We start from the raw sequence: 72089 nt of genomic DNA, 5'->3' as shown, positions 1-72089 counted from the left end.
CTCATTTGAGAAAGGTGTGCATATGCTATGGAGTCCTAACTCAAGCGTGAACTTCATACTGACTCATCTCCCACATATGTGAAAGAGGTCCTTATGACTATGCCACTCCTAATCTTAAGGGTTCTTGAATCCGAGAATAGGATTCGTCCTTCAGTTAATTCCCAAAACGCCCCTGAAAAATAAAACAAACAAAGCAAACAATAGAAAACATTTAAGTGATTCCTAAACTTTTAAGGTAACCCCTCTTTTATCGAATTTTATCCCCAGCAGAGTCGCCAGTTCTGTAATACGGTGAACTGACTTTTATAATCGAAAATGTCGCGGTAAAGCATGAGTCGCCACCGACTTTTATTTTATCCAAATTAATTAGAAAGGCTAAAAGAAACAGAAAAAAACCTTTTAAAGAAATCTAAGTTCGGGGGGTAATTTATGCAAAGGGAAGGTGTAAGGCACCCTTTGCATCCATGGTTTTCCATGGGCTCTTAATTGCTTTGCTTGCTCGTTTGTTTAGAAAATGTAGATGAAAGAGATAGGGACTTTAGCTTGTGAATAAGCGTTGCCCTTTTGAAAAATTATGAGAAAGAATATAATAAAAAGGTTTGAGCATTGCAAGGCAATTAGGGGCAATTACCTTAAACTCAGATGATAGGTCTCTTTTTGCCTTTCAGAATGAAAGGGTCTATCCTTGCCATAAGAGGGCAGGAAGCCTTTCGTTTGGAGGTTGAAGGGTCATCGAAGCATCCTTTGCCATAAGACTGTCCCATGCCATAGAAGGGCAGGTAATCTAAGGCAAGGATCAGAATAAGCCATTTTTCCGTTAGGCAACCAGAAGATACCTCAGCCTTTTTCCGTAGGCAACTTCCGAGGGTCGAGGTCATATTTGTGTATCGAAGGCAGCATCATTTTAGGGTCTCATGACCTTTTATCGAGGCAACATGGCTGAGGTATCCTCATATTCGAGGGACATGGCTTATTCTGCAAAAAACACAAAGGCAACAGGCAACAGGCAACAAGGCAACAAGGCAACAGAGAGGTTACCCCAAAAGCGTGCGTGTGTGCAACAATCACGTGATTATATTCATAAAATTATCTTATAATTAATTATCTACATTGATTTAAGGCTTGCACTCCCTAAGATTACTAACCACGCAGTTTAACAAAAATAATTAACAAATATGGGGAAGGGAAATTGTAACCAGCGGATCCCTTAATAGGGTTTGACATAAGTAATAATAGAACAGAAAAAATAAAGGGTAAAGTTTAGGGTTACCAAACTCGTAGCTTTGGCGATCAACAAACCCTGGAAATGCAAGCAAACAAAAAATAGGGTAAGTGTATGGCTAGTTCGAAGGCGAACGAGATTATCCCTAAAATAAAGAATAAATAAGCTTAAAACAATGATATAGGCAAAGGTACTTAGCTCTGATTTGATCTGATATGGTTGATAGTCGGAGGAAACCTCAGCAATAAACCTGAAAAGGGCAAAGGCAGAAACAAAAGAGTGAGTGTATGCACAGTTCAGAAATATAAGGGCAAACCCTAAAATCAAAGGAAACAAAATAGACTTTTAAAAATAAATAGGGTACTTAGCTTTGTGAAGGGTGTGGTGCGTCGTCGGAGAAAACCCTGTTGCTAACCCTGAAAAGAAAATGCACCAAGAAAAGATTCTTCAGTGTATAGCAAATTCTTGTAAATATTAAATCGGGTGAAAATGAAAATATAGATTTTTAAAAGGTCAAAATATATTTTAATTGATTAACCCAAAATTAATTTATGAATTAAAACAATTTAAATACATTTTAAACTATTATTATTATTATTATTATTATTATTATTATTATTATTTAATAAAAACGAGGAATCGACACTTATTATTTAAAAAAAGGTTTTTTAGGGTTTTGTAAAGAAAAAGAAAATATTTATATGAAATTTATATAGATATAAATATACAAAAAAGGATTTTATGTAATTAAAAAAAAAAAAAAGAAAAAGAAATTAGAACTTATCTTGATTCAGTGTGGTGCATGGCTGGATGTCCATGGTGGGACTTCATCATAGCGTGCGAATCATCTTGCTAGCTACATGATACAAATTGACAAAATAATAGCGTGGAGGGTAGGGTTCGAACCCAGGCCCTCACGCATATCACAAGAACGCTTTTACCAACCAAGCATAATGCATTTGCTGATAAAAAACTGGCGCGTGATCAATATAAACATAAAAACGACGTTAATGAATTAAAAAAAATAAAATAACGCGCCCAGTTCCTCCTTCATCTTCTTCACGCGATTTTTCTGGGAAATTATGGACCTTTTGCCTACGGTTTGGCTCCATGGCTATAGCTTTTCAACCTCAAAGCCTCAAAATAATGTCAATCAATGCAAACAAACAACATAGACTAAGTAAATCGATCCCTGCGAATGCAACGGGACCATTATCTCAGCCTAATTTCGCCTGTACAAAAAAACCCTCAATTGAAGAACAAAACCCTAACAATGGTGAAATACGCTCCCTGCACTTAAACTCAAATCAAACAACCCAGACGGCATCTAAATATCACCACAAGCATAAATATATAATCCTATTATGTTTATAATGAATGAATGAATGAAAACGATTTGGAAAAAAAATGGAATCGCGACAACCGAGTCACGATGATGGAATCGCGACAACTGAGTCACGATGATGGAATCACCACAACGAAGTCACGACAATATAAGACGCGATTCCATCATCGTCTCAGTTGTGGTGATTCCATCATCGTGACTCAGTTGTCGCGATTCCATCATCGTGACTCGGTTGTCGCGATTCCATTTTTTTTCCAAATCGTTTTCATTCATTCATTCATTATAAACATAATAGGATTATATATTTATGCTTGTGGTAATATTTAGATGCCGTCTGGGTTGTTTGATTTGAGTTTAAGTGCAGGGAGCGTATTTCACCATTGTTAGGGTTTTGTTCTTCAATTGAGGGTTTTTTTGTACAGGCGAAATTAGGCCGAGATAATGGTCCCGTTGCATTCGCAGGGATCGATTTACTTAGTCTATGTTGTTTGTTTGCATTGATTGACATTATTTTGAGGCTTTGAGGTTGAAAAGCTATAGCCATGGAGCCAAACCGTAGGCAAAAGGTCCATAATTTCCCAGAAAAATCGCGTGAAGAAGATGAAGGAGGAACTGGGCGCGTTATTTTATTTTTTTTAATTCATTAACGTCGTTTTTATGTTTATATTGATCACGCGCCAGTTTTTTATCAGCAAATGCATTATGCTTGGTTGGTAAAAGCGTTCTTGTGATATGCGTGAGGGCCTGGGTTCGAACCCTACCCTCCACGCTATTATTTTGTCAATTTGTATCATGTAGCTAGCAAGATGATTCGCACGCTATGATGAAGTCCCACCATGGACATCCAGCCATGCACCACACTGAATCAAGATAAGTTCTAATTTCTTTTTCTTTTTTTTTTTTTAATTACATAAAATCCTTTTTTGTATATTTATATCTATATAAATTTCATATAAATATTTTCTTTTTCTTTACAAAACCCTAAAAAACCTTTTTTTAAATAATAAGTGTCGATTCCTCGTTTTTATTAAATAATAATAATAATAATAATAATAATAATAATAATAATAATAATAATAGTTTAAAATGTATTTAAATTGTTTTAATTCATAAATTAATTTTGGGTTAATCAATTAAAATATATTTTGACCTTTTAAAAATCTATATTTTCATTTTCACCCGATTTAATATTTACAAGAATTTGCTATACACTGAAGAATCTTTTCTTGGTGCATTTTCTTTTCAGGGTTAGCAACAGGGTTTTCTCCGACGACGCACCACACCCTTCACAAAGCTAAGTACCCTATTTATTTTTAAAAGTCTATTTTGTTTCCTTTGATTTTAGGGTTTGCCCTTATATTTCTGAACTGTGCATACACTCACTCTTTTGTTTCTGCCTTTGCCCTTTTCAGGTTTATTGCTGAGGTTTCCTCCGACTATCAACCATATCAGATCAAATCAGAGCTAAGTACCTTTGCCTATATCATTGTTTTAAGCTTATTTATTCTTTATTTTAGGGATAATCTCGTTCGCCTTCGAACTAGCCATACACTTACCCTATTTTTTGTTTGCTTGCATTTCCAGGGTTTGTTGATCGCCAAAGCTACGAGTTTGGTAACCCTAAACTTTACCCTTTATTTTTTCTGTTCTATTATTACTTATGTCAAACCCTATTAAGGGATCCGCTGGTTACAATTTCCCTTCCCCATATTTGTTAATTATTTTTGTTAAACTGCGTGGTTAGTAATCTTAGGGAGTGCAAGCCTTAAATCAATGTAGATAATTAATTATAAGATAATTTTATGAATATAATCACGTGATTGTTGCACACACGCACGCTTTTGGGGTAACCTCTCTGTTGCCTTGTTGCCTTGTTGCCTGTTGCCTGTTGCCTTTGTGTTTTTTGCAGAATAAGCCATGTCCCTCGAATATGAGGATACCTCAGCCATGTTGCCTCGATAAAAGGTCATGAGACCCTAAAATGATGCTGCCTTCGATACACAAATATGACCTCGACCCTCGGAAGTTGCCTACGGAAAAAGGCTGAGGTATCTTCTGGTTGCCTAACGGAAAAATGGCTTATTCTGATCCTTGCCTTAGATTACCTGCCCTTCTATGGCATGGGACAGTCTTATGGCAAAGGATGCTTCGATGACCCTTCAACCTCCAAACGAAAGGCTTCCTGCCCTCTTATGGCAAGGATAGACCCTTTCATTCTGAAAGGCAAAAAGAGACCTATCATCTGAGTTTAAGGTAATTGCCCCTAATTGCCTTGCAATGCTCAAACCTTTTTATTATATTCTTTCTCATAATTTTTCAAAAGGGCAACGCTTATTCACAAGCTAAAGTCCCTATCTCTTTCATCTACATTTTCTAAACAAACGAGCAAGCAAAGCAATTAAGAGCCCATGGAAAACCATGGATGCAAAGGGTGCCTTACACCTTCCCTTTGCATAAATTACCCCCCGAACTTAGATTTCTTTAAAAGGTTTTTTTCTGTTTCTTTTAGCCTTTCTAATTAATTTGGATAAAATAAAAGTCGGTGGCGACTCATGCTTTACCGCGACATTTTCGATTATAAAAGTCAGTTCACCGTATTACAATATGGATAAATCTCAAAGAACTTTAATATTTGATGTCACTTATTATATATTGGGTATTGAATATCTTGACCTTGTTGTACCATTTGAAGGTTTGATATATTTGTTGTCAAAGTTTAGTGGTCTTGCAAGTGAAGATATTCACAAGTACTTGAAGAAATTTCAGGTAATGCGCTTTACACCAATGAAGCCTAAGGGGAGGACCATATCGAGGTGGGAGTCTTTCCATTCTCGTTTTAAAGGATGAAAAAAATTGATTGTACTACCTTCAACCAACTTGAGTTACAAGCTAAAATGACTGGAAAAAATGTTCATATAAAGACTTTTCCTGCCTCAAAATCTACTTTGATCATAAAAGAAATATGTGGCATTAGACAGATTAATAAGGAATCTTTGAATCAGTATAGTTGTCCTCAACACCAAATAAGTGAACGAATCTTCATCCAATATTTTTATGAAAGTCTGATACGTATGGATAGAAATATCTTAGATGCTACTAGTGGAGGAGTACTTGTCGATAAAACTCTAGAGGTGAAAAAATTTGATTAAGAATATGTCACTTAACTTTCAGCAGTTCACAATCAAAATTAATTCAACGGTAATTACAAGAAGAGTGAATGAGATTCAAGCTTATTCTACTTCTAACAAAAACTTAGAAAACAAAGTTTATCGCAATGTTTTTAAAATTGTACCAGTCATCAAACCGGTGAAGATAATGGATCATTGATTTATTGGTCGAAACATAAATTCACTAGTCAAACTGCATAATTAAATTGGATAACTTGGTTGAAAAAATCAATTTGTATAACAAAACTATATAGTTGTTAAACGGTCAAACTGAATGACTCAATCTCTAAAAAAATCGCGACACCTACAAACTTCAAAATTTAAAATTTTCAAAATATCATAATTTTATAATTTCATTCTTTAAATTCAAATTCTAAACATAGTCGTTACACACAACAAAATAGTACAAAATACAAATCTAAATAAATTTTGAACAAAGTCTAGTTGCAACATAAACTGAATAACAAAATAACTGCAATGTTTAATAAAGTTAATTTCAAGGAGGAAAGGTTGTTCTAAATAAGTTTTGAATAAATTCTATGTATATTTTAATTTTATTTTTAAAAAAAAATTATCAAAACGGCGTCGTGTTGTTTAAGGAAAAAAACAAGCATTTAATCTGTAGGTTTCCAAAAACCGTCGATTCTCCATTTTTATCGGTTTTGGAGCCTTCGAACCAGTTCTCATTGGTTCAATAGTTTGCTCGATCCAACAATCAGAACATATCAATGACCTTTCTGAATCTCGATTCGACCGACCCAGTTCAGTTTTTAAAACAATGCTTTATAAGCTTACTTCGTTGGTAAATAAGTAGTAGTAGTCAAAGCCAAATAACGAGGGTTTATGGTATTTACAATTTCCGTGAGCATCTAACAAGTTCATGTCCTACCTTGTAAGAATTCCCAAATGTTGATTTGTCTCAAGCATATGAAAAAAAATACAATCCTCATCCCAACAACTATGACAAGTACAATAATCTTGATTTTCCTACTAACAGATACCATTATAGTTGGAGAAACCATTCAAACCTGAGATATGAAAATTCGTATACACAACTACACCCTAGGGAACATCTAAACAACCCATTAGTTTTATAAGCGCGTATTTTTACTGACAAAATTGATGTAGATTTCCTGGTGCTACCAAAATGTCACCATTCATTGAACAACCACCTATTTTACCAAAATATTATCAAGGAATCCCTTATAACTTTCTTGATTCTAAATTTAAGTAATTGAATTAGGAGTATCCGTGATATGATTTGGGTGTCGCTTCATTAAACTACATTTTTAATAACTCATTTTTTACCAGTGTGCAACATCAGATCAAATTGGTGATGTTGTCAGAGATTCTCTAATAATAGTAGTAAATTTTAGAATCCTAATTTTAGAGTCTTACTAGTAGTGGTAAAATTTGCCTGTGTTTTGTTAATTTACAAGGTGTAATATAGTCGTAAGTAACGTATGTCTCACATATTACTAGTAACTTATTGTCTCGGATTGCTCCAAATAATTCCCATAAAATCACAAAGTTTAGTAATATGGACTCCTTTTTATCGTTCAAAAATTGATTTAAACGAATAGAACTCCCTCAATTACATATCCTTAACTTATTGAACAAGTCGAAAGTTGGGTCTTTCATTTCAAACTGTGGATAGGTTTGGTTTGGGAGTTTGGACTCGAATCGAACCGAAGTTCATCCCTAATATATTAAAATATATAGTTAATTTTTTAATGATATTCTTATACGGCATATATATATATATATATATATATATATATATATATATATATATATATATATATATATATATATATATATATATATATATATTAAAAATGATATAATACCCCATTATCAAAAGTGTAGCTTAGTTTTATGAAGTAGTAATTAAAAAGTTGGTGTATTAACTTTGTTTGCAATACTGTAATCTTCTAAGTTCAACATATTAAATTTGATTTATTTATAAAGTTATAAATTAGTTATAATATCCCTTAAATTAATAGTAGCTTTTTTTTCTTTTTTAATTGCACATGATTTCTTGATGATTATGCACAAAAAAAAATGTTAAGAATATATTGACACAAAAAAAGAAAAATAACTCTAAACTAAAATAAAATAATCTAAATTCTAAACAATAGAATGTATTTAAGTTGTATTGAAGTTGTATATTGCCATAGTTCCTAATCTGTTTGATGTACATATGTGTGAACTTTTTCTTCTCTTAGCTAGCCATCTTCTTTTTTTATCTCTCTTTGAGATTAACCTCCAATTCTCTTTCTTTTAGCATGAAACAAGTTGAACCAAAATCCACATCTTTTATTTCCATGCTCATCAACACCATCTTCACATTTTCTTCTTCCAAATGACTTGCTCTTTATAACTTCATGTTGGCTACTAACCAAAAAGATAGATAAAGAGTTACTATTTCCATCGCTATTAAAACAAAAACAATGCAAAGGAGAAGCACAAGAAGAAACATAAGATGAAGACAATGATGAAACATAAGAAGAAGAACTTGAATTAGAACTATGATCATTAGCAAGAACTAAGGTTCTTCTATGTTTGTTAAAAGAAGAAAGTTGAATAAGTTTTTCACTTAAACAAAGAGAACACACGCCAGGTGATTGGTTGTGTTTTGGGTGCTTTTTGCAACGACCTTTTGGTTTGATTCTACCAATTGTGTCATTTTGTTTCTTTGTGAAAGCTTGTGATCTTAGGTTTATCATTTTGATTGATTCTCATTTGGAATAATGTGCAAATTTGGATTAGATTTATAGTAGAGAGAAGAAAGTATTTGAGAAGTTAATGGAGTTGAGGTGTGGTTGTGATGTGGTTGGAATGTGTTTTCACTTTCCTTGATACTTCATGGTAGTTTCCTTTGTGTTGTTTGGAAAATGTCAAGAGGTATTTTATTTTTTGACGGTTTAATTTGTGTTAATAATTAATTAATTAATTAAGTTGATAATTCTTAAAAAGTAAGTTAACAAATATGTGTTTAATGATGGCAAGAGGGGGCCCACAGGTGTTTTTCAAACAATTCCTTAGCTAGTTCTATTACTCAAGTTTTTTAAGTATAAAGTTTTATATATATTTGACAAATTCTTTTATAAAGATATATTTAATTATTTTAATTGATATAAGCAATAGTTCCCCAATAGATATTCTATTTGAATTAGGTTTCTTTTCTCTTGATTTTTTTTAAGGATTCCATAATTAAGTGTAGGGGTGTTCAAAATTAAACTAACATAATAGAAAATTAGTAATCGGACCAAATTAAATCTAAGATTACAAAAAATAGTATTTGATTTAAATATATTTTAATCATTTTTTAATAAAATTACGTGTTTTACTTTGGTTTTATATTTTGCAAATGTAACGAAACTAAATTGAATCACATTATGTTACAACTCAAATTTCACTTAACCCACATACCCAAACTTAACTCAATATGCCTTAGCTTTATGATTATGAACGATTTTCTCTTTCTCATTCTTAGGATTTCAGTTTCAATCTTCTTTAATCTCTCATAGCAGTATCGCATCTACTTCTCATCTTTTTCACAAGGTACATATTGTCTCTTCTTCTCTGATCTCCTCTCTCGTATGTTCTTTCTTTATCATCTTTTGATGTTTATGTTATAGTTCTCTCTTACAATTTTATTTTTATCTCACTTCTTCTTCTTTAATCTTCCATCTCTTATGTTCTTTCTTTTTCATATTCTCCGATCTCTCTCTCTCTCTCTTTTTTTTTTTTATGTTTCATTATAATATTTTTATGTTTTTTATTCCTTAGTCCAATCTAATTTGTGTATATTAAATGCAAAATTATTATCCAAATATGATGAAATGATGTTATATATAACTTGAACTTGTTGACTTTTTATTTGTTATTTGGTATTGTATGAATGACTAAACACAAAGTTATGTTGTCCTCTATGTGTGAATGTATGGCTCAATAAAAATCTTGTAAAAAATCGAACCAACACAAACCGCATTGGTTTGGTTTAATTTTATTTCTAAAAGCCAACAGAACCAAAATGAACCACATGTTTATTCTTTTGTCGTTTAGATGTGTTTTTCTAACCACTTACTAGTCAAATCATCACCAACGATTTTGAAAGAGGACTTCTCAACATGATAACTCACAATTTTCACTTTAACAAAAGGTTTATTTGCCAAAATTCCTTTCTTTCCAAACAACTAGGTTGTGTACTGTAGCCATCTCAACTCTCTTAAATAAGCACATTGTGTCAAGGAAGTCCATAGTATATGTTGAAATTCTGGTACACGGATACCAGATCCTGAACCAGATGTTACGACACTGATATCAGATCAGTCACAACAACGATAACAATTATGCAGGTAGAATAAATTGTTGAAAGTAAATAACACAAGTAATTGTTAACTCAGTTCAGCGCAACATCAACTCTCATTTCCCTTCAATCACATAACAGTGATAACAACAATGACACTCAAAGATAGGAGACACACTTCCAAGACACACAATTCACTCTTGCTTAAAAGCTTATGAGTGATTGACAAATTACAACTCAAACTCAGTCCAACTCTAATATCAAGGTGATAAAAGAGTGGCTCACAATGATTAATGAACAAAAACCCTAAATCCTTATTGCGCATACACACGACTTTTCCTATTGTATTAGGTTTAAAAAGTCCTTATAAAAATAATTCCATAAGCATGGGCTTCGGGCTCTTTATTCAGATAAAACGCATATCCACAATAGTAGTTGTAAATCTTCTGCAAAATCATCTCCACAAAAATAGGAATAAAATATAATGTTTCCTAAAAAGTCTCCAAGACCCTTTTTTATGAAATAAACTCACTTCTGGTATAGAACCATTGTTCCTAAAATAACCCTCCTTGGACTATGACATTATGAGAACTAAAACAATACAAAATCTCATAATTTAAAAACAAATCTTTAAATAAGTAAAACCTAAACATGCACTGATGTCTAGTACAACATGTCACAACATCATGTTTAACATCTGTCTGTAGTAATGTTTGGCCACCATGTCAAGACATCTTGTACAACATCGGGATGTGATACGTGTTTTTACCGAAATTGCTGCCAATCATAAAATCACATAACTAACATATGCAGAAAAAATAGCACATGTCAGTAACAAAGTTCACAGTGAAATCCCTCCTCATCAAAAAGCTTTTTTTTTCTCTCCTTCTTATTTCTTGCCTCGATTATCAAACATATTTCAATATAAAACTTTTTTCTTGTGAGGATCAACGAATTTAGGATCTACCTCTTCAATGATTTGAACACTATTCCATAGTTTCATGTAGGCATTCTTAAAAAATGCCTCATCATCAGACAAATCAGTTCTATTTCATATGCATGTCCCCAGTTTCATCAAGAAATGGTTTTACCTCCAAAACTTTGAGAATTTATCTTTGCATAGTGGATAGGATTAATAAAACATACAAGGGATGGAGACTACGCCCATAGAACTCATTTCCATTAAAGGCTCGTGTCAAGATCTCGCAGAGCAATACAGTTAAAGGGTACAACAAATTAGTATATATCTTTGAATCTTCGAACTTGTTCATATTTACATCAAACATATTTTGGCCTTGTTTAAAAGAGATCAACCCTCGGAGGAGATCAAATTTAACAAACATTCTTAAAATATGAAACAAATGAAAGAAGAGTCTCATCGTAGGAAAGTTATTCTTGTATTCAATTAATGTTGGAAAAAAATTTGTAGGCCTACCTCATAGGGTGCAACTGTGAGGGAGAAACCCCTAAATGGTTTATAATTACAACTTCAAAGTCATTAAAGGGAAGGGTAAAATATGTTCGAGAGAACAAGGATTCTTGGAGAGGTAATCCCACATTTTATACTGACTACACAACCGCTTACCATTTTCGAGTAAGATTACCTTCCAATATGAAGATGGAACAACAACCTACTGAGCATGATCCATCATATCTTAATTTATGTACTAGGATCAAGTCCTCAAGATTTTATCGTCTACCCAAGTATATTAATCAACATCCTCATGAATATCAAAATTTAATGACGTTATTTTCCCTATGTCTGCCATGAATATACCATCTTGATCTTTCTTCAAACTACCACCTAATCTCACCCTCGATAGCCTCACAATTGAACGAATGCCTTATAAACCTAGCAACACTTTAAGCGGCTCGTTCCTCTATGAGATTCCCCACATGTATCTAAAATGCCATTGAAATTTCAAAGAAGGTAAACCCAACACCAATATGCATCATTTATATTTTAATAGGTGTAGGTTCTCAACTATCTGGGTCAGTCACTCTTGGGTTTGCAACCTCTAGTTTCATCACTTCTGGGTCAATCACCTCCACCTTAGTTCGAGATGGTGCATCACTAATCTCTATGTCCTTACTAAGTTTGATAAAGGAAGTACCTAGTTATGGGTTTTCTAAATGAGCCGTTAATGAAAGACTAATAAAAATCAGAGTAGATCATGAGATAAGAAATAAGTACTTTGAACTTTCATGCACGTACTAAATATTCTAGAGGAAAGAAATTTGACTTAAAGCAAAGGATTTGAAGCCCTTGAAACTTCAACAGCAATGGCAGAAATTGAAAGAAGAAAACGAGAATTGGTATCACTCAAGAACAAAGGAAGTCGAAAAAATGAAACCAAACTTAAGATTCTCAATGTATCCATCAGCCAAGATGAGGTCTCAGTTCTATAATAACACTCAATTGGATCTAGGCACATTGCCCTCTTACCCTAGGAACATGAGAATACATGGAAGCTTTCTCCGAAACAAAGATTCAGTTACACAATGGACATTAAATGCACATGTTTCCAATGGCAATTACTTGCACTCATATCCACAACACGTCCCCCTTTCTTGGAGGAACCTTCTTAACATTCTACCTCTTCAACAAAATGTACACTTGGATCAGTCTCAAAGACATATGCATCAACATTCCTCACTTCTTCGGTGAAAGCGATGATGAGAGGAAAATTGTTCTCAGATTGCCAAAGGTTCAATAAGACGATCCAATCCAACAATCTAATCCAATTAAGGAATTGCATCGATCTAACCTATGAATGAATCATCGCTTTGATGCATTATGTAGAAAAACAATCATCATTCTCAACTTAATAACTGATATGCGTCCAATGGTACTACACAATCCAATCTAGATCAACAAGACGGTTCTACTACTTATATAAGTGTAACTCCGATTCATACTCAAGTATTATTTTACTCATATATACAATAATTTTACCTCTCTTAAATACTAACTTGAGCGTTGAATACTAATCTTACAGGAACTCTCGTCTCTAGTCTCTAATCACTTGAAAACTCAACCATACTACCGAAAGGCTTTCCACATTAATTATTTTTAATCTTTACATATATATATATATATATATATATATATATATATATATATATATATATATATATATATATATATATATATACCAAAAGAAAACTATGTAACATCGACACCTCTGAAAAATGGTGTGTTTGTGTCTATATCGATATCGGACACTTGCACTGATACTTGTGATTACGTTTAATTTTTTTATTTTTAAAATTATTACCAGCATCTCCGTGTTATTGTCGGGATTAAATTCGAGTTGTTTGAAAGAAAGTAAAGATTCATATCTCTCATTCTTCTATTAAATAACATTATAATCTTATAAGATATATTTCATAAACACACAGCATGATTTAGTAGAGTTGAATTAATAATAAAATTAACCTTAAATATATTATTAAAAACACATTTTTTTATCATAGCTAATTAGATGAAGACAAAATAGGTGTTTCAATATCGTTATTCAAAAGAAGAAAAAAAATTGGAAGAAACATCAACGATTTGCCAACCGTCTTAAATAATAAATTTAAAAAAAAAATAAAAATAGGTGATGCTCTAAATTAACCATTTATCTCTAAATTAAATATTCGTCTTGTCCAGCGCAGAATTTAGGAATGAAGCTTTTATAGCTTGACCCTCTCTATGGAAAATCGGTGGTTTTTAATGCCATTGTCCTACACACAGATACACAGTTGTCTCCACCAAAGCTTTTAGGGACTGTTTCTTTAAATATCTTTTCACATTATACCCTTCACAATTCAAACTGGCATTGCTGCTTAAATAATGGAAAAGCTTTCGGTGACTTTGGTAAGTTTTGCTCATTAATTGTTCTCTCTCGTTAATATAGTATATATTAATTATACATTCATTCATCAAATAAACCAAATTCACCAAAGCCACACTTATAAAGTCTACAAATGTGGTTCAATGTAGGGGTGTTCGTGGTGCGGTTTGGGCGGTTTTGACGAAAAAAATCATCCGAACCGCAAGAGAAAAAGTCGTGCGGTTTGGTTTGGTTTGGTTGGCTTTTAAAAAAAATCCGAACCAAACCAAACCAAACTAATGCGGTTTGGTTCGGTTCGGTTGGTTCGGTTTTTTATAAATATTTTATTGAACCATACATATACATATAGATGACAACATAACTTTCTATTTAGACATTCATACACTATCAAATAACAACAAAACTCGTCATATTTAGACAATAACTTTCTATTTAATTTGTAAAAATTAAATTAGACAAAAGTGGAATAATAAATATAAAATAATAGTATAAAACAATATAAAAATTATTAGAATGAAACAAAAATAGAAGAGACGAGAGATTAGTGAAGGTGAAAAAGAAAAAACAAAAGAGTTGAATGATTAGAGAAGAAAATGTGCGATAAAAACGAAACTGAAATAGAGAACATTTGCATAGAAAAGAGAAAGTGAAAAAGAAAGAATATAAGAGAGTAGAGATTATATAAAAAGAGGGAAGATGTATGTGGCAAAGAAGACGCGATAATGCTATTAGAGATTTGAGAAGATCGGGACTAAAATCATGTGTGTAAGGATGGGAAAATTGTTCGTAATCATAAGGTTAAGGTATTATAAATTTAAGTTTGGGTTGGATGTGAGTTAAGTAAAAGTTAGGTTGTAACATAATGCGGTTTGATTCGGTTTGGTTCGGTTTATAAAATACAAACCGAAAACCAAACCGAACCGTGCGGTTTTGTTAAAAGATGACCCAAACTAATCTGAACCAAATGCGGTTTTTTGCGGTTTCGGTTTGGTTTGGTTTGGTTTGCGGTTTTCTATTGGGTTGGTTTGGTTTTGATCACCCCTAGTTCAATGCCACATTTTTTTCCTAGCACCGATTGTATTTAAATCTCACATTCCTTTAACATCATCCAAACTCACAATATTTACTTACCAATATCCTGATCCACAAACTCATGAGCATAGCAAAGGTAAACTTCCTACCATGTTTTTGAGATGTTGCCGATTGTGCACAAATGCCTTAATCAGGTAACAAAGAGCATCTCTTTCAATAAATATGTATTACTTACATACTCTTTGTTAAGAGAGAGAATTGAGCTATTTCCCTAAAAGGACGATTGTCTCACTCACGAGAGCTTGATATGACCAGATTCGCTATTTTTTATTTTTTTTATAATCAAAGAAGGTATATTTATAAAGCATAAGGGGTGCTAACCCACGATTACAAAAGAAAGAGGCCTAAACCACTCCCAAAAACAAGAAGAAGAAAAAAAACACCCAACCACAACCAACTAACAAGAGAAACACCTAGCCGGATACGCACGTCAATCCACTCATTTAATGGATTCTCTACAATTATAAGAACTTAAGAACCATTCCCACGCTACTACTTTCATCATCCCAAACGCATCAAAATTGTGCAACAAGACATTATTGAAGGAAATCTCATTCCTACAAGTCCAAACCCCCCAATAAAACGCTAACCCAAAAAGTCAACTACTAGCCAACTTAAATTTAACTCTACAAAAAAATTTCAAGGAGCAAAGACGGTTAAAAAGATTACCCGAAAAACTTGCTTCATCAAGCCGAAGCCAATCACAAAACTTTTTCCACCAAAGACAAGAGACCGGGCACGAGACGAAGAGATGTTCCACATTTTCCTCCTTCAAACCACAAAGCGGACACAACAAAGCATTCTATTTGGTCCAAAGCATTTTCAAATGACTGTGAAACCGCCTCAAGGGCGAAACTCGTGCAGTTAGTCAATTGTTGAGTTAGCAAAACATTCTAAGAATGCAAGGACTTTATTTCCTTATGAGCATCTCCCTGGCTGCTTTGAACAACGACTAAAGTCTGGTCTTTCATCTCCACAATCCTCACCAATTAATCCATTTGGTCAGAAAGAGGGCCAATGAGTTTCTGGGGAAGCAAAACATTTTTCAACCTAGAGAGAGGTAGAAGCTTCCTTAGCTTCCTGTAGATATCTGTCATGTTGAAGTCACAGATCTCAGATGTTATCTTCCATGTGTCCACTATTACGATAAACTTTTTTTACCTTGGTTGGAAAGGGGTTTTACCTAAGCTTCATATGCGAGGTAACGAAGGGTGCCATGAAATGTTCGCCATTTTTTTCCTCGGTAGAGATTCCACCGAAGAGAAAGATTTAATGGTCATGAGTTCGATCTCCAACAACTACATTATTATTATTATTTTCAGAACTGGATGGTACGCCCCACATTTTCTCTCAGTTATAAGAAAAACTCAGGTAATAGGGTTAGTTTTATTACCTCAACAAGAACAATAACATTCATATTTCAATCTCAACAACAACAACATTCAAACTACAATATCAACATTAAGCATCAATATCTACAACTAACATAAATAAATTAGAATCATATATGAATGTCACAAAGAATAACACTTACTTTAGTGGTTTTTAATTCTCTGACTTTTACTTCTAAATTCATGCAACATGTGGAATCCTTTGACATCTTTACATATTGAAAAAAAATTAGCAAAAAGATTACAAAAGTAAAATAAATAAATATATATTATTAAGTGATATAAATATTTACTTAAGGGGTTTTCCATATCCCCGCTTGATGATCTTGACGAATTGCGTGCACGTCATCTGAATCATTTTCTTTAGATGAGAGACGTACTTGTGTTGCAAAAGGGTGGGTCTCGAAATTTAAATCTTAATTCTCATCACTATAAGAAATATGTTTTCCTTGTAGAACAATTGACCATCTAGCGTTAGAAGGATTAGTAACATAAAAACTTGTTTTGCTTGGATTTCCATGATGAGTGGTTCATTCATATAGGCGACCTTTCAAAGATCAACTAGTGTGAATCCTAATTCACCGGTTTCGACACCAGTGTATTGTCAATCCACTTGCACTTAAATAAAGAAACTTTAAAACTAACATAATCAATCTCCAAAATCTCCTCAATGACCCCAAAGTATGATTTATATGTCATTACATGATTGTTATCTTTGGAACTAGAGAAGTGCATGGATTCACCTTCAACCATAACCCCACTATTTTGCTTGGTACTACAATCATCCTTTAATTTTGTATAGAATAAAAATCTAATAATGTCGTATGCACTCCAAGTTATTAAATTAAACTTAAGCATATATATATGTGACATTCATTTAATTGTATCTAATGCACTACTCTCTTTAGAAACTCTTTCATTAAATCAAATTATGAAAGTTTTGTTAGGTTTTGTAAACATCCCTTTTTCACTCATCCGGGGAGATTTTTCCTTAATAAGATTTTTGTGAGAAAATAAGGTTGAACTTCATCAATGTTATTCAATATATGATAATGTGCTTGAAGAACTACATCTTAGTCCATTATCTTAAAATTTAAACCTCTAGTACCACTACCTCAACATCTTCCATCATGACGAGACTCGAAAATTCCTATAGAGTTTGCTTCTGCCAAATAGTTTGTACAAAACTCAATATCTTCTTCTACGAAGTAGTGTTCATTGATCAAAGTTTTTGAATGGTGATGATTCTTTGTATATCCTTTAAATATTTTCATGTATCGCTCTATAAGATATTCCTTAAATAAATTGGACCAAAAAATCTAATCTCTCTTACTAGATAAACAATTAAGTAAATCATAATAGGGGCCACATATATTTTTCAAACAATTCCTTAGCTAGTTAATACTATTACTCAAATTTTAAATATAAAATTATATATATATATATATATATATATATATATATATATATATATATATATATATATATATATATATATATATATATATATATATATATATATATATATATATATATATATATAATAACTTTAATTGATACAAGCCGTACTTCCCCAATAACTAATCTATTTGGATTTGGTTTATTTTTCTTGATTTTTTTAAGGTTTTCATAGTTAAGAGTGGGGGTGTTTATAATCGAACCAACTTAATATAAAATTATTAATCGAATTAAATTAAATCTAAAAATTACAAAAAAAAATGTATTTGATTTTAATGTATTTGAGTCATTTTTTAATAAAACCATGTGGTTCGGTTTGGTTTGCATTTTGTATCTTGCAAATCTAACTAAACCAAACTGAACTTCTTTATGTTACAACTCAAATTTCATTTTAACCTAGATCCAACTCACCCTCAACCTCATTATGCCTTAGCCTTATAATTATGAATAATTTTCTCTTTTTCGCTCTTAAGATTTTAGTTTCAATCTTCTCTAATATCTCATGCACTATCATGTTCTTCTCATCTTCTTCACAAGGTATATATTGTCTCTTCTTCTCTAATCTCCTCTCCCTTATGTTCTTTCTTTTTCATCTTCTCATTTTTATGTTATTGTTCTCTCTTCCAATTTTGTTTTTATCGCATTTCTTCTCCTCTAATCTTCCATATCTTTCGTTCTTTCTTTTTCATCTTCTCCAATCCCAATCTCCTCTGTTTTTTTCTATTTCATTATAATGTTTTTTATGTTGTTTTATGTTTTTTATGCCTTAGTGCAATCTAATTTTTTGTATATTAAATGGAAATTTGTTGTCCGAATATGATGGTGTTGTAACTTGTATTCATTGCCACTGTTATTTGTTATTTGGTAATGTATGAATGCCTAGACACAAAGTTATGTTATCCTCTACGCGCGTATATATGGCTCAATAAAAAATTTGTAAAAAATTGAACCAATACAAACTGCATTGGTTTGGTTTGATTTTATTTTTAAAAGCAAATGAAATCAAAATGATCCATTTTTTTTCTTACTGTTCAGATGTCTTGTCTTGTTATACTGATTGCATTTTCCAAGAGTAACTAGAAATAGATTGTGGTTCACTAGTCACCACATGTCCTTTACTAATACCTAATGGTGACATTATAAAATTTTATTTCAGGCCTTGCCAAGGGAGCAAGTGCATGTGACATTTTCATTGTATTAGATTATGTTGATCCTACTGTTGCTAGCAATTTAAGGCATCCCATGATGCACCATTTTACAAAGATTGATTTTTTTCGGACTTGACCTTAAGTTTTTTCAATGCAATCACTATATGAACTTGTTCTTTGTCTAATTTCAATATTTCTTCCGTATTAGATTTGGCTTCCTTATTTGCTATGTTCATTTTTTCTTATTTTATAGTAATCTGTGATCGGCTCCATGAGCTATAGAAAGTGATGCAGAGAACCTTTGATTTGGAAGCATAATCCAGTTTGCATCCCAGCTATTTTTTCGTATCAATTTGTTATTGGCTATGTGACTCCTACACCTCTGATCAAAGGTGTGTCTGATGTCCTACACATGTTTGTTCCTGACATGTCAATGTTGACGCATATATTCAAATCATTCTTGGAGTCGACATGTCAATGTTGTGTTCTATGTCTAAATTGTATAGATTATATATAAACAAATTTTGTGTAGTGGTTTTCCTTCATCGCGGTTGCATGTATTTGTCATTGCTACAGAAAAATTGTATGGTTGACTTAATATAACCCCGGTTATGATTTTATGAATAATCTTTCTCAGTTAACAGTTATTATTATTTGATCTGATTATGCAATTATGAACTTCTCATGATCTGCTGGAAGATATCTAAGGTACTAGTATGCTCTTTTATTTACCAATATTATTTTGAATTCATAATTAACTTGACCGTTGGAGTCTGTAAAGTCTTTGCAGGTACCATACCTTTGTTATGCTCATGAGTAAGATATGAATAAAAAAGGAAAGGCAACATCTAAAAAAGCTTTGGTGGAATACGATGCAGCTACTGTTGTGGACTATATATATGGAAAAGCTGGCATGGATGCAATCCAACCAATTATACAATATTGTTGCTCTTTTGTTACTTCTGTTTTGTGATTGTTACTTATATAACAGCATGTGTTTGTAATTCAATATTTTGTCTCTTTGGTTTGGCATTTGGAGGTTCAAACATTAGTCTTCCTAGAACCTACAAAGTGGAGATTCAACACGCCAATATATTTGCTACTAAAATTCAGATTGTTGGTTGGCTTTACTTCACACTAGTATATTTGCTACTAAAATTCAGATGGTAAGTGTTGCCAATTTGTTAATTGTTCTTTAGCACCTACACCTCACAGGCATGTCTGGTGTGATATTGTTAATTCTTGACACTGATACATGTACATTCAATTTATTTATTTTTAAATTATTATTGATATTGATGGTATAGGTTAGAATTGGATCCTCTCCAATTTTTCCTCTCATGTCTTCTCTCATATGCAATTATGAATTGTTGAATTAATCTGATGGTTGACAACAAAGAGAAAAAACATCATTTAAAGAAGAGAAAAAAAATGTGCATATATATATATATATATATATATATATATATATATATATATATATATATATATATATATATATATATATATATATATATATATATATATATATATATATATATATTAATTTTAATTTTAATTTTATTTTATTTTATTAATCCAATATTTAAAATAATTATATATTAGTTTTCATTTATTTTAATTTTTATGATATTTCTTGTAAGTAGTATTGCTACAGCAATCAACTCATATTGACTGTGGCTAAATAAAGAACGTTTCAAAATTAATTAAAGAAGATTAAAGATTAAAAGTTTCATAAAAAATAAAATCTATTTTCAATACAATAAAAAAATTATGGTATATCATTTTAATGTTATGTTTTTAAAAAAATCATATTAATTAACTCTTTAGTCACAAACATTTATTCTGTGTATATTTTTATAATACATTATAATAAATATATTATAACTATTTTTATTTTTAATTAGAAAATATATAATAATAAATTATTTATTTATTTATGATTTATGACAAAAAAAATACTGTATAAATTACATGCTTCAATATTTTTGTAATTACTCATTTTCAAATAAAAGTGTTTTAAAATTTTAAAGTTTGAAAAATTAATACCACTTCTGCCCTAATTATAAGAGTCTCTTGATTTTTTTTTAATCTATTTTTATAATAATTTCTTCAAATTTTAACGTGCATTAATTATTTTTTTCAAATATACTTTTAATTATATTACATATTTTGGTGTTATGAAGAAAATTAAATCCTCCAAAACCCTCCAAACTAAAATCTTTCTATTCTTTTTCTCAATCCCTCCTATTTTTCAAAGCCCTCCCATCTCTTTCCCTCCAAACTCTCAAACATAACCTTAACGTCTATCTTTAGCAATTCATTTAAATAAATAACATTTAAACAAAGTATAGTAAATCATAATTAATTTGTTATAATTATTTTTTATGTTAATAATATTATAAAATAATAAACTTAAATATTTTTTATTTACCTAATTTTTCCTACGATGTTTATAACAAATAATTATTATTTTAGTTTTTCACATTTTGTATTAAAGATAAAAATTAATTTATTTAAAAGTAACATAAAGTAATATGTAATAATTGTATAGAGGCGATTTACGACAATGGCGGTTTTTGGTTAATATTTTAGGGTGTCATCCAATGAGGCAATTTAAACTCCTAATCTTCGGAGTAGGGATCAAATTAGCGGAAGAAAAAGACGGAGTTTTGAGGAGATTGAGGTTATAGGGTTTATAATGGTCGGGGCCGGCCGAGGAAGAAGGTGGCACATACCCCCCAGCGGGGATTAGGATTTTCTCGCCAACATCAACATCAAACTCGAATGAGAAGAATGGTAACGTCATAATAATCCAACAGAAAGTAATCGTAATAGAGATCCCAATTCTCGAAACAATTGAGGAAGAGAACATTGACATAGAAGAGACTACTGAAGAGGAAGGGATTGAGTAATCACAACCTCAATAATGTGTATATGTTATAAAGGGTGAAAATTACCATTCAATGTAGTGGAAATTAAGTACACATCATCGATGATGGTAAATGGTGAAGTTGAAGTCATAATAGAAGAACAACATGCGATGTCAGATATGCAAATTTGGGCGAATGCTCTCATCATGTATGCAGTCGGAGATGAAATGTCCATGAATGCTGTAAAAAAATTCATGATGAACACATAAAATTTTGTTGCACTACCAGAGTTATACTATAATGAGGAGGGGATATTTTTTGGTTCGATTTAGGTCCAAGGCAGATTGAGATGCAATACTCATGCGAGGCCCTTACACTATTTTCAAAAAACCAATGCTCCTCAATGAATGGACACCAACATTCACATTGAAAGATGATATGTTGTGTGTGCTCCCAATATGAGTCATTTTCCCTCAGCTACCTCTGCTTTACTGGGGGAACAAAAGTATAGGAAAAATAGCCAGTGCAATAAGAAGACTGATCATGACAGATAAATGTATTGCAAAAAAAAGTTAAGAGTATCTTATGCTAGAATGGTGATTGAAGTTGATGTTACAATGAGATTGAGAAATGAGATCACTATAAGAGACCCAAAAGAAAGATAAATGATACAAAATGTTAATTATGAATAGAAACCACCATTTTGTAGCAAATGCAACAAGGTGAGACATGTGTGTAAAAAGAAAGAAGAAGCTCCAAGAAAAAATATTGAGAAGAAACAAACATGGAAAGAAAAACAGGAAAATAAGAATCCAACAAAAATTAATTTAATTACTTGATTAAATATGTATAAAATAATTTAATAATCTTCAAATAAAAATGTATAAAAATAATTATTTTAGTAAAGAATATTAAAACATAAAGAAAAGGAACAACTATACTTTTGACAACAAATTAAGAAAATTAAAACTGAAATATATTTCTCTCTTTTGTAAATGATATTTTTTCTCTTTCTTTCTTTTTAACTATTAGATTAGTCTAATATTTCAGAATTAAAGAAGATTTTCCCGTAAAAAAAACTCTTTAGTCCCTCTCTCTCATGGCAGGGAAACTTCCAGTTACTCTTCCGGTGAGCGAGATTTGAGGGCTTCCGGTTCCTCTTCTGGTGAGCGAGATTTGACGGTTGACGACCGTAATATTTGGTTAGAATGTTGCGGCAAGGTTCCCTTTCCAACCGGTGATTCTTTGGTGTATTTTTGCCGCGGGAATATTTGGAGCCTTCTTGCAATTCTACCGACTCAGGGTTATTAGAATCTTTATGAAATTTCAATGATTCCTATTTATGTAGGATAGTTTCAGTTTCAATTTTGGCTGATCAAGACACAGAAGAAGTATATGGGAAATTTATGATAAAACCTCTTCATGATCAAGATTTAGATGGTGATTCGCATTTGGAAAGAGGAACTCTATACAACAAGAATATGACAAAAACAGACCTCACAAGGGTTTACGCATACCTTATAGTACCTCATAGAGCTTTTGTAGTGAGGAGGTCTTTCCTTATCTCAATATAGATACGCCTCTTAATCCTTTAAGACAAAATTGAATCATTTAATCCATCCACTAAAAAATTCATCTGATTCATCCACCACATAAAAAATAAGTTAATGAATTGGATTACATCCATCCATTTATATACATGGATGAATCCAATAAATCCAACACATTTTAGTGATCCAATGAATTATTTTTTTCTTAAATGAATTAAATCGATTTTTTCAGAAATACAAAAAAATGAGTTTTTTCGAAATCACAAAAAATCGAGTTTTCGGAAACACGAAAAAATCGAGTTTACTAGGAATTTAAAAAAATCAAGTTTTTCAAAAAAAAAAAATTGAGATTTTTTAGGAAAAACAAAAGGGTGAGTTTTTTGGAAATTAAAAAATACAAGTTTTTAAAAAATACAAAAAATGAAGTTTTAAAAAAAATCGAGTTTTTCGAAAATACAAAAAATGAGTTTTCAAAAACACGAAAAAATCGAGTTTTTTTCGGGGAAACAAAAAATCAAGTTTTTTAAAACCACCATAAATTTCAGTAAAACACCGCCACTTTAAACTATGTATAAAACGGCGTTCACGTGGCGTTTAATATTTATATACATGGATGGATTCAATTCATCTAACACATTTTTGTGATCGAATGGATTTTTTTTCTTATATTTTAAATCCATTAAAATTATTTTTAGAAATACAAAAAAAAATCGCGTTTTTTTGAAAATATAAAAAATCGAGTTTTTCGGAAAATACGAAAAATCAATTTTCAGACATACAAAAGAAAATCATGTTTTTCGAAAGAACAAAAAAAAAATTGAGTTTTTTCAGAAATACAAAAAATCGAGTTTTTTTTAAAACATGAAAAAAAATTGAGTATTTCAAAAAATCGAATTTTCCGAATATACAAAAAATCAAGTTTTCTTAAAAAACAAAAAATCGAGTTTTTTCAGAAAAAAAAATAAAAATTGAGTTTTTTCAAAAATACAAAAAATCGAGTTTTCAGAAACACAGAAAAATCAAGTTTTCTCAAAAAATCAAGTTTTTCAAAAATACAAAAATCGATCAACATTCTTGTTTAACTCATTTGAATTTTGTTTAATCTTGTATTTGTGTTGTTTTGTGTGGAAGCACTAAAATGATCAAGATATTTTGTTGATTTTGAGTACAACCACTTGACCAAATAGTCAATCTACCTTGTGAGTGAGCGAACATTTGTTCACCTCTTTGAGCCTTTGTTAGAATCCATGTTACGATTAAGCTCATTTTTGTATGGATTCTATTTTTTTCATGAACCATCTGTGGTTGGATTTTTCCCTTATCTTAGAAAGTTATGGAGCATTCGTATTACAATTGTGGTTATATACAAGTTAGGGAGAAGAATGGTTGGTTGCTAAGAGGTTGAGAAAAAGAAAAAGAAAGAAAAAGTGAAAAAGAAAAAAAAATAGAATAATGTTGTACTAATAAGTTTTGTGGAGTGGTGTAACAATTTGGAAAAAGAGAAAAGTGAATGGAATTTGCGAATGCTTGAAATGGAGAGATGTAATTTATTATTTGATTAGGGAAATTTTTGTTTCATTTACCTAGAAAAACAATTGTTTGTTACCCAAGTCACATTACAACCCTTAAAGCCCTTGTGATTTTTTGCTTCTATACTTTCAACATGAGATTTTTTTAGATAATATATAATTTGAATTGATGTTAGCATGATGGTTGTTTATTGAGTTGTCCCTCATTTTTGTATTTCATCTCTTGGTTATTTGTGTGTTAGGTGTGATTCATTTTTAACATGTATTACTTTTGGTTGTTAGACATGTATTTTGTGCATTAGACTTTGCTTCATATTCTATGTTTCGTTGTAGTTTAGTGGTAAAAATTACCTTGGATGTACTTTTGATTTGTATATCTTACATTTATTTTCCGTTTGTATAACTTGTTAAGCATAATTTTTAGGTGGCTACTTTTGCTTCCTTAGGTTGTTTGATTTTTATTTAGGGACAAACAAGTCTAAGTTGGGGAGAGTTTGATGAGTGTTAAATTATTGATATTTTGAGTGTGAAATAATTAGCACTCATCGACTTTAATTCATTTGTTTTTCATAAACAATCCCAAGTTTTGTGTACATTGTGTATATTTTACGTAATAGTGTAAAATATTGCGTTATTATGTAAATATCATTGAGTTTGATGGTTTTTAATCTCATTTATGTAGGAACTCAAGAGATGATATTTATTAATTTTAATATAAAGCATTGAATAAGTTGTCCAATGCTTCAAACCGTGTGTAAATCGAAGTTACGGTTCTCAAGTTATGGCGGAAACAAAATCTGAATTTTTTCGCATTACACCAGAGTGCGCTTAGCGGGCTATGCTACCTCTAATAGGGAATTTTTGGTTTTAAATTATATAAATAGAGTGGAAATTTAGATCGTACCGGAAATGTTAATTTCTTTACACTCTCACTCAATTTCTCTCCCTGTCTTTCATGGCTTCTGGAGTTTCCAGTTCCTTTTCCGGTGAGCGGGATTTGACGGCTTCCAGTGAGCGAGATTTGACTTCTTTTTGGAAATCTTGGTATCCGGCCTTACGACCGACTAATCCAAGAGGGACCAATCCCATGTCCACCTTGAGAGGAGCGAGATTTGACGGTTGACAGACGTAATTATAGCGGTGAAATTTGTGAGACTAAAATCATTGAATTGACTTAGCTCATATGTTTTAAATAGAGTCGCCACCGCGCTTTATTGTTTTCAAAGGAAATGGGAGAAATAGCGAATAAAACCCACATAAGTTTTTAAAATCAAAACTAATAAAATTATCAGAGATTTGGGTAAAGGGATTTGTTAAGCAAGGGAAAAGTTTTAAGCACCCCTCACATCCATGGTACTCCATAGGAACCTCTTTGCAAATATTGTTGTTATTATTAAAATGCCTTTGTGTTTTTATTTAAATAGAGTCGGGGATGAGAAAAGAAGATTTTAAAAGTGAGCTCGATAAGATATCGCATCTTAGGCCTACATACACCTTAAGTGCAATAGGGAAGTTATAGCTTTTGTAGTTCCTCTTAAAAGGAAAATAAAAGGGCCAAGTGGAAAAATGTTTTTGGATGTTGAGCTTTAACAATACTCAACGGGTTTTTAAAATTTTAAGCTTTAACAATACTTAACAAGTTTTCATAAAAGAGTCAAGCTTTAACAATACAAGACAAAGGTTTAAAAGAAGTTGGTTGAGCTTTAACAATACAAAACCAATGGATGATTTTAAAAAGGTTGAGCTTTAACAATACAAAACCATTTTCAAAAACAAGTGGGGTGCAAAGCTTTAACAGTACCAAGCATAGAGATAAAATAGATTGGAAGAGAGATTGAGTACCTTGACAATTTTAGTCAATACAATTTTCATTGCTTTGGATATTTCAACAACAACTTAAGCAACCAATCATGGATACCTCAAGTGTGTGTGTGTGTGTGTGTGATAACATGTGTCACAAAAGAAAACAAATGAGTATAATAAAGAGATCAATGTAAACTCAAATAAAAATGGGTAAAAGGATGTTAATACCTTTGGAATTACTTCATGTATGAATGAATATGATGGATATGATCAAATGGATAGATATCTCCTGCATGTGGTTAGTAAACAAATTATATATAATGATAATACTATGAATAAAGTACAAGTGCACAACGATAAAAATCAACAAGCATATGTACAAAGACGAAGAAAAATATCAAAGCAACAAGTTATATCAACATGGTGAAGCTAAGGATAAAAGATTCAAATTAGGGTTTTCAAAGATTAGGGTTTTAGAACCATACCTAAACCTAATTGATTTTTAAATGATTAAAATATCATACCCTAAATGAGAGTAAGTCAAGGGTACATGGTGACATCAAGGAGACATTATCCTAACCCTAAAATAAATCACACAAAAGTATACAAGATTTTACTTAGTGAAGATTTTAAAAAGAAATGATTTTTTTGGATTTTTAAACATATAAAAGACTTGTTTTGGATTTAATTTTTAAATGATAAAATAATAAATATTTTTAGTATTTTAAAATATATTATCAAAATAGACAAGCTAGATAAGTAGCACAAAAAATCAGATCAAAATAATTAATTTTGCTATTTTTAATGATTTATCAAAATTAAAATAAAATGCAAGTAAACAAGTGATAAAAATAAATGTTTTGGTCCTTATAGGACTTGAACTTAAGGATCAAAGATTCAATTTAGGGTTTTCAAAGATTAGGGTTTTAGAACCACACCTAAACCTAATTGATTTTAAATGATTAAAATACCAAACCCTAAAGGAGAGTAGGTCAAAGGGTACATGGTGACATCAAGGAGACATTATCCTAACCCTAAAATAAATCACACAAAAGTATACAAGATTTTACTTGGTGAAGATTTTAAAAAGAAATGATTTTTTTTGGATTTTTAAACATATAAAAGACTTGTTTTTTATTTAATTTTTAAATGATAAAATAATAAATATTTTTTGTATTTTAAAATATATTATCAAAATAGACAAGTTAAATAAGTAGCACAAAAAATCATATCAAAATAATTAATTTTGCTATTTTTAATGATTTATCAAAATTTAAATAAAGTGCAAGTAAGCAAGTGATAAAAATAAAGGTTTTGGTCCCTATAGGACTTAAACCCATGCCCTCACACTTATAGCTCAAAACCTTAGCCAGTGGGTCAGGTGCATGTGTTGATCATAAGGCTCATTCAGTCAATAATATTTGAAAACTAGTTAGAAATGGTAAAAAGAAAATAAAACATTCAAATGTGTAAAAGGGGTGGATCGAACCCTCACCCCCTGAACACTAACAACACACACGCCCTTTACCATCTGAACCAAACGCTTTAGTCATTTAACATACACCTAGCATTAAATATAAAAGAAAACAAGCTCAAAAATTCAAAATGGAACTTCATCTTCAACCTCACGACATTCAAATTTCTAGAAATGCAACATCATCAAATTTCAACCATTTTTAAACATTCAAGATGCAAACATGTTCAATATTCAAATACGAACTTAACCATATATCATTTGCAAATTAATTCAACCTATAACTCTTGAATTTCTGGAAAAACACTAAGAACCTTAAAACTTCAAAATCAAGTTAAATGATCTACATTTTGAATGAATGAATGAAACCTGGGGGCTTTTGATCCTTATGCAATTCTAAACACAATGGTATCAAGCTTTGATCCAATTGGTACCTAAATGAATGAGTTTAAGTTTTAAAAATGTACCTCTGAACTGAGAATCGATTTCAACAATGGAGGTGTTACAGAGTTGTGCTAATGATCTGGATAGCTTCCCTAACGTCCAAGGAACGTGTTGAAGTGCTTAGAATGGACTGACAACTCCTGGAACTCCAAACCTGATAGCACCTACAAAACAAGAAACTCAAAATGGAAAACTAGATTCCAGGTGTTACAATTGTTGATTAATGATCTGGATAGTTTCTATAAGATATATAGAAGGTGTCTGGATTGGTAGTTTGGACAATGTGTTAACAAAATGAAATTTTGGTGGTTAAGGTTCAAGAAAGCTCTTTAATGGAGGTTTGATGGTGATTTTGAGTTAGAGGTGGTTTTGAGGGTGGTGATTATGATGAATAGCTTCTAAATGATGTATAGAAGCTATTTAAATGGTTGTTAGAAACTCGGAACTTGTGAAACTTAAAATTGCTCTTAAAATGCAAATGACATAAAAAGGCGAATTTCAAGTTAGGTAGTTGATAAATGCCAAATTGTAGTTATTTTTGTGTATAGTTTTGTGGCATTTATCTTCTCTTTTCCTCAAATTAGACGAGTTTTAGTGTATATTACATAAATATGTAGATTTTGTGTTTAATCAAGTTTTTGATTCATTTATATACCGGTTAATAGTTTTTCATTCATTTTGTAGGTATTTGAGCATGTATAGAGCATAGAGTAATAAAGTTTCAAGGATGCAATTTTGGATCAATAAAAGAAGAAGAAATTGAAGAAATAAGAAATTGCAGACTGGTGTGAGTCTCCTGGCGGAGCAATTGGTTCGCCGGGCGAGCGTGGAAAATAAGTGTCTTGCTTCTGCCTTGGCCCGCCTCTTGTTTGCCGGGTGGAAGAATAAGGATTCGCCGGGTGAAGCTTCCGTTCGCCGGAGGAAAGAAGATATTTTTCCCCACTTGTTGACGTGGCGCAGGCTGTGTGGCCAAAATAAAGTTGTTCGTCGGGCGGAGCAATTGGCTCGTCGGGTGAACGCGTCGGGACAAAATTTTGTTTATATTTCATTTTCATTTCATTTGTTAGGGTTATGCTGTTGGGAGAGGGTTTTCGTTCTCTTAACTCTATCAACCTCATTTTTCTTTAGGATTAGCTTAGATAACAACATTAGGGTCTTACATCTTGTGGATTCGGGGTGGATTTCTCTTCAATCGACGCTGACAAACCGGGAGAAGTTTGGTTTATCTCTTTTCTCTCTATGTATTTCTCTTTTGTTGGGTTTTGTATATATATTTACTTTGAAGTCATGTATATTTTTCGCCCATGGCGTTATATAAAGCTTGCTTTACAAATCTTTGTTGATTGTTATCTTAGATTTTTGCTCTTTGCTAGGGATTTTGGTTGTTTTAGAGATAGACTTCTTGAATCCTTATCTAGGATGAATATATGTTAGTTTCTGGATTTTAGAGATAGATTTAGAGCCAACAATCTTTATGGATGTCGAAGCTTAATGCTTTCGTGTTGGTTGTGTCGGTTGAGAGATCGTCGATATGGTTGATATGGATGCTTGCTGTGTTGTTGAGGTGGACTGAGAGATCGTCGTCGAGATGATATAGTAGTCCTCTCTACTTTGGGTCAGAAATGACTTAGGGTGTGAGCGATGTCGGGTGATACTAACGAGTATTGTAGGTTGAGTGTAACTGGTCGATAAGTTTTAGTTTGTGAGAATTAGATTATATACAATGCTTGATAAGTCTTTTCTTTCTGAAGAATGAATTCTTTTATGTTAATATTTACTTTTCCATTTTCATATTTAAATTCATTCAAAATCAAACTCATAACTATGTAAACTGTTGAACGGCAGTTCAATGAACTAGTCCCTGTGGAGACGGTAAATTCCCGGATAAATATTTCCAAAATTTTTGTTGCTTGCCGCTTTACCGCTTCAACAGTAGTGACTTGGAGAATTCTGGTGTCTTTGATGCAATGAGCAATACCCTCTATTTATAGGCCAAAATTAGGGTTTTTGGGTGAAGGAATCAGATCAAAAGAAGTTCACATGTGAAATTTATCCAACTTTGCTTCTTAGTGAAGTAAGCTTGAAGTTATGGTTCCCATGGTACTTGCAATGATTTAAATATGAGCTTAGGGTGATTCTTCTGATTTTTAGAGTATTGCTTGTTGGTTTTGGTTTGCTTTTGGTGCAGATCAAACAAGTTAGAGGCTCAATGCAAGAGTTGTTGGTGATTAAAGTAGCTTTAATGGAATGGAAGTCATGGCTTTATGCTTGAAATGGAATGATTCAATGGGAAATGGTGAAAGAACTTGGTTCATAGATCAAAAGCACTCAAAATCATCTGATTATGGTGTCTCCAACAAGTTATGGGAGATATAAACAAGATTCTTGCAAATTTGAATTGGATTTGGATCTTTGTTCTTCATGTTCATGCTTGAAATTCAAGTGTTATGGAGCCTTCTTCACAAAATCATATCTCATAGCTCAAGTGATGAAATTCCATGCTAATGGTCTCTTTGGAAAGCCCTTGCTACATACATCAATCCACTTGTTGAAATTTTTCTCAAACTAATTTTGGACTTGGTGAAAAATGACCACAAAGTTGGAAAAAATCTAGGTTAAAACACTTAAAATTTCTTCCAAGTTTTTTGATATAAACTTCTTGATCCAATATCTCTCAAATAAATCACTTTTTGAAGAAATGTTATAAGTGGAAAAGTTGTTTTTTTGATCTAGATCTACAACTTTCATGTTGGGAGATTTTTGAGTTTGTAGGTGAATTTTGAAGTTCCCAAAATAAGGTCAAAAACACCTAAAACCATAATTTTGACTTTTGTTTAATTTTTTATTCTTGATTGATTTTCTTGATTTTTCTTGATCAAATGACTTTAATAATCATATGTTGATGATTTTGATCTTCAAAAGTCCATAGTTGACGAAATTTCTCAAAAGTCAAAGGTTGACCTACACAATTGACTTTTTCCAAATGAACTGCAATCTTGTGGATTCCAATTGAATCAAGCTCTTCTCTTCAAATGGATGATGTGAGTTGATTATGATGATGCATTAGAGGTCCTAAATCATGGTTTGAGACATGGATCCATGTCATGATTAAAAGTCAGCCCTCCCGATGAATTAGGTCAAAACCCTAATTTGGGCACCAGATGGCTAAGTCATTACATGAAGGCCTCGAAGGGCAATAATTCATCACAACAAAGGAAAGAACGAAAATTCTTAAGACAATACAAATTTTAATGAGAATATAGAAAGGGAGCGAAACCTTCATTTTTTTGTACTTCGATTTCTAGAGCATGAAGCGTTTCTCGCACACAGACTTGAGGGAAGTAAACTTATCATCTTCTTTTCCTAAGGCCTGAGCTTTTTCTGCGCGTTTCATTCCAACTTTGACTTATTGGCTCAAAGCATTCTAGTCAAACTGTTGAAGTTCATCCTTGTGCTCCTTAGCCTTTAATATCTTAGTCTGGAGTTCTTTGATCTTTGCTTCCCAAGTTGAGATATTCTGGTCGCAAGCTTTGATCTCCTTTCTATTTTGATCACATCCCTTTTCTAATTCATCCACTCTAGAAGTAGACTTTGTGGTTGCCGCCCATTCAGCAGTATGAGACTCCATTTTAGTAAGGATCACCTTTGAAGCGTTCCTAATCAATTTTAGGTAAACAACAAATTAATCAATCATCAGCCCTAATTCGACGATTACTTTAGAGACTTTAGGAGAGGTATCCAACACTTCTGCCTGTTTCAAAAGATCTCTAAGGACAAAGCTGGAAGAAACATCGCTTTCAAGGAATCAAAAGAGGTCGATATCGAAGTCTTTCGCTTTGATCTTTTGAAGGAGAGCGTCACTAGGCTCGCTCGAAGCTTTGTCTCCCGATGCTGCCGAAACGCTAGCACTTTTCTTAGAGGAACTCTCCCTAGCAATGATTATGGCTTTTAATTACTCCAAGGGTTTTCTTTGTTTTAAGGCCTCTAGTTCTTCTCAAGACAGACTTGCGATAGTCCCAGTCGAAGTAATTTTTCCCTTAGGGGAAGCTGCAATATTGGCTAATTCAAGTGTTAGTCTTTTGTCATAATCATCTCTGTCCTCATCACTATCACCGACTAGATTTTCATTGTCGATGTCATCCATGTCAAGGTCTGCATGATAGCTGAACATGGTTGCATCCTCTTCTTCTTCTTCCTCTTTGAAATCTGATCTTTCGCCATTTTGCTTGTCAATCTTTGGAGAACCATTTTTAGACTCGTTTTTGATAATCTGTACTTCAACACCTTGCATTGAGATTTCTCTAGTTATTTTGGTAATCTCTGCCATTGAACCTTTGTCAAATATTTTTAGAGATGTTGGTTGATGAGATGCAGTAGTATACGACTCAGTCATGGGATCAGTGTTAGTCAAAGGAGTTTGTTCGATGATTTGTTCGATAGGTACCTCTTTAGGAATTTCTGTTGCACCCTGAAAAATGATGAAACATATTATGTATATATATAAGTCGAATACAAAGAAGAAAATAATCTAAATGATAGTAATATGTGTTTACCTTGGGGATCCGGTCTCAAGACTGGAGTTTCCTCTCTCAGCTTGTTCTGCATCTTGTAGAGGAACGAGATCAATCACATTCACTATTGAAGGATTTGTTTACTTCACCTTGACCTTGGTGACCTTCGACACGGATTGAGTAAGAAATTTAGTCATTTTTTGTTGTTTTTTAACCTTCCTCGAAGGCTTAGAAGTATCTAGTGAAAGACCGCCCTCAGAGTCTGAGAGTTCGACTTCCACACTTTGTTGTTTACATTTCTTGGGAGTTGTTGGTGGTTTCTTGGTAGAATGAGGAAAAATATGTTGAAATAATGAGAAAATAACATAAAAGCCAAATGCAAAGAGGAATGTGCGAGATATACCTTGGTTGTGTCCGGTTTCTGGCCTCCTTGGTCTTAACCTCGACAGGATTCTTGGTAGAAGGGGGCTTCCTGGGAATCTTTACAGCTGCAGAAGACTTGAATTCTTGCTTGAGAGGAAAAATCAAGAAGAAACTTCAGAGAGTTTTATGGTTTGTAGTGACCTCGATTATTTGGTTGACTAGGAATGTGATTATCTTCAATTAAGATACTTTAGATACCCCCTTAATTTTTACTCGGATTAAATCTATCTTGTGGGATTGGTTGGGTATTAGAAACAGAGGTAGGATTGTTATATCTAGAGAGGATTGAATTGTTAATCCCGCTGATTATTTGTATCGGGTCAGGTGGAATTAGTTCCACTAGTATTCTTTCTCTTTTCTTCATCTTTCCTGTATTGAATTTAGCACTCCTAAGCTTTTATCAATATAATTCTTTCAATCGAGAAAAAAATTAAAATTTGATACGCCTAATAAATAAAAAAGCTACAATTTTTTTTTGGTGATATGAAATCTACATTATTGTATTTTTTTTAACAAATTAAATATAATAGAGTCCTTAATGACAACAACAACCTCATTTATAAAAATATATTCACAATCATATCTTTTGTCCACTAATTATCTAAAAAATTGTTATGTAATATTTTTAGGTTTAAATATATTTTCACTTGTGTATAACTTTTATGAAAATAAAATAATAAAACTAGTGACTAACATAAGGCTTTGCATTTAGTAGGTCTTGAACCACGTCCTATTGCTCACAATTTAAAAGATTTATCATTGGGCCAAGCGCTTAGTGTGTTAGAATAATGAACTTGATTCAATAAATATGTAACTAAGTCAGAAATGTGTAAAACCAAAATAAACCTCGAAATAGCAAAAGGTGGGGTTCAAGCCTGCGACCTTGGCAAGAGAGAGAGAGTCTTAAGAGCGCGTACATTAATAATGGGGTGACCATACATCCGTTTATAAAACTGCAAACTATTAAATATAATATAAACAAAGTTTTGAAAATTTAAAGATGAACTTCATCTTCAACCTTTGAACAAACCATTTTTTAAAATCGTGAATCCTTTAGTTCTCAACCAAATGCAAAACTACATACATGAAACTTGTGTATTTTTCCATCACGAATTCAACCATGTATCATTCATGGATTTATTTTAACCGTGGCTCTTTAATTTTCCAGAAAACTCTAAGAACCCTAATTTTTTAAAATTAAAGGATAAATAGTATATACAAAGGATAAATGACATATTTTGGTCCTACAAAATTATTATACATATAGTTTTAGTCCGTACTGTTAAACCAATATGTATTTTTAAATAATTACTTTGCATAGATGTTTAGAACATTTTAAAAAGTTTTTAAAAAATAAAACTCAAATTTTGATTTCTAAATCGACATTTTAATTACTCTTATCATGATCTTTTAAAATTTGAAAAATTCATATTTAATTCTTCTCATTTTAAAAAAATTTAAATTTTAATAAATAAATATTTTACAGTATTCTAAACATATATAAAAAAATTGTTCAAAAAATAAAAAAATTAGAGAATAATTAAACAATTTTAAAAAATAATAGGAACTAAGACTGCATATATAAAACACCCTTGATTAAAGAAAAAAATTTTAAAAACTAAAATTAAATGTTAATTTATTTATAGGAACCAAAAACATATTTAACTTTTTTTATTTAAAAAAATTATGTACAAAGTCCCCAAGTTAACTTTTTTTTTAAAATTTATTTACAAAACTTAACTATACCTTGTAATTGTATTGTAATTGCAAATGTTTTAAAAATATAACATAATAATTGAAATACTTTTTATTTTATTTTTAAACCAAAAAAAAAGGAAAAAAAAGTATTTAATATTAATTGAGTTCAAATACGAAAAGTGTGTTATGTTATAGCAAGTACTACAAAGTTTAAACTTTGAACAGATCAAAATCGATTACAGTAGTTACTAAAACCTAGGGTCACATAATTCTTGCAATCTGAAAAAACAAACCCCCATCATTACCTTAAACCCGACCACACCAAAAACAACGTCGATTTTGTTGTCTTGTTTTTCGATTATTGTTTTTCATTTTTCACTGCATGGTTCTAATTTTGGGGGTGAAATCGGTGATTGATTGATTGATTGATTGAGAGTGGAATGCTGAGAAGGAGGTTGATTTCGTTGGTATTCTTGAGGAAACTGTTAACTGCAGCTATATGTTTGATAGCTGTTGTGGCTTTATTCTCTGTTCATTTTCATATTGTTCCTTCCTCTAAGGATCATAAGTTCAATGACAAGATAACCACGGTTTGTCTTTTTTTCTTTTAGTCCTTTGATTTTAGGTTTTTTTTTGTTATATGAGGTTTTTGTCTGTTCTTTTTGTAGGAAATTTGTTAAATTTGTACATATCAAATAATTTTATGTTTAGGGTTTTTTCAATTGGTATTGGTTATTGCTTTTTTTTTACTTTGTTGACTTGAAGAGATTGCCATTAAGGGTAAACACTGTTTGGAAAACAAGGTAGTTTAGTTTATTCACTTTGGTGGTTTTGGTATATATGCTTCTTTGTTGTCTTTTTTTATGTGTATATTGGAATCTATTTAGGGTATGTTTTGGTTCTGCGGTGAAAAAAATTGATTTTGAGCAAATTGATTATGGTTAATTGTGATTTGAAATTTTGAATGTAAAGTGATTAAGGTTTGGATAACTTTAGTAAAATTGAGTTGAACTGTAAATTTCAATGTAAAAATTAGGTTTAAACTCAAAAGTTACAAGTTATAGCTTAGTAGAATCAATTCTGAAGGCAGAATCAATTCAATTTTAGAAGAACCAAACAATCAATGCAAAATCAATTCTATAGCTGTATAATTGCTTTTGTGTTTCTAATTGATTCAGACTCGGGACTTACAAAGCTGGACACGGGAGCTAGCTCCACCCCATTTATCCAAAGCAGCACTTCAAACTCCCAAGGTTTGGTTCTTCATGTCAATGTTAGAAAGTAACTTATTTGACTATATTATCGGTTTAAACCCTAAGAAAATGCTAAAGAAACCTAACACCCTACATATAAGAAAAGTATCTATGTAACAACCAAAGAAAGTGCTTATTAGATTCAGTCTTGTTCGGATAACAACTTAATTAAATGCCTAAGGAATGGTTTATCTTATAAGTGCCTATGTATAAAGCTATTTCTATAACAAAAGATAGAATAAGGTCAAACTGTTTTCATATAAGCTATAAGCAGTTTTATAAATTAATCTAAGAGAACTTGTGGAGTTGAGCTGAAAACAACTTATGGAGATGTCATATGCAGTTTCCCTAGGTTCTCTCAAACAAGCTCACAAGTATTTATGCCAGTAGATAAGCTTATGGAGATGTCATATGCAGTTTCTCCTATTCTCATTGACCGTGTGGTATATTTGTTTCAGCTCATTTATCCTGTTTATGGAATTCATCTATTGCGTGACTTTTAAACTTGTTTGATTTCGTTGTAGTACTTGTGCTGAGATGATGGTGGATCATGTATGTAGGTAGATATATTTAAATTTGTAAAGAAGTTATGCACTTTTATCATTTTCACTTATTTCTGTTTGACAGTTGAATGGTTCCAGACGGGATTCAGATTACGAGAAGCTGTGGAAGCCTCCATCGAATCGAGGGTTTCTTCCCTGTGCAAATCCTACTCCTAATTACACTTGTAAGATACTTAGACTTTTATTGCAAGTTGCAAGCATAAAGAAGTTTGGTACTTACTCAGATTAATACGTGTTCATTCAGCTCCCGTTGAGTCACGAGGATATCTTTTAGTTCATACAAATGGTGGGCTCAACCAAATGCGTTCCGGGGTACGATCTTGCTCATTTCTCTATATTACTCTCATATGCATATTATTAGTATAAATGCAAATTCATTCCAAGTTGAACTTTTTCCCTTTGCTTCAGATATGTGATATGGTAGCTGTAGCTCGTATCCTAAATGCTACTCTTGTAATTCCAGAACTCGATAAAAGATCCTTTTGGCAAGATACAAGGTAAATAGTAGTTTCTCTCTATGTTGGACTTTACTTGATTGACAATGGATATTATTGGCTTTTTTAACTCGGGTTTTATGATTTTTCTTTCAGCAACTTCTCTGATATTTTTGATGAAGATCATTTTATTAATTCTCTAGCTAACGATGTCAAAATAATTAAGAAGCTTCCCAATGAACTGGTTAATGAAACCAGAAAGGTTAAGCAATTCATAAGCTGGTCTGGCATGGATTACTATGAGAATGAGATTGCGAAGTTGTGGGATGATTACCAAGTATGTATGTGGAAAATCTATAGTTATTATCTCTTTAGAATGGACACCTCTAAAAAAAGGTTTGTCAGTGTCCATGTCCAAAACCGACACCAACACTTGTGTTTATGTTATTTTTTCAAACTATTACCAGTGTTGAAATGTCAGTGTCGGTGTCGTGTTTTCAGGGTCTGTGTTTCATAGGTTATAATGTTGTTCTATGTTACCATTCCATTATTTGTCTTATTTTCTAACATGTTATGCAATAATCAATTTTTTTATAACTTAAGGTTATTCGTGCTTCCAAATCGGATTCACGGCTAGCAAACAACAATCTACCTCCAGACATTCAGAAGCTTCGCTGCCGAGCCTGTTACGAAGCTCTTCGTTTCTCTCCTCGCATTGAACAAATAGGAAAAGTATATGCTTTGTATTTCTATCTATGATTTTTCCATGACTTCTGTATTATTTTCATTCTTTAATACTTTTTTTTGGGTCCTTGTAGTTGTTAGTCGAGAAAATGAGGTCATTGGGTCCTTATATTGCATTGCATTTACGCTACGAGAAGGATATGCTTGCATTTAGTGGGTGCACACATGATTTATCTCTAGACGAAGCTGAAGAGCTACGGATTATCAGGTACGGAAACGTGGAATATTCAGAAGAATAAATTGAATATCATGTCGTTTTTTAAAGTTTTTGTATGCGAAACTTGTAGGGAGAACACTTCGTATTGGAAAGTAAAGGATATTGACCCCATTGAACAGAGAGCCAAAGGGTTTTGCCCCTTAACTCCAAAGGAAGTTGGAATTTTTCTTACAGCTCTTGGATATCCATCGAAGACTCCGATATACATTGCTGCTGGAGAGATATATGGGGGTGAGTCTCATATGGCTGAACTGCGATTCCGTTATCCATTGTTAATGAGCAAGGTAAGGAATTGCAGTACTCATATGTTGCTTCGTGGCGTCTTTTTATGATGTTGATTAACCTTCCTGTGATTAATTTCAGGAAAAGTTGGCATCTTTTGAGGAGCTTGAACCCTTTTTTAATCATGCATCTCAAATGGCGGCTCTTGACTATATTGTATCTATTGAAAGTGATGTATTTATACCTTCTTATTCTGGAAACATGGCAAGGGCTGTTGAAGGTCATCGCCGATTCCTTGGGCGTGGAAGATCAATATCTCCAGATAGGTAAAGCATTATCTTTCATATTTGGTTAGGTTTACCTTTTTTCCATTTAATCCCTTTTAAAGCTTTTCTGTTTGTTCTCTTGTGTTTTAATTAGGAAAGCCCTTGTTCGACTCTTCGATAAACTGGACCAAGGAACAATGACCGAGGGGAAAAAGCTGTCGTATAGGATTATTGATCTCCACAGAAGACGGTATGCAATTGGAAAAGCCTTCATTGTTCCCTTCTTTTTTCATACATGACGATCACAGATTGAACTTCTGCTTGTGATTTTAAAACTGTTACAATGTGTTGCAGGCTTGGTTTCCCGAGAAAGAGAAAAGGGCCAATATCGGGAACAAAGGGAATGGACAGGTTTCGCTCGGAAGAAACCTTTTATGCTAATCCTTTACCTGATTGCTTATGTCGGACAGAACCATCACCCCAAAACATCTCTCACATTGTCAAGTAAATCAGATATTACACAACTTTTTCATTGGAAAAATAATTATTACAAAGGCGCAACACTTGTGTAATTTATCAAAAAGAGGTTTAGAGGCTTATGTGTGCGCGCAGCTGGAAGATGTGGTCGATGAGTGTATATATCGGTATCGATTCTGCGGGGCGCGATTAATTTTGGAAAAAATAAAAGGAAAAGAAAATCCATATTCAGTTATTGGTATGCACACTTATTTAGTTGTGTTATAGGATGAGAACTTCATGAAGGGATGATGGTGCTTTGAGATGACTGGATTCATTCATTTATTCTAATTGGCTTGTTTATAGAGGGGTAAAGGCTTTGGGATGTAGCCACTTAATGAGAAATCCTAAGTAGTTTCACTTAATGTAAATTCTCAAGTATTTATTTTATTTAAGTGATTTCAGTATTTTAACTTTCTTGATCAAGTGTTGGTATATTAGTTTTTAGAGAACAGATGTTACTTTTTGAATTACATTAGTTGTTGGGTGGTTAGACAACACATTCCAATGTGCTCTCCACATTTTTAATTATGATACAATAGTAAATGCTACACCGTGTTAATAATGTTTTTTTTTTTTTTTTTGAGTAAGATAATTTTAAGATTAAGGGAGTCACATCCCACATATACATATTTAGCTGTTTGATTAGTGGGAAGGGAATAGCAAGTGCTAAATCTAGAATAGAAAATAGGGTTGCAAGCACAAACTTAGAATAAAATACAAGGTTGTATGCGCAAAATTTATCAGATAAGATGGAATTTACCTAAGGTTTTTTCTCTTTATTCAAGATTCCTCCTCTTCTTTGGTCTTTTTAACATCTTTCTATATATGGGTGGTTGAACATCTAGATATTCTAGCCTGACCCATAAATTAGAGTCATTGATAGGATAAATCACATGATTATAGACTGTCGGATACCTTGATTTCTTATAATACTCTGGTATGTAGTCATCATCTACTCTTAGGTTCTTACTGCTCATAGTTGATATTGCATGAACACATGGAAGACCTATGAGTTTGACAGAAAATTTTCTGCTTGATTTTCACTATGTCCGACCTCAAAAATGTGTTCAGTTGACATCTTACAATGTTGCTCACAATCAATATGGAAATTTACTAATGAACAATGAATTTTACTAATAAAAATGAAAATTTATCTTATAATCCATAAGTTGGCGTATGTGCTGGTTCTGTCCACTTTCTTCTTAATGTTGGGTAAAACATCCTCATCACATAAGTATGATAATCTCATCCTATTACTTGCCAACTTTTCTATAAGGTAAGTTCTGATTTCTTCCAGCATAGTCACTAATTGCTTAGTACTTGATTCAACAATGACATTATTGAATGTCTCGGACATGTTATTAAGAACAAAGTCACATTTTGAATGTGTCTTGGAAAGTGATTTACACAATCTGGGTGGTGTCTTCATCATATGTTTAAAATCCTCTTCATTGGCGTCTATCATTTCTCTCATATTTCTTTCCCATGCTTGTGGATACGTTAATTTGGCAACCTTCCATATAATTTCTTTCAATAACTTTCTAGGAAACTTCTTCCTAAAGTTGTTATACAAATGCCTTTGCACAAAATCTTTGTTCAACATTAGGTAATAGCTCATCCGTTGCAAATAATAAACCCTAGAATACAGCATACAGAAACAATCACATTAATCAATTAAAAATAAAATAAAGAGCAAACATGAAAACTTGTTATAAATACAACATATCTTTGCTGATCTGAAATGAATGTGTAGGAAATGCACTCATAGCAAAAATTTATTGGTAGCATCTAATCATTAGGATCTCTACCAATTGCTACCAAAATCTTTTCTCCACAAAGACCTTTTAAGAAGCATCTGTCAAGACCAATGACATGTCTACACAACTTAAAACTCTCTTACATGCAACATATATGTATAATCTCTTGAAATGAGGCCTTCTATCATCAACCTTTCCTGGACATTTAATTTGAGTTTTGTTCTAGGATTTGTTCTTAGGATTTCATGACAATAGTCATAAATTCTTATGTAGTCCCCTAGAAATGAATCATCAACCAAGTCTCTAGCTGAAAATGTAATCCTAATTGACTTTGTCTTGGTAACCACTACATTTCATTTTCTTTGAGTCTTTTCCTGTATATCCTTTATCTTCATCATATAATTATTTTTTAGTGAATTTTGAATCCTCTTACTCACCCATTTTGTACTCGTCATCTTGACATTGTATTCTCTACTACAAGTGAGGTTATAAATTACTTTCCTAAGTTGGCAAGATTCCTTCTTGGGAAACTTGGCACAGTATTCTTCCCACTTACAACCCTCCTTACATCGAACCCTAACCCGTAAATTGTCATTTTTCTTAAACTCGAGGCCCCTTCCAGATTGGACATCACATGTTGTTATTGCTTCCTTAAACTCACTTTTTGCACTAAAAAAATGCTTTTAACTCCCATTTATAATTTGGCATATCATTCTGTAACTTGAACATTGGGTATTTCTTCTTGGTTGTTCCACTACTCTCATCACTTTCACATCCACTTTCTAAGGCTATGTTTGGATAGAGTAAAATGAACGGAGCGGAATGGAGTGGAGCGGAATGGAGCGGAACGGAGCGGAGAGGAATGGATTAAAGATGACATTCCATTGTTTGGGTATTGCATGACGGAATAGAGACATTTTGTCATTCCGCCCAAATCGGAGGGTATAAAAAATGACGGAAAGTGATGGAATGGGATGGAATGCATTCCATCCAGTTCCGCTCCATTCCATCCGTTTTTAATCAATCCAAACAATGGAACATAAGTTTATACCATTCCGTTCCATTCCATTCCACTCCCTTCCATCAATCCAAACATAGCCTAACTCTTCACTCTCATTTTCACTCCCATTTGATTCTCCATTGTGTTCTTCCCAATTTCTCTCATAGTCAATTAGATTACCAATTTATTCTTCATCGTAATCTTCACTCTAATTAAAATCATCAAAATTAATTTCTAAATCACTATCATAATTATAAATCTCATCCTCACTGTCATCAGAGCTTACATCATCATTCAACACACATGTATTAGTTTGATCAGTCTTTATCCCATCATGCACCTCAACAACATAATCCAACCCCTCACGAACATTAACATAACCACCCTGATCATCATTCAACCACTACAATTCATCATCATTCAACCCTTGTACCTCATCATAATTAAGCCCCTCACCAATATTAACATCACAACTCTGATCATCCTGCACATTATCCCCCTAACTACTTCATCATATAAATCTTCTTTTTCAGGAAGATGACCCTCAAAATACTTTGGTTCGGACATAGAATATTGTATATAAACATCAACACTTAAATAGATCCTACAAAATTGGGGTCCTTATATAAACATTCATGCACCTTTGTCATCATTCAGAACATTCATCCCAAAAGTGAGGTCCTTATAATAAATTGTATCTATCTCACTGTAACCTAGTTCCTTCCATATACATACCAACTCAAAGTAACTTCACTTATCAACATCAATTTTTAATTCAACACATTTTCTTCCCACATACACAATTTGTTCACTATCCATAAACTCACCACCATGATGAATTTTCAAACTCAAGTATTCATTCATTTCTACCTAAGTCTAGAAAATGTAAAATTAGAAAAGGGGGCGTAAACCCTAAAATCCTAACACCAGAAATACATAGCATTGATGCATGAACACGAGATAACATTGCGTTCCCTAAAATTATAAAACTAGAAAACATTTCATTGATTAAGACCACATAAAATCGTATCACTGAAAACCCTAAAATAGTAAAAGTTCATTTCTAACAAGAACACCGCATAACATTTAGAACCCTAAAATCTAAAACAAATAAAACGATACTAACCATATGAAAAGGTTCTTCAATGGTGTTTGTACCTTCAATCGTTGTCTCCTTCACTCATTTTAACCTTAAATTACGCTTTTGCCTTCGCCTTCAAAGCTTCTTCAAACGTGATCGCCTTCTTCGAAATCACCTTCAAAGTTTCGCCTTCAGCGCTTCTTCAAACATTTGTCTTCTAAAGTTATGAAATGCAAAAGAAATGAATTGAGAATACATTTAACTTAACATAATATAAACATCATATTATTTTTCTCCATATCAGCACCTAATTTTTATATTAGCACCATTTGATAATTTAATTTGACTTTGACTAACAGATTTAATAGAAATGACAAACGTAACACATTTTTAATCGATGAATGATCAAACTAGTATTTTTAAAAGAAAAGAAACCAAAATGGATTTCGATCCTTAAATAAGATAATAAAAAATAGTCAATGATAAAAAAATAAAGTCATCTATACACGGTCTAGAAGGATCCCTACGGAAGAAAATAGTGTCTCAAAGAATGGCAAAGTTAACAATTTGAAAGATCCTTGAAAAAATAAATATGAGGTGGATTAAAAATTTACCAAGTTTTAATGAGTTAAAATACCATATTAATTAGAGGGGTCTATTTATAGAAATCTAAGGAAGGATTGGGGTAGAAATAAGAGAATCCAATAGCAAAACATGGAAGTGGATAATGTATTATCTAAAGTGACCTCAAACAAACCACAAAAGATCATACAATATTGCATCACCTTTTTCCCCCTTCTCTACTTCCAAACACACAAACTTCAAACAATTTTGGTATAATTGCAACAACAATGGGTGTCTCTTTCCTCTCAATCTCAACTCTTCCTTCTCTCCATCCACTACTTGGTTCTCATTATCCAACAACAACTACAACCAGACACCAACCTCGTTCAGTAAGTGTTTGATTCAGTTTTCTTTGTCGCATGCATTACAATATCCTAAAACAATTATATAATAATGTTCAAATGTTATTGTTAGGTGTCCATTTGTTGTGCTAAAATCAAAACAGATGTTAGTGATGATGAACAACAGTTCCATTGGAAACGAAGAGACATTCTTAAATGCATTGGGGTCACTATTGGCTTGGTAAGACCCTTTCTTTCATGTTATTGATAACAAATCAATTCTTATAAAGTAGTTTAAATTTGTCGCGGGTTCGAACCCCCACACCCTGATTTCCCTGTGCAGCTACCAACTGAGCTGGTTTAAAAGATCATACAATAATTTTTAGATATGTACTTAGTGGATAAGATTGATTTGATGATGAGTTTCGGTCAGTTGTATCTGTTTGTAGGAATCGATAACAAACTCTGGATTGCTTGTTGGAACGGCTAATGCCGCTGACCTAATTGAACGCAGACAGCGTTCTGATTTTCAATGTAAGATTCTCCGGGTTTACTATTCTATGTAACCATTAATCATGTCAACTCAACTGTTCTTTTCGTTTAGCAGATTTCTAACTTTCTGTTCTTACAGCTGAAATTAAAGGAACTCTTTATAATGCCATTAAGGTATATTATCGCTGATTCACATTTACTTGATACCAGCAAAAGTAGTTGGTTGTAGATTATACCTTTGAGAATAGAATTCATTATTTGAATATAATCTGATTTTACATTTGATATCTCTTCAGGGAAATCCCGATATTGTTCCATCCATACTAACACTGGCGATAAATGATTCTTTGACTTATGATAAGGTGAGACATACGCACTCACACACGCACTCGCACACACACATGCATGAACAAGTGTTGTCAAATAGAAGCTGTAGCGGTGCTACAGCACTATAGCGTAGCAGAATTTTAACAAATGGTTCTATTGTAGCACAATACGCAATTTAGTACAAAGTGTTGCCAATAATGGCTATAGAAAAATGCTATAGCATTTTAGTGTAGCAAAATTTGAACAAAACACCATTCTCCGCGATCAATGATTGACAACACTGGCATGAACAGATATTTCTATATTCATCATTTGCAATAAATATTGATTGGAATCATGTTAAGTTTGTAGGCAACGAAAACCGGTGGCCCAAATGGCTCAATACGGTTCAGGTACTTCTTTTTTCTTTGGAATTCCTCCTCCTTTGCGTGTTGTATGCATTATTTTTGCTTACTAATAATCATAATATTTTTTTCTGTTTTGTTTTTCATAATTCTGTGTGAAGCTCAGAAATAAGTAGACCTGAAAATAAGGGGCTTTCTGCAGCCTTGAATTTCATAGAGGAAGCGAAAAAAGAAATAGATTCATATTCGAAAGGTGGACCGATTTCCTATGCAGATCTAATCCAGTATGCAGGTTATACATTTTTCTAAATGTCAGTTGATTGTGACAATTTTTTGTTAAACAATTTGTGATTAAGAATTGGCTATAGAAGTTGTGGAGATATACTCAAATTCCTTTGATTTATTGACTTCAATTTTGTAGCACAAAGTGCAACAAAGGCTACATTTTTAGCTTCTGCAATCCGCAAATGCGGTGGAAATGTGGAGAAAGGGAATTTACTCTACACAGCATATGGATCAAATGGACAGGTTTTATTTTGAACTTGTTTTCTTACTCCATAATTTTTTACTACTTAAGCTTCCACTAACTGGAGCATGCAACGCGTTCCATTTTCTTTATGGATCAGTGGGGTTTATTCGACCGGCAATTCGGTCGGGCTGATACTCAAGAGCCGGATCCAGAGGGGAGAATTCCAATTTGGGAGAAAGCAAGTGTTCAGGAAATGAAAGATAAGTTTTCTGCCGTAGGCCTTGGTCCTCGCCAGGTACTTTCCATATTTTATAACTACTTTTGCTTACTATCGCTTAGGGTCCAAAATTTATCACAATTAAGCCGTGGCTAAATAGGGTCTCATAAAATATTTGTCTTACATAATATTTAACTGTGGAAAACCATGGTAACCTACACAGGGCCTTCAAAAACTTAAGACGGCTCTGAATGACAGATCATTGCATGTTACTAATTATTTTCTTTCTATATTTGCCTAGCTTGCTGTTTTGTCTGCCTTCATAGGTCCTGATCAGGATGCAACAGAAGCCTTATTAGCATCTGATCCGGACGTTGCTCCATGGGTACAAAAATACCAACGGAGCCGCGAAACTGTCTCGCGAACAGATTATGAGGTAGCTTTGTTTATCTCCATCTCTATCCAAACGAAGCAAAACAGTTTCTGAGACTTTTGTTTGTTATCTTTTCAGGTTGATCTGATAACAACTTTCACGAAATTGAGTACTTTGGGCCAAAATATTAACTATGAAGCGTATACATATCCTCGTAAGAAGATCGACATTACTAAACTCAAGTTGTAAGGATAGTGTACCATGTCATGTTCATTTACTTCCATAGGACAGACCTTGAATTTCAAGTTTTGACTTATCTTTTTCTCTTTTTTGTTTTTAACTCAAAAATATTGAGATTCTAGTGAGGTAGAACCATATCCTCTCTCATTATGCTGAAACTAAACCAATATTTGAGAATGAAGCAGAGTTTGACTTATTTGCTATATTGTTTTGATGATGCACAGCTTTATTATTTTTTTTACTAACCTCTGTGAAGTTGATCAGCTACTAGTATAATATCAATTAGTTAACAAAAAATAGTAGTTTTTTCTTTTGAAGCATTTTTGGTGAAGATAAACTTAATTTGAGAGTTGGAGGAGAAAAAAACATAGGGGAGAACACATATTGAAAGGAAATGCTGAAGCATTTCTTATATAAATTAGTTTGACTGGGACTAACCCCTTTATATTTACAGAGTTGACAAACTTTAGATAATTACCGAAACAAAATCAATTTTTGGTTCACTTAAATGGACTTGTATCTCATCCTAAAAGCTAATTCAGTGGATGAAGTTGTCCAAACACATTCATAGGTTAAAGAGCTCTCAAACTTAAGCAAGGTGGGACACCAAACAACTTCAATGCTCACTTTTACGCCTAGCGTGGGCATAACATTTTCACGTCGTAGTCCTTAACACAACTCTCACTTTTACGCCTAGCGTGAGCATGACATTTTCACGTGCCTAGCGTGGGCATGACATTTTCACGTCGTTGTCCTTAACACAACTCTAATACAAAGTTAAATGGGTTTGAATTTCATCCAAAAGTTATCATGCATAATGTTGGTATAGAGGAGCATAATACACGGAGCCGCAAGATGATGGTTGCTGCTCTTATAGAGGATGGGTGAGTCATGATGCATAATGTTGTGTGGTTCACTTAGATAGCACGACCTTTGTGTTGGACCCCGTGTGAGTGTTACCACACTTATGCAGCACCACGACATCTATGTAGGGCACGAAATACATGAGTTATTTTGTTAGTTAGTTAGTTGGGGGACATGTGACTATCTTAGTTACAGCGTCTGACTCCGAATGTATTCTCAAATATAATGGGACTAGAGTCTCATGGGATAGAGTAGGACGGTCAATGATATGTACGCCACCCTTGATAGTTGAGTACTAAATGTGCAATCCATAGCCTACAAGTTATAAAATATGATTATACTCCTAACTTTATACTTTGATGTAAGGGATTATATATGCACAATTTTAGATCCTTGGAGTGATAGTAGGATAGGTCGGATCTAAGTGTTATGCTCGTGGGAGAGATCTGAGTGATCATGTTGTGTAGGTTATATAGGAATTATGCGGTTTCTGACACTTTTTTTGAAGCTCGTAACTTAGTGAAATCGCTTGAACTTGAGTTTGACGTTAATGCTATTAAGCGGAAACGTGAAGTAGGATCTTTTGAAGAATATTTAAAACCATTTAGGGATGATGGAGATGGTGTTGAGTTAGCTATGTATGTTGTTGAACATAATTGTGATGTTGAGATATTCTGTGAGCCAAAACCAGATATAAGAGGTATTACCTTTAGGGATAGGATTAGAGATAAAGGCAAGGGTAAAACATGTGATGAAGAGGATGCCAAATTAAGTGAGTTCAGTGGTGATGAATCAGTTAGGGATATACAATTTGATGATAGTGAAAAGAAGAGGACGAAGGGTTTTGATAAAAGGGTTTGATGAAAGGGTTGATGCAAGTGTTGATGGTGAACATAGAACTGAAACAATTCCTTGTGTTGATGTCCAAAGTGAACCAATTAAGAACATGTTTATCACAGAAGAAACAGGGAAGGCATATGTCATTTAAAAAGGAATACATGACTAATGAATTGCATAGTGGGATTGATGATGACAGTTGTGATGAAAGGTCGTGTGTAATCAGGTTCAATGAAGAAGATACTCTAAGTAAGGATTATATTTTCAAGGTTGGAATGAAGTTTCGTTCATTGAAACAGTTTAAAGATGCTATACTAGAGCATAATGTTTTTGAATGTGATGGATGTAAGGTTTGAAAAAAAATGATGACAATAGATGTAGGGTGATATGCAAGGATAAGAAAAAAATGTAACTATATTGTCTTGTGTAGTAGAGTTTAAACCTCCACAACATTTAGGATTAAAACATTGTTTGCAAAGCACAAGTGTGGAAGACAATTCTTCAACAAAAGTGCTAAAGCAAAGTGGGTTGCTAAGGTCATTGTAGATGGGTTGAAGAATAACAACAAGATGAGGTTAATTAATGTAGTAGCTGATGGTAGACGTAGGTATGCCACATAAATCTCAGGTTGTAGAGCTTTCAAGACAAGGCAAATTGCTAGACAAGTTATTGAAGAGGATTCTAGCAAATAATTTAGCTTGTTATGGTCTTACGGTGCTGAGTTGAGAAGGGCTTCAACAGGAAATACTTTCAAGGTCGCTACTAGTTCTTTAGTTCCAGGTTTGAAACCAAGATTTGAGAGGTGTTATATGTGTTTTAATGGGACCAAGAAAACATTGACAAAAGCATGTTGACCATGTATTGCTTAAATGGAGGTCATTTGAAGCACAAATATGGTGGTATCTTACTGATTGTTGTAGGCTTAGATGGATGTCATTTGAAGCACAAGTATGATGGTCCTGGTAAAAAAAACAAATGATCCTTTGGTGCTCAGTGAAGAGGATGAAGTCGCGGTAGAAGTGACTGGTAACATGTAAAAAAAAGGAGGACATTTGCAAGGGGTTAACTCAGTGAACAATATATGAACTTGATATGTTTGGAACAAGATATTTTGTAATGTTTTGACTGTGTGATGGGAAATCACTTGAGAACCTTATGTTTTGATGTAATGTTTTGAACCTGATTAACTTTATGTTATGTGTAATGTCAAAGTTATGAACCTGATGATCCTTATGTAATATCAAAGTTATGTGATATACCGCTTATGAACCTTATGTAATGTCAAAGTTATGTCAAACTTATGCAGGAGCAGGATGCTAAATTATGCAAAAGTTATGTTAAAATTATGCAAATGTAATGTACTGCATGTGAACCGAATTACATGTTATGTCTAATTCTAATGTTTTAAACCAAATTATAGGTCACTTACAACATTTGTTAAACCAAATTATAGGTCAAACTTATACACATAGAACTTCAAAATGATAGGTCACTCGCAACATTAATTAAACCAAATTAAAGGTCAAATTTGTGCACATGAAACTTGCAAAATTATAGGTCACTTACAACATTACTTAAAAACAAAATTATAGGTCAAACTTACAAAATTATAAGTTACTAACAACATTAATTAAACCAAATTACATGTCATACAATTTTAGAGTTTATTGGCAAACAGACCTTAACGGGAGAGATCAATTTTAGAGTTTATTGAAAGAAATTTTTGAAGAAATTAAAATTAAAAATTTACATATTTACGAAGATCTCTGATATATTTAACCCTTTATTTTTATCATTAGTGTTTTATAAAAAAAAATACTACCACATATTTATTTTATCTAAAAATATATTGAAAAGGTAAAAAGAATTAAATTAATCAAAGCAGGGTTGACCCATTAATCAATTGTGTTTAGCTAATGTCACTTTTTTTTTTATCATTTTTAAGGCTATGTTTGGATTGATGGAAGGGAGTGGAATGAAATGGAACGGAATGGTATAAACTTATGTTCCATTGTTTGGATTGATTAAAAACGGATGGAATGGAGCGGAACCGGATGGAATGCATTCCATCCCATTCCATCACTTTCTGTCATTTTTTATACCCTCCGATTTGGGCGGAATGACAAAATGTCTCTATTCCGTCATGCAATACCCAAACAATGGAATGTCATCTTTAATCCATTCCGCTCCGCTCCGTTCCGCTCCATTCCGCTCCACTCCATTCCGCTCCGTTCATTTTACTCTATCCAAACATAGCCTAAAATAAAAAAGTAAAGAAAACCTAACGAAGGAATTCTGTTACAAGACACGCTAAACCCTTTCTCTCTTCTCAACACCGTCATTTCACCGCCTTTCTTCGGCAACTTTGCTTCTCATCTTCTTTTCGCCGTCTTTGCTTTCATTCACAACACCATTACATCAAATTGAAGCAAAGCAAGGTTAATCACAGGTGTGCCATTCTCCAAATATACCCCAATCTTTCTTTGCTGTTGTTTTTAGCCAATAACACTTGGCACGTTGTTATTGACAGTGCCAACTTTCTCATCTTGAGGGAAATTTTATTTTTGTGCAACACAATGGAGAAATCACAACACGAAGTAGACGAAAACTTCCCACTCTTCAAACCATCTCTCAAACCCTCAACAAACTCTTCACCCGCCGCCACAATTATCCCTCAAAACAACATCATTACCCATGAAAACCCTAACTCCATCACCGAAAACACCGCCACTTTCTCCGAGCTCGGACTCTCGGAATGGGCGGTGAAAACCTGCAAGGAACTCAGAATGTTGGCACCACGTCGCGTGCAGCAGTACTGCATCCCGAAGATTCTAGAAGGCCGTCATGTAATCGGAATCGACGAGACTGGTAGCGGTAAAACGGCGGCGTTTGCGCTTCCTATACTCCAGCGTCTGGCGGAGCATCCGTTTGGTGTGTTTGCTCTCGTGGTGACGCCCACTCGTGAGCTTGCGTTTCAGCTGGCGGAGCAGTTTCGGGCCCTTGGTTCCTCGCTGCGACTCCGGATTGCGTTGATTGTTGGTGGTATGGATATGCTTAGACAGACTAAGGAGTTGGTTGCTAGGCCTCACCTTGTTATTGCTACTCCTGGAAGGATCAATGTTTTGCTCAAGGATAATCCGGAAATTGCGCCTGTTTTCTCCAGGACTAAGGTAATGATCATGATGGATTTGGTGAATAGTTTGTTGTTTCCTTAATTTGTTTGTGTTGATGCTCTTGTTTTGATGTGATAACGTTGTTGATTTTAGCCCGATTTTGTATAAGAAATTTAATTGAGCACATATTGCGAAACACTTGTATAGGCTATAAGTTATTTTCATGGAATCATTAATAGTTTATGGAGATAAACTGCGGAGGGTACACGGATGTTGTTTTTCAAAATCAGAGATAGTTCATCAACATACAAACAATTGGCATAGCATTTGGTACTTCGTGTATGTTTGGTTTGGCTTTTGGAAGAACCAAAAGCAATTCTAGAGGTGTAAGTGATTTTGAGGTGTATGGTTCTTCTAAAGTAGAATTGGTTCTAACTTTAGAATTGATTTTACTTGAAGCTAGAATTTGTAGCTTCTGAGTTTAAATGTGATTTTTACACTAAAATTTGTTGTTCAACTCACTTTTATATATGTATCCAAATATAAATCAATTGTACTAAACTCAATTCTACTAAACTCAATTCTATTAAAATCAATTCTATCAAAATCAATTATGTCCACCGCAAATCCAAACACACACGATCAACTTCCTGAGAAGGGCCTCTATTAAGTTTATCTCCATAAACTCAACATGTTTGTTTCTATAAGCCATCTCAAATAGTCACATAAGTCCTAAACTGAAGTAAGCTAATCCAATTAGAATCTCTTTCACATGTTTTAGTAATCAAAATTGGATACTTTACTTGCATGATTACATATTATAAATCTTCAATAATGTATTTCTTTGTTTTAAAACATTATAAATAGATTAAACATTGCTATGATTATGCTCTAATTGACACTTGCTTTTGTAGTTTCTTGTCTTGGATGAAGCAGACCGGGTTCTGGATGTTGGGTTTCAGGACGAATTGAAATTTATCTTCCAGAGCTTACCAGAAAGTCGGCAAAACCTATTCTTTTCTGCAACCACAACTAGTAATTTGCAGAAGTTGCGCGAGCGTTATCAAGATAAGCTGTATGCCTTCGAGGCTTATGAAGGGTTTAAGACAGTTGAAAAACTTACTCAACAAGCTGTATTCATCCCTAAAAAGGTGAAGGATGTATATTTGTTGCATATCTTGTCTAAAATGAAAGATACGGGAGTTCGGTCTGCCATTGTCTTTGTCTCCACTTGCAGGTATCTCTCTAGATGATGATTTGTTTTAATTTTTCATATACATTTTTTGTTGTTTGTATAATGGTACACTACTCATTTTTCATCTACCTACTATCAGTTTTCTAGCTAATATAAAAATGAGTTTCATTTACTTGTATGATATCCTAAGACAATTATAGACATTTTTTATGCTTTTTATTCTTTTCCTCGCCATCAATAACTAAGCTTTTATTCTTGCACATTGGAAAAAGTAAGTACAAATAAGATAGGAGTATAGTTGTTCTGAGTCATGCTTGCTTACACTTGGGGGTGCAAGTTATCCCTAAACTAACATATTATTCTAAGCAATTATGTGTGTACATTTTATCTTGTAGATACTCTTTAACTGTTCCCAAATTGCAGAGATTGTCATCGTTTAAATTTAATGCTGGAAGTGCTCGATCAAGAAGCTGCAGCTCTGTATTCATTCAGATCACAGGCTCAGAGGCTTGAAGCACTTCATGACTTTAAATCAGGAAAGGTTCCTATATTACTAGCAACTGATGTTGCTGGCCGTGGTTTGGATATTCCTACAGTTGACCTTGTTATTAATTATGATGTTCCAAGGTTACTCTTTCTTTTCAAACTCTGCTATTTTATTTGTACGTCTTCGAGGCATTTGATGTAACATATTTTAACCATTCAACCGCAGGATTCCGCGAGATTATATACATCGTGTTGGTCGTACTGCAAGAGCAGGTAGAGGGGGACTTGCTTTGAGCCTTGTCACCCAGGTAAACACATTTTATTTTAGGTGTAAGAGGAAACGTTTTAGTTTTTATTTTCTGTTATCACTTTTACAGGATTTACAAAACTTTCACATGTTTTCAATCTGTTACCTATTTTCAAGGAGTTGTGCAGATAACACTAGAACTATAAACCCGGTGAAAACAGAAAATATTTTCTCAAATTAAATGGAACCGTAAAGATCACTTTCTATTGTTCGAAATGAAATCATTTTAGGATTCTGATATTTGTTTTGCACTGATTTCCTTTTGTCATCAAATAAATTTGATATTTGCAGAATGATGTTGATCTCGTTCGTCAAATAGAGGCCCTTACCAAAAGGCAACTTGATATGATTGAATACAAAGAAAATGAGGTGCTTTCTCTCATGAAAAAGGTATGTTTTTATTGGTGTAGCTTGTTCACCTAGCGTATGAATTGCAAATTAGATTTTATATCATTGTCTCTTCTTGAGTGTGGCTTGTTAATATTATAGGATTTTAAACTTGTCTGCTTTGATGCAATGTAGGTTTTCAGTGCTAAAAATGTTGCGAACATGAAGATGATTGATGATGGGTTTGAAGATAAAGCGAAAGAGCGGAAAAAACAGAAACTGAAAATGCTAGAAGAAAAAGGATTATTAAAGCAAAGAAGTAAGAGAAAGAGAAATAAAGAATTTTCCAAGAAAGGAAATAAACATGAAAAAGTGGAAGTGGATGCATCAGCAGATATAGCATCACTAAAGAAAAGGAGTAAGAAGAAATTGTAAATTATTATACCTAGGAAACAATTCTTAGAATTATAATTTCTTTAAACACAGGGATTTTGAAGAGTGCTTCTTATTAAGAAAAGTGGAGGTATATTTTGAAGAATTGGACAGAGAGGGAGCTAAATCATTGTAGTGTTGCATATACATTTCTGTATCTGTATCATAAGATTGCAGATTTTGATTTTGTTAAATCAGAAGATATGGAGAAATCCTGAAACTAATCCCTCGAATAGATTATGCAAATGATGTGCAATTTTGGCTAATCATGATACTATTGAATTATGTTATTAACAATGTTAAATTATTAACAATGTTTTTCCCCTTAGAATTATGTTTTATTTTGTGGTTTTGATTGTGTATAATATTAAGGCTATGTTTTTCCTTTTTTTTGAGATCATTAGATATTGATTATTATCTTAATTAACTTAATATTATATTTTAATGATTAATTAAATAAATATAATAATATATTTGTCTCTCTAAAAATTTGCATTTATTTATTTTATTATTTTATTGTATTTAATACTACACAATTATTCATGTCACAATTAAATTGAAGTAAAAGGATAAAAGTGAAAATAATGTTATATTAATGCTTTCTCTTGTCTTTCTTCGATGTTTTGAAGAGAAGGAAAAAAAGTGGGTCTCATGCTATTTACTTCCTTTTCACCAATTTCATTCATATGCCAATTAGAAGAATTGTGTTTTCTCTCCTCTTTCTCGCCTCCATTTCTCTCTTTCCTTTTTATGATGTTCCAATGACACCCTAAGTAAGTATAACAAATCAAGTCTTTAGTCAATATGCAATTCAATATTCACAATTGGTGATTTAGTGGTGTTTTGGCCTTAACTGAAAATGAAAGAATCTACAGTGAGAATAGAATATTGATCATGTCATCCCTTTTATGAGTGTGTTTTCTCGATTTATGGGTCTTCGGCTGCCCTTCAGTGGCGTTTTAAAATGGAAGTTCTCAAATATCAGATGGTTGTCCCGTCGCAACTTGATAATGCGAGTTGGGCATATGTGAAAGTCTTCTAATATTTGTGTGAATATTTGAATGGGAGACATTCTCTGACCCTTTTCTTCCATCTCTTCAAAGTCCAACGTGGCGATGTGACTCAATCACGAGGTCGAGGCTTAGTTTCTTTAGTGTCGACCGTCTGTGACTTCAGGATGTTCTTAGAAAACTTGAAACATTTTGAAGACTGATTCTTCCTAGTTACCTCTTATTCGCCTAACAGCACATGCAACGGTATGCACAGTAGGAGATGGAGCGGGGTAAATATACCAAATTGTTTCCGAAGTACTGCAACGAGGGTCATTTCCATCCAAACGCCCTTGGTTTCTTTGTTATAAACTCGCTTGTTTACGATATTTTGACTTTGCTAATGACTATCTACATATTTAATAAGAATGAGAAGACGCCCTGCCTTTCTAGGTGGGGAATCTAGTCGGCGCCAACTACAACGGGTCCTTCAACTACTTCATAGTGGGCCAATGCTTCTCAGCTCCAGGAATCCTCTGGGAATACTGATGCTTTAAATGCTTCTCGGCGGCTGTTACGCACATCAGACCCTCCTCCTTCTACATAGTCGATTGGATCGAATCTTCGTCCTTATAAAGAGCATCGGACCTCTTACTCAGAGGAAGATTGTTCCTACTTAGTTAACCTGATCGGGCGTGCTCTTGAGGAGAAATTAGCGACTCTGGCACATTATACTCGTCGTGCCTCAATCGCTCTGGCCATTGGTGGAGTTGGTCGTTGGGACGCTCTCTCGTCTGACCAGCAACGCAAAGAGAAGCATTAGTTGGAGGAAAATGTTCAAAGCCTGACGTTACAATGGGACTCCTACCTGCAAGAAATATAAAGAGATTCTACTTCTCTTACCAGATTAGGTGATGCTTTATGTCAGGTAACTATTTTGGTGATGGGTGCAGCGAGGAATGACAAGTCTCTAGCTTCTTCCTGGGCTATTTTGACATATATTGAGGCATCTCTTCTGGTGGTTCAAAGTGATCTAGAGTTACTGCGTCTTAAAAATTTATTTTTAGCTCAAGATTTAAATGAGAATTCTACTACTAGCTTTGGGTTGTTTCAGAGTCTTTTGAAAACGCATTGCAGCAAGTGGATCATTCTCACCATCTTTTGCATATTTTGAGGAAGCAGGTTCATATGGATAAGATGCTCTAAGATGGGAAGGTCATTTCCCTAGTGGGCTAGCCTTCTTTTCATTTTTTTAGTCACATCCTGTCTAAAGTATATTTGTCATGAAGAAATAGATATTTTTTATTTTACCTGTATGAGGTATGTTTGTTTGATCCGAATGCGGAGTTTTAGATTCAATGTGAACTTATGAGGTCTTCCCTTGAAGCTTATTGAACGTCTCTAGGATTGTTCCCAACCAAAGGCTGGTTCCCTTTCTTTAGCCCAAGTGAAAATCCGGTCCGAGGTCGACGTGTATTCAACCCAATATGGCCCCTGGAATGGCTAGCTACCAGAAATGGTGGACCCCTATTGCTATTTTAGTGGTTTCACTATTTTCTATGTGTGTATGTTTCACATTGCAGGAATTTGATTGTTATAGTCACATATGTGTGGTGTTTGTGACAACACCCCTGAGTCTTAGTGATGGGGCCTTGAACTCGTACCTTGAACTCGTTGTTACCTTACATAATCATAAAGAAATGAATGTTTCAAAACTTGCAATATTTTAATAATAATTGGGAATTAATCCTACATCCGAGAAAGCTGATTATAAAGAAATAACTTCAACGCGAATATAAAAAAAACATAACTAGGTGGACTAGCCACCACTTATTCTTCATGTTCTGTTTCTCATTAGATCTACCACTTTAGGAGTCTGGACATTCATGATTCTAAGATGGCCGGTTAGGGATCTCTTGTTGATTTAAATTGCCTTGCCTTCTCCTTGGTTTAGCTACAGTACTTGATATATTTTGTTTGCTCCTTCGAGGTCGACATTGATTGTGACCAACTCTCGTTAAAGATTATGGTAATTGAGCTTAGGATGGACCGATGAGGCTACAATGTCCAAAGTGACTACGAAGGGCCTTCAAAGAATACAATTGTAAACACTTCTACAGGTAACCACGAGCTCATGGATCGGACATCCTTCCCCGATCCTACATATGTCATTAATTGGACATACCCCTATAGACGAGTTGTTGTACCACTGAACCCCTAAAAATCTGAGCCTTCTTACAACCATAAACTTTCTCTTTCAAAGCCTATATTTTGAAACAACTCAGAATTTGGGAGACAACAAGGGGAGGATTTTCTTTGGGATTACCCCAACTTTCTCACAATTTAGGAACCCTAGCATTGGCTAGTCAGGGGTTTTAGCCAACGTACCTTCATCCTTCTTATGGACATATAACATCTCAACGATCTTTCTTCTTGTTGTTCTCTTGGACAGTTATTTACTCGAGGTGCCCCTCAAGTTATAGTAATAATATATTGTTATTTCCCCTTGTTAGCTTCCTTATCTTTTCCATTGATTCCAGCATTCACCACTTTTGAGGGGGACTTACTCTTGGGCAAGTCTTCTCTTTTTATTTTTCATCCCTTCATGTATTCGGACAATTGGCCTCTTTTATAAACCTCATAATAGAATATTTCAGCTATATGCAGTCATATTGTTGTGGTCATGGCCCCTGTGGAAGGGACAATACTCTGTCTTGTCTGTCCGAGATGATTCTCTTATGGGAAAAGGGGCTCTAATTCCTCCCTTTCAAAATTTTGTGTTAGCACACTCTTGATAAATATTCCCTAGATGCATTTAATGGAGTGTATTTATCGTATCATTCCCCTGTATGATTTATCCTTCCTTTGATGAGACTCATTCATCGCCAATCGGCTAGAATTGGTGTCGGCATTGTCGAACCGAGTTTTTCAACTTTTCCTCGAGGTTGACAAAATTGATAAAAGATTAAGCCATGCGCCTCTCTTCTCCCCATATTTTGTCCGAATGTGATATCCCTCACTAGGCCGTTCTCGAATATCCAAAATTTGAGCCCTTTTGCGGTTCCCTCTACTTCCACAACCACCTGTGTGAATAGGTCGATGTAAGACCGTAGGCTCTCCTTTTTTTCCATTAGTGATCCACTCAAGCCAGTTACTATCGTTGGCTTCCTTTTCCATAAATGAAGTGGGTAGTGAATCTCTCGCAGAAGTCAGTTCAAGACTCAATACTTTTGTATGGTAAAGCATTGAACTATAGTATGGTTGGTCCAATCAAAGTTAGCGCGAATAGTTTACACTTTTAGGCCTCATAAGTGTGGAAGTAATTCAACCGTTTGTTGACAAGTTTCACGTGTTCGTTTGGATCTCCCTTCCTTTTGTATTCACCCATCTTAGGAGGATTTTTTATTGATTTCGGTATTATGTTATCCAAAATGCGGATGCATAGAGGATGCTTATGCAAACTCTTTGGCAACTACTTCTCTAACCAATCCTGTGGAGGAGCGTGATTGTCTCGCTATCCCTCTAAGCTTTAAGAAGGACTTTGGTGTTTTCTTTTTCTCTTGGTCTCTTCTCAATGTGGTTGTCTCAAGGATGGCGGCTTGGCTTCTCTTTGACACAGCCTCTTGTGTGATGTTTCCTCGTGGAAGTGTGTTGTATGGGATTTCTTCGAGACGAAGCAAGATTTCCTCTATTGTCTGTGAATTCTGTTGTCGAACGATGTTGTACATGTTGCTCAACAATTCATTGGCCCCTTGTTTCCCAAGGTTAGCATGAAACAAATGGAAGGTAGGTAAGACTTCTGGATGTGAAGTTGGTGGTGCTAGCGGAGATCTGATTAGAGGTATTAGAGTAGATCCAACAATATAAGAATCGTGAAGGAGATATGGATGTAGAGGAGTATATGCTACTTGATTCGCAACACCTTTCGGAGGAGGTAGAGGAGGTTGTTGATCACCATTTGAGCGGCGGCACCAGCTATACGTGGTGCAGAAAAACGAGTATCTTTGGATCCATCCATTACTAAGAAGTTTGGATGTCAAGAATATGAAAATTTTAGAAATCAAAGTTGATACGCTACTTGATTAGGTCGAACACGATGGATCTTCGTGTTCGATTTTGAGAACTCTTGATTCAATACACTGGATAGGCTTTAAACTGACAGATCGATTAGAGAATGTGCGATTCGTGAAAAACGCAAGAATCAAAAATTGATTTCCACAGACGGCGCCACTGTTCCATTGCGGAACGATAATTGATTGGTGAATAGGTGGTTATGATGAACTGTGGTGGATCGAAGCTTCAACGCTCAAGTCAGGTACACAATTTCAAATTCAATTTTTATTTACTCTTCTCCTTCACATACTGACTTGAGCGTTGAAGTGTTAATCTTGTACCTCCATTACAAGATTAACACTTCAACGCTCAAGTTAGTATGTGAAGGAGAAGAGTAAATAAACAATATAATTTAAATTTGTATACCTGACTTCTCCGCGCACATTCTTTATATACTAAGGTGATTGTAAGAACTTATTATTTTTTTATCTTAGAGTTGGATCACATGTATTCTTCCGTAGGATATATCTTCTGTGTTGAGAAGGTTTTAGCCAAATTGCAACTCCTTCTGAATAGTCGACCGATGACAATTATGATCGGTCTAAAACAAGTTTAATATAATTTGAATATATGAATCAGTTTATTTTTCACACACCTATTGTGTATAGAAGGCACTATTCTTTTATATTTATTTTCACTTTATTTAGAATGGAGTAATTTTTAACATTATTTATTTTTATTATTTATTTTTAAAGTAAATATACATTCTAAAATTAAGTAAAAATCTCCGAAATTATTTCATTAATAAAAAATATATACTGTTTAAAAATAAATATAATAAAATAATATTATATTTGTGATTTGATTTATATTAACTAATTATATAATATATTGTGATTCGATTTGGTTATATATTTAAAATTAAAATAAAAAATCTTAACACATATTCCAACTACATTATTTTTTTCGATAAAGCTGATGTATTTTTTTATGGAATCTCTAACATATTTAAATCTTAAACCTAACTAATTTGAAACCACAATCTTTTTCAATGAATAAAATCGTAAAAATCGGGTTGTCTTTAAACATTACCAAATTTTTAAAGATCAGATGTTTTAATGCACAAATCTTTTCTATAACTATTATAACATTAGTTTTATTTGTGAAGATATATTAATAAAATCCATTAGTTTATATTTAGAAAAAGTAACAAATGCTTCTACTATTTTAAAATATTTTTTTATATTTTTTTATTTTAGCAGGTGCTTATAAATACACTTTGTTACTAAGGTTAATCTTCACTCAAATCCCATTCTCTCTCTACCCACTGCGAAACCATGGCAGAAGAAATTTTATCGCAGATGAACACACTTTCCATCTCCGACGATAAACAATCATCTTCCGCAACCGCAACGATCTCACTGGTAACAGCCGACGACACCGCAACCGCAACAATCGCCGACGACACCGCAACTGCAACGATTGCCGATGACGACGCCGCAACCGCAACGATCGCCGAAGCCGCAACCGCAACGATCTCACTGGTAACGGCCGACGACATTACTTTCACCGTCAAACCAGCCGTCGCAAACGAGATGGAAACGGTTCAATCCTTCATATCCGAGGCCGATGGCAAAATCACAACCATTCCTCTTCCCAACATTTCCAGCCACGATCTTCCATACATAATCGAATACTGCGAGAACAGCGTTGCCGGTAAGATCACGAAGGAGTTTGAAGGCGAGTTTGTGAAGAAGCTGAACAATGAAGAGGTGAAAGAGCTTTTTCTTGCTGCGAATTACTTGAATGTGAAGAAGCTTTTTGAATTTCTGAGTCAGGAGATTGCGGATCGGATACAGAACAAGAGTGTGGAATACGTGAGAAAGTATTTTGGGATTGAGAGTGATTTTACGGTTGAGGAAGAGGCTAAGCTTCGCGAGGAACGTGCTTGGGCTTTTACTGGAGTGGATCCTGATGAAGATGAGGAGTGAAATTAGGGTTTATGAATTAGGGTTTTTTTATTGAATGTTTAAATTATGAATTGGGATTAAAAATGTAATTTCACCCTAATTATGAGTTTAGGTATAACACTGAATTGTGTGAATTTTTGTTTCTTTCTCTATAATCATAAATAGCAATTATTCTATGTGGTTTAAAGTTTAAACTCGGATGTCCATTATCTCCCTATCTTTTCATATTATGTGTTGAAGTCATCTTTAGTTTACTAATCAAAAGTCAGGACATGGCCTTATTCATGATTCGGCTATTACTAAAAATTCTCATGCTATATCTCATCTTTTCTTTGTTGCTGACAGTCTTATATTTTGCAAAGCCAATCAAGATGAAACAAAAGAGATCCATAATATTTTCGAGTCATATCATAATACTTCGAATGATCGGTTCAAGGTTCAAAGAGACAAAGAGTGGCTTTGGGCACTCTAAAAAATAAAGATACTATAAACAATGTGACGACCATTCTTAATTTGCAGCATATGTTGAGTTAGAAACAAATAGATTTTTGATGAAATTTCTTTATATATTACAAGCGGTTGAAATCGTCCGAGTGAGATGTGACGTTATATATTACAAGCGGTTGAAATCGTCCGAGTGAGATGGGACGTGTTGTGCGTGCAGTCTTTCGATTGAAATCGTTGAAGGTTCACTTATTTTGCAACCTTTTTGTTTGATGTTCGCTTATAGGCCCCTTGCTATGTACCATACAAATAGCATAGAACACAAATAAATCAACTTCTTTTAGACAAATTTGGTTTTCATTTGAAAAAATTACAAAATATTTCTACACAAAAATCACATCTTTTAATTTAATAAATAGTGTTCTTAAAAACACTTGTAACATTTTTATTATTTAAAATAATTCAAGCTATGTGATATATAAAAGTGAATGAGTAGGGGTGTCTGGTTTGTTATTTTTAAAAATCAAATTATAATTATTTATAAATTATTTAAATGGTTAAGATTAATTTTTGTTGTACAAATGTTTTAAATCGATTATTTTCTCAAAACTATTTTTAAATTCTGATAAAGTGGTTATTTTTATTTAAAATCAGTTTTATATTTATAATTCAAATATTTTTAAAGAACCAATTATTATTATTATTTTAAAACTGATTTTTAAGGCTAATTTTTTTTTATAGAAAAAGCATGGCATTTCGGATAAATAGCATATTTAAGAAAAAATAGTAGAACTCAAAAGTTAACAATGTAAAATATGGTTTGAATTTCTAAGAAAAAATCACTGAACCTTTTTATTTGAATTTCTCATTTTGTATAGTAAATCTCATGATCCTATATTCCTGTCGAAGAAAAATCACTGAAACTTTTTATTTGAATTTCTCATTTTGTAATCATAAATAATTCCAATTGTGCACTATTCTGTTTCCATTTAAGAAGCATAGAAAATTTGAGGTAAGTGTGAAGAAAGCATAGCATAAGAGTAATTTTGTTTTCCTTTTATAATTCACTGTATCATAATACTAAGTGTTTCTATTTGATGTGTTATGTTCTCAAGAATATAAAAGATAAAAAGAGAAGTTAGCAGATTTCATTAATAGTGAGATAGAATTGTGTGTAGATGTAAATATTATCATTTTTAATTTTGATAAATCTGAAAAGTTGATTAAATCTAATGGTAAATGTTTTAAGTTTGGCGACTTAGTTAACCCCTCACCCTAGACATCACCATGGTTTGATTCTAAAAATATCCTAGAATGCACAACCCTACCAACAAATAACAGAGTCAAGACAATATTATTTTGGGTGATAAAACATCGATCTTAAAAACTCTTTAATTTATTACTTGGGGGAATAAAAAACTCAGACACCAATCCCTCAGTTAAGAATCCAGTAATTAACAAAACAGATATCTGGACATTTCACCAGAAGCATTTCCTGCAATTATACAACTAAAGGTGGTTTAAAAATCGAAAAGCAAAATTTCTTATTAACCCAATGCTCAACATTGAACATTCCCTAAAGTGTTTGGAAGTTTGTCTCTTGCAATTTTAAATGTAATACTGCAAGTGAATTGTGCATCTATCTCAGACATATGCCACCCTACAGTGGGCCTGGGAATGTTCCATTCTCGCGTTGCTCGTTCCATCGGTCAACCTGATGCATCAACAAATTAATGGAAAATGATGTTAGATTGGACAAGAAAGCTATGTATAATCGGTATGAACAGAGAAAACACGCTAGAAAGTTATTTGTGAAATGATCTAATTAAGTGCATGTTTGGTTTGGCTTTTCAGCCACCAAATCCACGCCCAAGATGTGTTCCAGCCGTGATTTAGTGAAGCTACAAAAGGTAGCTTTTGAGTAAAAGTGTCTTTTAACCGTGATTCTCTAAAACTCACCGCCAAACCAAACAGAGCATAAGCCATTGAGGAAAAAAAGGATATAGGAAAAGGATTCAAACTTATATGCATTGACCCGGTGGCAACAGCTACTGAATGGAATAGTTACTGTAAATATGAAATATTTCAAATATAACGTTGATTTCACCTACAAGGTTTGCTTAATTTCTAAATGTGAAACAATAGACCAAGTAAAATGCTACAAAATTTACTACAATAGAAGTTATTAAGAAAGATAATGCAATTAATGATTCGGATAGAAGGAATTCTCAACGTTGACAATTGCCACAAAGGTCAAACAGAGCACTGAAAAACGTATTTTAATTGTGAAAATTCAGGCATGTGTACCATGGTAATTTCAGTTCCAGGGTTCTAAAACAAGAAATGCAAAAACCAAAAGTAAAATAAAATTGCCTAGCAATTTGAGAGGGCCCAGTCTCTCCCAATAGTCCCCAGCTAACAATACCCTAACTTGTCTCCTCCCCTCCCCTCATGATTATACTCTCTCATTACACTGATCCACACACCAATATTACTAGCAATTAGGCAGTAAGTTACGCAACCTGATCAGGCACATCACACATATCATAATTTGGTTGTGTAGTCAAACTCAATGCTTAGTTAAACAAAAGGGCATATCTAGAAATTCACAGTTCCCTTCATGAGTCCTAAAAACTGCCATGAATCCTAAAGACTGCCTTAGGTATGTCATTTTCTATCCAGAAGGGGGAATCTGATGGTACCCAGATTTGAATGAATAAACTTACTCAATTCAACCCATTGTGAGCACTGAAGGGTTGAATGCTTACAAGTTACACCTATTTAGAGACTCTAGACTCTCCTCAAGAGTCAAGACACAACTCAACTGCTGCCTAACTCCTAATCTGCCTTCCTCCCCCGCTGTATAACAACTACCCTGTTCCTTTCTATTTATTTTCCTGGCCTAGATGGGCCTTGTCAATCCCATGCCCATTTCGCTTCATTCTATAACACAAATGAACCAAATTATTATTCTCCTATCACCTTCCTACCCCTTTATCTCTCAATGATCAAATTTCTGAAGCCATTGCACCAGTTTCCCAAATTTGATAACCAATCCAATCCTATAACTACGGAAGTCCCTCCGTACTCCATGAAAAAGAAATCAAGTTTGAAACTTCTTGTATCTTCATGCAAAGTCTTGCAAATACCCTATTCAAAATATTAACGGGTATCTTCTACTTTAAATTTCCACTCTTACGATAAATTCTTCAAGATTAAATTACTAGTTGTTCCACAATTCACAGGCACCAACACCCTCTTTTCTACAATATGTCCATGATCAAGGATTGGTTATAAGCTAGTCCCTCCTTACTTTAAAAAGGATATCTAACAGGTCTAGTCCCCAATTTCAACATTTCCCCCACACCCTAATACTCATCCTAACCTTATACCCAAACTTATTGGTAAACCCCACTTCTCTCTGAACTTCTCATGCAATTCAGTCTGTGCCAATCTCCTACCCAACATGATTTCTTCTCTGCATTGACTCTATCAATGCTAAATCTCAACCCCTTGCTAAATCTGAGGAGCAACCGCCTACTTTGGCTGGACTCCACAAAGGTGATTCCCAATTCCTTCCACACTTACATCTCTGTGGAGAAGAGCTCTTTTCTTCATGCAGCAATGTCAAGACAATCAACTTGAATAAAGATTTTGTGTCATGCAATCACTGTTCCCTTGAAGGGGACAATCAGCTAGTAGTTCAAGAGAAGCCATTCCAAATATCCATTTATATTTTACGAAAAAGCTTGAAGGGGACAATCACTGTTCCCTTGAACTCCTCACAAAGACTAACATATTTAATAACTATAATATTAATTATATTGGCAATTTTCACAGAAAATATTTTTTTGATTTAGCATAAAATCAGATATCATGTGAAGTGGAACAAAAACCAAAGAAAAGCTAAGTTGTACCAAACAAGGTGGGCAGATAGGCCATCAACACATAGATATTTGAGATTGGCAACGGCAAGACAACATATCTGTAATTAAATTTTGTTGGACAGGCAGATCCTAGTGTCTAGCCAATAATAAAGAATATTGATAATTAAAAATACATACCCATTCGCCAGGGCAAAGAGCACGATAATACTTGGCAAACTTATCACATTCTTGTGCATCGTCTCCCTTTGCAGCAACACATCTGCACATGAATTTCAAAAGTTAAAACAAAAGAATGGTGCAACTTTACGGTGTATGCGAACAAGACACTCCATAAAAATAAAAGCCAACAAAGTGTGACTCACCGATGATATTCAATGTATCGGGTGAAGCAATGCCTTGTTTGATTAGTAGTTGGAAAACGGAAATCTACTGGAGCAGTCTCTAGCTGGAAAATAAATGCACAAATATCAAAATATTGAAAGGATCAACAACTTCACTTATGATGAAATCAAGCAACAGATTCAGATTGATGATTCAGGTAAATAAATGACACCTTAATTTCAGGTTTCTCTTCAGCTTCCTCTTGATCACCAGAACTTTGATCGACAACAGTTTCACTGCTTGGCTCTATATTGCTTTCTTGGACAACAGTTTCACTGCTTGGCTCTACATTGCTTTCTTGGACAACAGTTTCACTACTTGGTTCTAGATTGCTTTCTTGGACAACAGTTTCACTGCTCGGCTCTAGAGTGCTTTCTTCAGCTTTCTCAACAACAGCTTCTGCAGAAGTAGCCTCCTTTGGCTTTTCAACTTCCTCGACAGCAACAGGTTTTTCAACTACCTCTACTTTGTCTTGTTTGTCCTTCACATAGTATTGCTGCAAGTCAAAAACATTTTGGTCACTAACTTCACCTCAAATATCACATAACATTAGAAAACATATATTGAGCTGACGAAATTGAAGGAAAAAAATGCCATCACTACCTAACAAAAAACACAAACTAGCAACATATCATACCAATTCTTCGTATAAATAAATAATATAACATCCAAAATGTATAATGACAAGCAACTTCTCTACATAGTTAAATAGTTATAGACTAGAGAACTGCTCCCACTATTATAAGTAAATATTCACTTTTCAGATGCATTGAATAACCAATGCATCTAGGCTATATATCGACCAGATACATCGATTATTCAATGGATTTAAAAATAAATTTTTGCTAATAATATTGATCAGAGGGAGTACACATAAGCAAAACTTGCGAACTTTCCGGTGCAGTATTATCTTAGTATCCAATTCTTCAACCATTTTCCTATTCTCACTATCTAACTCATACAAATGGCAAATTGAAGCATAATAGAATATGATTCAACTAAACACTTACATGGACACCAAACACAACACTAAACCATGAACACAAATAATAATTACAAAATTATAAGTGATTAAATGTAACTGTGTGTGTCTATCTCCCAGGCAATAACACAAACCACTTTAGCACCGACATCTCTGAAAAAATGTGTGATGTGTAAGTGTAACTATATTAATTTATTCATTTCTTTCAAATTATTCCGGATGTCGATGTCTCAGTGTTGTGTGTTTCTGGTGTATGTGCTTCATAAACACAAACACACCTCCAATCGGTAGATGACGTTAATTATACAAAAGACGTAAATATTTAGCGTGCTTTCATGATATAGATCTGGATTTAGAATCATCGATATGTATTGAAGATTACAAATTTTCTTAGACTAAGTTAAACGAATTTTACATGACAGAAATGTAATTGCGAAAATCAAGATCTATCATAAATCACTCGGAATTGTAAAATTAACGAAATCAGCTTTTAAAAAAATCGATTCCGAAACTAAAAGCGAGTCGAATTGAAACGAAGATCTGCAGATTTGAAAGCAGAATTGAAAATTGAGAAGTAAAAAAGGAAGAGAGATTGTACCTCAGCGAGAGTTTGAGATTTGTCGGCAGTTTCCGCCATTGATGCGAGAAAGAGTGGTTATGCAGGCGGCTGCAACACAGGTGAGGGATTTGGGTCAGGACACAAAGTGATGTTAGGTGAACTTACGCTGTATTCGGGTTAAGATTTATTCTTTATTTATTTATTATATAAATTATTATTGAAAAGACAAACAAGTTTTTTTTTTTTTGTTATAGAACTACTCTCTCAATTTTTATAATAAAAAAAATTTATTTTTAGATTTATTTAATAACGGGTGTATTTGATCTAAATATAAATCAAAAAATATATTAGTTATTTAATAAATTTAAAAAATAAAAATAATTATAATAAATAATAGAGGCAGGAAGTTCAATGCGAATAGATGATAATAGACTTATTTTTTTGAAAGAGAAAAGATAAGTTGACACCTTTTTCTTACACTAACACTGTATTTTTATGCATATAATACACAAATTTTATTTTTTAATAATTTATTTTGTCATTTGTCATTGTTAAAATCTACTGTACAACATATTGCGTTTGGAAAATGAGTGTCAAAATATGCCACTTTATTAGATATGTTTCTTTTCTCTAGGATAAATCGTCCAATGCGGGAAAATAGAGAAGTGACGGGTCGGTAGTTCTCAACGGGGCAAAAGAAGTTATAGGGAGGTTAATCACGCTCATATGAATAATACACCCTCAATAATAAATCATAAGCAAATTTTTCTTTTTAGATTCACTAAATAATTAATGTATTTGGTCTATATATAGATCAGATACATCAATTATTCAATGAATCTAAAAATTAAAAATTGTTTATAATTTATTACAGAGGGAGTAGAGGATTAACTATCCACTCCCACATCCTCTTGGTTGTGGATGTTATTTCCAAGTGGCCTAGGATACAAGCTCAGCATGGTTATAAATATCTCAACCCTAAAATTGAGAAGGGACAATCACATACTCACACAAAAACTACATACACAAAACTTTTCACCCCCTATGAGAGCTAACTCTAAACCCTACAACATTCTCTAAAGTCTCTGACAGCCCTTAACCATTAAGGGTTTTCACATATTGTTCTTTTAGCGAGTACAATTAGTGCCCATTATGGGGCCCCGATAAAACTGACATAGGCCACCATAACAACCCCTTACAGGAGTATTGTCCTCACATTCAACCTCTATGACCATCATCGTGAACAAAAAGACAACAATTCCAACCAACGAAGAGTTTGAAGGAGAGGTAAGCGACATAACAGAGATGTGTGTTGTTATGGTCGATCTGCGTCGCCAAAATCAAACTTTAGAGGACATCGTTTTACATATCCAACAACGCCAGTAGGAGGTAGATCCTACAACGAGGTGGAGACGCAAGACCCCTAGCCTGTCTCAGACGAGATATGGGAAGCTTCCATTCGAAAGAACTTTAATTCATTGGCTAAGTTCGATGGGCACAACTACCCATATGGACAAGTCACCTCATCAACAGGCAGATGGCCATTATTGGACCCCTAACTCTTTAAAATGGAAACTCCTCTCTAGAACCTTCAAAGACACATCCTTGAGGTGGTATATGGGCATACCTCAGCTTGCTATCACTAGTTATCAAGACTTGTTGAAGAAACTAGTCCACCAGTTTGCAGCAAGCAGGCACAGAAAGATGGTCTCCGCCAGTCTTTTCAACCTGCGTCAAGGCCCCTCTGAATCTTGGAAGGAGCACCTCACCCACTTCAACAAGATGTCAATCAAGGTAGTCCATTCAAACCAGGAAATGTTTGTATGAGCATTTTAGAATGGACTCGAGAAAGGACACTTCAATGAACTCCTCGCTGAGAGGCTAGTGGCATCCTTGGATAAAGTAATGATACACGTGGAATGTTACATCAAGGGCTAGTAAAGTAATTCTGAAAAGAAGGTCTGAGATGGAAAAGAGTAAACCTCTAATATTAACAACTCACAACAATCACAAAGGAGTCAGTACATATTGCATGTTAAAGATAAAACAACATTCAAGCGAAATGGAAAACCCAATGAGAGGTTTTGCGCCTTTGAACACTTGTCGAGAATAGATATGGAGAGAAGTCCTCCACATGCATAACATCCTACAACCATCGTCTTCAAAAGCAAGCGTTATAGGCCTGAATCTATCAGTTGATGGGAGTTCCACAAATTCAAGGGACACCATACTGCGGACTACTATCAGCTCAAGAAGAAGATTGAGTACCTGATCCAAGAGGGTCACCTAATGAAGTTTGTCAAGGGCAACTACGCTCGAAGGCCAAGGGCACATATCCTCCAGAATTATAATGGTCACTTTCATGACCTTCAACGAAATGGTCACTTTCAATCAATAAGTCCAACAACACAAATAAAATTTGTTTTTGTTGTTATCTCTTTTGGGTCAAATTTTGCAAAATGGAGTATTTTAATACACACATTGCTGCCACACAATTAAATGATTTTTATAAGAAGAAATTAGCAAGTTTGATACTAATACATATGAAAAGGAAGTTTCAAAATAAAAATATTACTATGTGTGGAATGAAAAAAAAACTTATTCAGATTCATTTTCATGACAAAAAGGAATCTACTTACAATTTCCTCGTTAACTATGCGTGCAACCTCTAATGTTTACTCTACTCCTCGCTTTTGTCAAACTTTCTTCCATTTCTCATGGCGTGGTGGTTCAGATGGACGCGATCAATAGTTAAGGAAACATCATCCAAATCTTTTTATGACTATTGGGTTTAATATACGATACCCCCTGCCAAATAAGCGAGATTTGATTTCCCCCCCCCCCCCCCTTAATTTTTTTTTTATTCCCCCTTGAGAAACCCAGATTCCAAATGATGTCCCCCCTGATGCTGACATGGCTAGGGAATCTTCATACTTGGCATCTCTTAAATTTTTTGTCTGATGAATTGGCATTCCACGTGACATTTTTAAATTTTTTTATAATTTTTTTTGTCTGAATCTTCATATCAACTCATTCACTTAGTTTGTTTTCAATTCATTTTAATGTATGTGTGTTGGTTTTATAAACACCCACTTGCTCTTTGTATCAAATGATGTGGGACTCAATTTGTTACTTATCACCATCTTTTTCTCTTTTATTTCCTTTCAATTTGTTACTGCTTCAGTCATACCACAGAAGCAGCATCATTTAGGCAATGGAACCAGGAGGTATATGACACATGCAATAGGCTGAATGAAATCTTCTCAAAATCATGCCAAGTATTGCAAAATATAAATAACAGAAGCAACAGAATTTAAAGAAAAAAAAGCAACTTAATTAACATTTATAATCTGGTCAAGATGCATCTAACATCATATCTACCAAACAAGCATTGCCTTAATTCTCCATATACAAAAGGTGAGAGACAAGTGTCGTATTGAATTGATGTTCCTCACATCTTGGCATGTTATGAAGGCATGTTTGCATGCAAATATAAGTAAAAATAAAAGGATCAACATCACAACTTCCATATCACCGCCAAGAAGCTGAATGATAACGCCACCATTTTAGTGAAACCAATCAACTCCCACTACTCATTACTTGTTTATTTAATTTTCTGCTAATGTTGTTTTATTTTACCATATATGGTTAGGTGATGGTGATGAATAGAGTCATGCAACTGTGTTCATGATTTCAACTCCACAACTGTGTTCATAATTTTTTGAAAAACATTGTGGTAGCTGGATACTCATCCATGTCAACCTTGACAGTACCGAGACTCTTTTTCCACTGAAGCTTACATGGTGTTTTGCTTACGCATAATAATGTAAGTGATAAAAATATATTTTAGCTGAACATAAATATTAAATTAGAAAAGGGAAAGAATTGTATTGGTAACTATTATATTAGTTTTGATAATTCATAAAGCAGCTCAAGCCTGGAAATTTGGTGTCATTGACATCATACAAGTAATAACTGGTTGTCATGCGATTTCATGTAGAAGGAAATTTGGTACTGTATTCTCAATCACCTCATGAGACTCATTGTCATTTTCTTCATCAACTTCCCTCCTCCAATGTTTGTGGAAAGGTAATATGATAATTGTCACTCTCTTTTCCTCGGCCTAATGGCAAACATCCTCGTGCATTATTTGATAGAGAAAAGATGGTTGTAGTTGATCGGACCATAACCCTCCCCAATTGACAATACGCCTGAAAAGCCCCAGCAAGACGGTTGTACCATTCATCACGGTTGGACCGGTTGAAGAAAGGAAAACCACTTTTGCGAGCTCGTTGAACCATGATGATGGAAGATGAACATTCTGTGAGCTCAACAAGGTGCATGATGAAGACTTTGAGGAGGGAGTTTTTGGTGCTAAGTGTTGATTCAATAAGGTTTATGAAGACTGTGAGAGTTCTTGCCCTTTGAAGGTATGAATTATTTCAGAGGTAAAACAGGAAACTAAAGCAAGAGGTAAAACATTGCATGGGTAGAGTAAATGATAGAGTCCCACATCAAATTTTGTAACAAACTTATCAATGTTTATAAGGCAAACACA

The 72089-nt window shown here is 33.5% G+C and overlaps 5 protein-coding genes and 1 long non-coding RNA gene across 6 annotated transcripts; 4 read left to right on the top strand and 2 right to left on the bottom strand.

The window, feature by feature from the left end:
- Positions 1-7801: 7801 nt before the first annotated feature.
- Positions 7802-8575, bottom strand: LOC131617301 (uncharacterized). Its single transcript, XR_009288528.1, has 2 exons — positions 8334-8575; positions 7802-8128 (listed from the first exon to the last, which is right to left on the bottom strand). It is a non-coding gene; the product is annotated as an uncharacterized LOC131617301 (long non-coding RNA).
- Positions 8576-35481: 26906 nt separating this feature from the next.
- LOC131620646 (O-fucosyltransferase 7) lies at positions 35482-39970 on the top strand. The gene is made up of 12 exons (XM_058891779.1): positions 35482-35872; positions 36461-36535; positions 37163-37262; positions 37343-37410; positions 37507-37595; positions 37689-37869; positions 38136-38264; positions 38351-38484; positions 38564-38777; positions 38857-39041; positions 39136-39231; positions 39336-39970. The coding sequence occupies exons 1-12, from the start codon at positions 35723-35725 to the stop codon at positions 39487-39489; spliced, it is 1575 nt and encodes a 524-aa protein (XP_058747762.1). The 5' UTR covers positions 35482-35722; the 3' UTR covers positions 39490-39970.
- Positions 39971-44059: 4089 nt separating this feature from the next.
- On the top strand, positions 44060-46901 carry LOC131620645 (thylakoid lumenal 29 kDa protein, chloroplastic). The gene is made up of 11 exons (XM_058891778.1): positions 44060-44291; positions 44377-44484; positions 44693-44777; positions 44875-44909; positions 45032-45097; positions 45414-45454; positions 45568-45698; positions 45828-45934; positions 46033-46170; positions 46394-46528; positions 46604-46901. Exons 1-11 carry the CDS (start codon positions 44190-44192, stop codon positions 46712-46714), a joined length of 1059 nt encoding a protein of 352 aa, XP_058747761.1. The 5' UTR covers positions 44060-44189; the 3' UTR covers positions 46715-46901.
- Positions 46902-50697: 3796 nt separating this feature from the next.
- LOC131620644 (DEAD-box ATP-dependent RNA helicase 36) lies at positions 50698-54532 on the top strand. The gene is made up of 7 exons (XM_058891777.1): positions 50698-50855; positions 50937-51576; positions 52434-52756; positions 53138-53341; positions 53427-53508; positions 53799-53897; positions 54030-54532. Exons 2-7 carry the CDS (start codon positions 50983-50985, stop codon positions 54267-54269), a joined length of 1542 nt encoding a protein of 513 aa, XP_058747760.1. The 5' UTR covers positions 50698-50855; positions 50937-50982; the 3' UTR covers positions 54270-54532.
- A 6065-nt stretch (positions 54533-60597) lies between these two features.
- LOC131617300 (SKP1-like protein 14) lies at positions 60598-61472 on the top strand. The gene has a single exon (XM_058888619.1). The coding sequence runs from the start codon at positions 60646-60648 to the stop codon at positions 61297-61299; it is 654 nt and encodes a 217-aa protein (XP_058744602.1). The 5' UTR covers positions 60598-60645; the 3' UTR covers positions 61300-61472.
- Positions 61473-63102: 1630 nt separating this feature from the next.
- Positions 63103-67727, bottom strand: LOC131620643 (cytochrome c oxidase subunit 6b-1-like). Its single transcript, XM_058891776.1, has 5 exons — positions 67571-67727; positions 66163-66486; positions 65972-66054; positions 65787-65868; positions 63103-63436 (listed from the first exon to the last, which is right to left on the bottom strand). The coding sequence occupies exons 1-5, from the start codon at positions 67607-67609 to the stop codon at positions 63383-63385; spliced, it is 582 nt and encodes a 193-aa protein (XP_058747759.1). The 5' UTR covers positions 67610-67727; the 3' UTR covers positions 63103-63382.
- Between the last annotated feature and the right edge of the window lie 4362 nt (positions 67728-72089).

This window comes from Vicia villosa, linkage group LG7, assembly GCF_029867415.1.
Source record: "Vicia villosa cultivar HV-30 ecotype Madison, WI linkage group LG7, Vvil1.0, whole genome shotgun sequence".
Lineage (NCBI taxonomy): Eukaryota > Viridiplantae > Streptophyta > Magnoliopsida > Fabales > Fabaceae > Vicia > Vicia villosa.
This window is presented reverse-complemented; position numbering and strand designations above follow the sequence as displayed.

What these genes read in the sequence shown, in the direction of transcription:
- LOC131620646 (XM_058891779.1), top strand. Translation starts at nt 35,723, where the DNA reads ATGCTGAGAAGGAGGTTGATTTCGTTGGTATTCTTGAGGAAACTGTTA. An exon ending in GAAGAGCTACGGATTATCAG is followed by an intron (nt 38,485 to 38,563) that starts GTACGGAAACGT and finishes CGAAACTTGTAG; the next exon opens with GGAGAACACTTCGTATTGGA. An exon ending in ATCCATTGTTAATGAGCAAG is followed by an intron (nt 38,778 to 38,856) that starts GTAAGGAATTGC and finishes GATTAATTTCAG; the next exon opens with GAAAAGTTGGCATCTTTTGA.
- LOC131620645 (XM_058891778.1), top strand. Translation starts at nt 44,190, where the DNA reads ATGGGTGTCTCTTTCCTCTCAATCTCAACTCTTCCTTCTCTCCATCCA. An exon ending in CCAGACACCAACCTCGTTCA is followed by an intron (nt 44,292 to 44,376) that starts GTAAGTGTTTGA and finishes TGTTATTGTTAG; the next exon opens with GTGTCCATTTGTTGTGCTAA. An exon ending in CTCTTTATAATGCCATTAAG is followed by an intron (nt 44,910 to 45,031) that starts GTATATTATCGC and finishes ATATCTCTTCAG; the next exon opens with GGAAATCCCGATATTGTTCC.
- LOC131620644 (XM_058891777.1), top strand. Translation starts at nt 50,983, where the DNA reads ATGGAGAAATCACAACACGAAGTAGACGAAAACTTCCCACTCTTCAAA. An exon ending in CTGTTTTCTCCAGGACTAAG is followed by an intron (nt 51,577 to 52,433) that starts GTAATGATCATG and finishes TTGCTTTTGTAG; the next exon opens with TTTCTTGTCTTGGATGAAGC. An exon ending in TGCTTTCTCTCATGAAAAAG is followed by an intron (nt 53,898 to 54,029) that starts GTATGTTTTTAT and finishes GATGCAATGTAG; the next exon opens with GTTTTCAGTGCTAAAAATGT.
- LOC131617300 (XM_058888619.1), top strand. Translation starts at nt 60,646, where the DNA reads ATGGCAGAAGAAATTTTATCGCAGATGAACACACTTTCCATCTCCGAC.
- LOC131620643 (XM_058891776.1), bottom strand. Translation starts at nt 67,609, where the DNA reads ATGGCGGAAACTGCCGACAAATCTCAAACTCTCGCTGAG. An exon ending in AAGAGAAACCTGAAATTAAG is followed by an intron (nt 66,055 to 66,162) that starts GTGTCATTTATT and finishes TTTATTTTCCAG; the next exon opens with CTAGAGACTGCTCCAGTAGA. An exon ending in CGATACATTGAATATCATCG is followed by an intron (nt 65,869 to 65,971) that starts GTGAGTCACACT and finishes ATTCATGTGCAG; the next exon opens with ATGTGTTGCTGCAAAGGGAG.